The sequence below is a fragment of the Crinia signifera genome, chromosome 1 (genome assembly GCF_055691185.1).
Source record: "Crinia signifera chromosome 1, ASM5569118v1, whole genome shotgun sequence".
Lineage (NCBI taxonomy): Eukaryota > Metazoa > Chordata > Amphibia > Anura > Myobatrachidae > Crinia > Crinia signifera.
In genome coordinates this window covers 318161177-318226489 of record NC_139217.1, presented here as the reverse complement: position 1 = coordinate 318226489, position 65313 = coordinate 318161177, and the positions used below count along the sequence as shown (strand labels likewise).

The 65313-nt window shown below is 41.2% G+C and overlaps 1 protein-coding gene across 1 annotated transcript; it reads left to right on the top strand.

Annotated features, from left to right (window-relative positions):
• Positions 1 to 6087: 6087 nt before the first annotated feature.
• LOC146080211 (protein FAM240B-like) lies at positions 6088 to 37576 on the top strand. The gene is made up of 3 exons (XM_083187214.1): positions 6088 to 6218; positions 28505 to 28651; positions 36886 to 37576. The coding sequence occupies exons 2-3, from the start codon at positions 28506 to 28508 to the stop codon at positions 37007 to 37009; spliced, it is 270 nt and encodes an 89-aa protein (XP_083043340.1). The 5' UTR covers positions 6088 to 6218; position 28505; the 3' UTR covers positions 37010 to 37576.
• The last annotated feature ends 27737 nt before the right edge of the window (positions 37577 to 65313 follow it).

The following is a 65313-nucleotide window of genomic DNA, read 5'->3' as shown; positions in this document are numbered from 1 at the left end:
AGTGGCTTCTCTTAAGTAATCTTCCTCCATCTGCTGGGCTCTGCAGACACGGCAGCTTCTGCAATTCCTTGGCAACCTTCATGAGATAACTGCTTCTGCCCTGGCCAGAGACAAGGGTAATCCTAAAGAAGACACTTTTCCTGCAGACAGATTTCAGGGAGTTTAAGGCAGCCTTTAGTGGCTCTACACACTACTCTCTGCGGTGAAACAGACTGTGATTTTTTGCATTTTTTTTCGACAGGTAATCTTATCATAGCATAAGTCCTTAACATTCTAGGTGTTCAAGTTTCAAGTCACTCAACCAAACCAACCCAAGGCACGACACTAGTGAATGATGGCAAGTGGAGTGTTAGATAAGTGAGAGCAGCCACTATGCATTAGGAGTGAAAGTGCATGAGAAATGTTACATAGATTAAAAAAAAATGTTTTATAAAGTGCTGAAACAAGTGTTACATGGTGATGCCCTGAAGCAGATCAGACAAAGCAGTTTAAGGAACAGAGGCGTAACTCTGTGAGGCAATGGAGTTATCTGCCTGCCGGGCTCGTGCTCCCAAGGGGGCACTTATTCTCCCCTCCAGTTTGAATCAGTTAATTGAAAGCTGTTGATATCACTTCTGTGGCTGACTCCTCCTCCTAAAATCATTTTTGCAAGTGTCACACCCTGTATTAGAACCCACGACCTGTCTGGAGACAGACACCTTACTGGTTGAACTATTTGGGGGGCAATAATATTTATCTTGCCTCCAGGCAACTGGAACAAACTTACGCCACTGTCAAGGAACCTCGCACCCAGAAGCTCATCCCACAACTGGCATACTACAGTATATAAATGTATACAGGTTTTACCTTCTATGAAGCCTCGACCTTGACACTATAACTTTCAACATGACATTTATGTTTTTTTCATGGCTAAAACAATTCAAAATCACCTGTGAAATCTCTCAATGTCATAACTGGTCCTATTAAAAATGTTTAATATCGCACATTACTGCTCTTTATGAGGACAGTAATGCAGCTTATAAAAGTGATTTGAATGTGATTCTAAACGTAAATGCTCTGTAACCAGTTCAAGTCAAAGCTATGTATGTGTCGCTTTCCCTCAAAACATGAAAATCAACAACAAAGGGAAATATTTTCTTATGATACTGTAAAAATGAATAGCATTTTTTAATTAATAGTACACATACACATCTGTATATAAGTGTATAAGTGAATATGCAAGTATAAAATTATATACATGTATAGCAGGCATTCCTCAAGGCACACCAACAGTGCAGGTTTCAGTTATATCCAGGCTTCAGCACAGATGTTTAAATTAAAATAACTCAGGCACTAATTATTCACCTGTGCTCAAGCCTGGATATCACTAAACCGGCATTGTTGGTGTGCCTTGAGGACCGTGGTTCGGAATGACTGGTGTATACAATAACTCCCAACATGACCCTCTCCAGGAGGGAGAAAATGCTCTTTCTTATTAGATAACCTGTTCAACACAGGTGGCAGCAATCATAAGTCAGGGTTGCCAACTTTCAAATTCTCCTCTCTGGGAGAAGCCCGGAGAGGAGATTTTCAGCAGGAGTAGGAGTTTGGGGGCGGGGCTTGAACGTGACATCACTAAGCTCCGCCCCCATGATGGAAAATGACCCGATTTGCCGATTGCCGCCACGGGGACAGGGCTAAAATGATTGTTGACACTTTAGCCCCGCCCCCTCATTGGAGTTTGGCATATCCGGTTATAGGGGGGAGGTAGCCGGGAACACGGGGGGGGGGGGGTTTCGTGGAGTAGGGAATAAAGAAACTGTGACCTACTTTGCCTAGGCATTTTGCACAATGCACAATGCCTCAATGCATTTCAGCAAAGTGGTAAATACTTTCTGCTTCTACTCTTCCTATAATTGGAAAGAATACAATGAGTACAGAGGGGAGGGAGCAAGTATTGTTTACTCAAGTCAGGTTTGTCCAACTCAACAACACTGCCACAAGCTGAAACAAGCATAGTAAAACCCGACTCATGTAAGTCTGCGAATGACTTATGAAAAAAATCGCAAATCGCCGGCCAGTTGCAAATCCGTATGCAACTTACTCACATTCAAAGAAGAGTGCGTAACGCTGACCCTTACACAACTCTGTGATAGAAACAGGCTGATAGAGGACATAGCTGCATCACATGCACTCCATTCAAATGCATGAGCCATCACCTGTGTTTTTCTGTACACTCCTAGATAAAGTCCAGTTACCACCCACAAATGGCAGCTTCCTGTCAGTCAAATTGCGAGGGCATTGCATAAAAAGCAAAAGCTGTTTCTTGTCACTGTCTGACCTTGCGCATGCACCCTACGATCTGTACTCTTTGATAATCAATCGGCTTGCGAATTCCCACATCGACCAGGTTTGAATAACCCCTATAGATATTCACATTGCCCCACTTTTTCAATGCATCTTGGTCTTGCCCACAGGGACCTGTTAATGAGAGAGTAGCAGAGTAATTTCAATGGAAAATTTGGATAGAGAGAGGAGATAGTGGGACCTGCCAGTCACACAGGTACACAACACTGTTTGCAACTCATGGCACTGCAAAAATGACACCATTTTTATTTTTAAACATCACAAAAAAAAAAAAAGGTTTCAAGCACCTAGGGTAGTGTTTTTCAACCACTGTTCCGTGGCACACTAGTAACTTTAAGATCTAGAGATGCCCGAACCAGTTTACAGCCAACACCAGTTCAACTGTTATTTGCTGGTCTCTTCTTTTTCATGTAAAGAGCTAATGTATTTTATTTGTGTTACCTGTGGGGACCAGTGTGATTATTTTCATATGGGGGCCAGTAGGTTTGTTTTTTTCTTGTGGAGACCAATGTGTTTTGCCCTGTGGGGATCTCATGATGTGCCTTGGCAATTTATTATTTTGTGTGCCGCAAGGTAAAAAGGTTGAAAATCACTGATCTAGGGACTTTCTCTGCCGGCAAAGTGTGTGGTAGTGTCTGAGCACTAGAGCATTTAGACCCTACTGCGCATGTACAGATCTCTGAAAAAATGGAGCAGCGACTATTTATCCAGTTATTTTTGCTTCACTGCTGCTGCCGGCGTTGAGGAGTCTGAGCACTAGAGCATTTAGACCCTACTGCGCATGTACAGATCTCTGAAAAAATGGAGCAGCGACTATTTTTCCAGTTATTTTTGCTTCACTGCTGCTGCCGGCGTTGAGGAGTCTGAGCACTAGAACGCTCAGACTCCATTCTACATGCACTGAAAATATGGCCACTGCTCACTTTTCTGGTGATTTTTGCAGTGCTCCTGCCACCGCCACAGGACTCTAGAGAGTAAGTATCAAAATCATGGGTGCGGTGTGGGATCCCTTGAGACTCAGGGGCCCATATGCACTGTGCACACTGCAACCATTATAAATAAACCACTGCACCCAACAAAACAAAGCAACACTATTTAGCACCCCCATCCCCTAAAAGAAAAGGGCAGAATAACACAAGCTTTTGAATGTCAAACATCAGTGTTTGTTGCCAGAGAAAGAGAGGAATTTTAAGGAATTACCCAGGTCTCAGACTCTAAAGACTCTGAGCCATAGTCACCCCTAGTTATGCTGTGGTCATGCTCATATATAATGTGGCAACTACCCGAGGAATGATTGGAACTTTATTGTTGCATACCACATATACAGGCGCTTATTCTAATCTATTCGCATCGCACGCAAGACCGATGTTGAGCGTATGTGCATGCGCAGCTGCATTTCTGCGCATGTGCATATGTCGGGTGCAGGCACCCAAGACAGCGGGCGGGGATGGCGGCGGATAATCATGCCCATAGGAATGCCTAGTGTTTCATGGGTGTTCCCATGGAAACACTGGGCGTTCCCATGGAAATCGGCTTGTGATGTGGGTGCAGGCAGCTGAAATCATCGGATGTCAGCTGCCCGCCCACTTCCTGCCGAATGTCCAGGCATATGTAAGGTTACCTGAGAGTAATGATGATGTGGGTATTCACCACAGCCTGCGGATGTATATTTATGTTAAACATCCATTCGCAGCCCGTGCGAACGTACATGGTGTGCGAGGAGGGGCAGGCATGCCGGCATTCGGCGGGCAGCGTCTGGTGGACTCGCAAGGCTACCAATTCACAGCCTTGTGATCAACCAGAATAACCCCCACAGTACAAGTTTAAGGCCAGAGTGTGCAGTGGGGAGGGGGGCTGGTGTCCATGCCCCCTCCACAACACCACCCGTTCCTGCCAGGGCTCTCAGCTGCCTTCTTTGTTGCCCAAAAACAAAAGTTTATTGTTACAACAAGGGAGGCTTGAGTAACGTCATTTTTCACATTGCCTAAAATATGTCAGGACTCGATAACATTTCTAGTCAAAGAAGGTAATGAACATAATTTCCTGCTTTTTGACTAACTCATTTCCCACTTTGCCTGTTACGCATACAGTATATAAATATTTTTTTTTTAAAGACTGACGGCCCTATTTCTTAGAACACAAATACTAAAATGTTTGAAGATCAAATTTTAATTTTTCTGCCAACTTTGACATTGATGGTGAGTGAAAAAATCCATGTACAGTAGCAGGCTGCATTTGGAAAACAACCTGGGAAAGCGTTTTCACCTGGCTGCTTTCATTAGCTCTGTGCAGCCTTTCACTATGTCCTGCCACAGGAAATGCTGTATAATAAAATGAAATTATATTTCTATCACACACAGAATTGTAAATAGAAACAACATCTGAATATACAGCATACTTCATTCCACACAAAGGATCAGAAATAGAATCTTACATTGCTTTATATGTTAACACTTACAGGCTTGAATTGCCTGCGATTCATCAGGGATGATAAAAACCACAAAGATTTACTTGAATATTCTGGGAGTTGTAGTTCAACAACATATTAAAAACATTAACCCTGATGGAGAGAACAGCAATCTGACAATTAGACTTCAGCATCGTATGGAATTGTATCTATATGTTACATACATACCTCCCAACTTTTCCGTTTTTTGCGGGAACATCCCATTTTTTGGGACATCCCTGGGGCAGGCAGTGTCCCACGGTGGAGGGCAGTTAGTAGCCCTCCCCTGTCCCCTGTAAGTAGACGCTGAGCACAGCATCTATTCCTGCAGCCTGACAAGCTGGGGACATAGCAGCTCCCAGAGCCACTAGCCATGCCCCCACAGTGGCAAAAATGGGTCGTGGCCTTGTGGCAATAGGCCATGGCCCCAAAAAATGGGCCGCACAAATACAGCGCGCACAGCTTCCCTCCTCCCACAGAATGATGTTAGGTATGTATATATGTATATATCAAGGCCCTTATTCAGATCGCTTCATTCGGACGCGTGCACGGCCCGAAAGCAAATGTACCAAACCCTGCCTAGCGATTGTATTGCCCGCGCTGCCCATACCAAATTCGGCCACTCTAATGTTTTACGTGAACATCCATTCACATGCCTGCGGACCATCGAATGATGTGGAAAGTGCTCGCCCATGCACGAGTGGTCTAGACACCGCGGTGCCGGCTTTCAAAACATGGCCACGGCTTCAGGAACATGGCCACTGTACTCCAGGGCTGCGTGGATGAGGACCCGGCAGCCTGTTCCTCCTGATGCCCTGATGACAGACACTGCGTGGGGACGTTATGACGACGATGCCACCCGCCCATGCGTCTGTGGAGTACGGAGGATGGCAGGCAGAGGACGGGGACTGGCAGCGGTGCAAGCAAGCAGGGCAGAGAAGCGGGGAGCCGCAGCAGGACACTGAGTGAGAAACATCAAGCTGGTGAGGAATGGATCTAACTCACAGAATAAAAAAATATTTCTGCTGTTTCCTTTTTTTTTTCTTTTTTTTTTGGGGGGGGGGATCTCCAGGAATCGATGATGCACTTTTACTTATGGGCCAGTGCTCTGGACTTGCCCCCTGTGTTGTCATATTGTCATATTAAAATAACCTTTTTCAGAGGTGAGGAAGTTGATACGTCTTTGTCATCTGAGTGAAAGGGCTGTCTGTCCTCATACACCCAGAGGTAGGCTTACCCACCCTAGAAACTAAATAACATTTTAATTGTCTGCTCTTTTAAAATAGCAACTGTCACTCCAACCCATGCAGCCAGAGGTGGCAGATGAAGTCACTCCTACAGTACTTGCTCACTATAGCTAGCAGAGAGGCACAGCAGTGTCACAGCAACATTTATTTAAGACTCATCAAGCCAAAACAGCGCAACAGTAAGACTAAAATGCCTTTAATTATAAAAGCATTGCAATTATGATAAAGCATAAATATTGATAATTACACTTTTGTTTTGTCTGTTTGAGCACTAAGTTAGTATGTTTACAATTTTTGCTGGTTTATGTTTAGAACAATGTGTCTGATTGTACATCCCATCCTTACAAATGAGAAGTCTCTACATTATACTGAATGCCTTGTGCACATATTCTTATACACTGCATTAATAACCTTCCCTCCACCAGCAGAACTCACACAAGATATTCTGATCTTCATGGGTTCATGTCATTGTAATTAGGCAGAATCCAGTTTATCAATAATGACACATAGTTTAACAATAAAAATGACATACATTTCTAATTTTATAAATACGTATTTATCTTTTCATTCTGTGTCGGCCAGGATATATGGTATCAGACTATATTTAACATGTACACACGTATGATGGGAAGTGTTACCTACTACTCTCCTAAAGTGAGTTCTGTATCCAGTTTAGTCTGTAATGCATCATAGTATCAGCTAATGTATACGAAACCACTGCGGATGTATGTAAACATTTGTATTAATTCATTACTTTATTTATTTATATTTATATTCTGTATACTTTACTAAGAATGTTAATAGTAGACTGAATACATGTCCAACAGATAGATAATCTAATGTGCAGCAGACCATATAGTCTCATTGAGGATTACATTAATTTGGGCAAAAAGATTATTCTTCTACTAAGAATTTACATTAGATATTGAGTTGATGTTGTCTATAATTATACTTGCAGACAAATAGGCTTTTGCATTGTTGCATATCATGGCTGTATTGTATATCTGCTTATATGTCATTAATATCAAAGTTAATCTCATTAAAATCACTTAAGGATTCAAAACTTGTGTCTTGCCATTAGGTGGCACTAACTGTGCTGCTAAATAATGAATATAGGGCACACTGCGTCTTATACTGTAGAGTATAGGGATACTGAACAAGAAGATCTGAATGAGATATTTATGCAGGTCTCATCATTTTAAGTAACTTTAGCTTTTTAGCAATCTTGCACAAATCACTTAATTACAATAATTCTATGATTAGTCACTTATACTGCGTTCACACTGCCAAACCTGCTCTGACCCGGTTTTTCTAAACGTTTCTTTAACCAGGTCAGAGCAAGTTTAACCCCATTCACACTGCATGTTGTAACTAGTTAATTACTAGTTAATTACCATTTTTGTACCTTTCACATTGATCCCGATGTGAAAGGTACACGGTAATTAACCAGTAATATACCATGCTGTAGGCAGAGCGGGTTCAGGGGGTGACCCGGGGGTGGCAGTCACAGGTGTCGGTAAAGCAGCAGCCCCCCCCCACACACACACACACACACAGCCAGCACCTAGTAACACCCAGGGACGTGCAGTCAGGGGAGGCAGTGCCTCCCCTGTCATAAATGATAAAAAAAAATTACAAAAATATTTATAACACATATACTGCGCTATAAATATCTTAATTATTTTTATTATTTATGAGGTAGGACAATGTGAGAGTGTAGGAGGCAATGGGAGCTGTGCCTCCCACTGACAATTGAAAAATGTCAGCAGCGGGGGGCGGTGCTAAGCCACGGGGAGAAAAGCATCTGAAAAGTCCATTAAAAATCAATGTGAAAGCGGCATCTACACATCTGCCTCAGTGACAGGGATGCACGACCCTGTCACTGAGGCAGATGTGATAGGACAGCGGATCAGGCTGTCACGCACTGACAGCCTATGTCCGCTGTCATGCAAAGCTGTGGTGGCGGCGTTGTCCCCTGAGACCCCACTAGGAGGCCTGGCTCCCGTTCCTCCTCCTGCCATCAGTGGAGCCCCGGCATTGGCATTTCAGGGAGGCCTGACTCACCTCCTCCTCCCGCTGCCGCGGACCTGCTGGGTGGCCTGGCTCCCCTTTCTCCGCCTGCCGCTGCTGAAGCCCTGGCTTACGCATGTCAGGCTCACCTTCATCCTCCGCTCCACCCGCTGTCCTGCGCCCAGCTCCCCTCCCTCCTCTTGCTGCTGCTGGAGCCCCAGCATTTCAGTATGGCCTCACTCCCTGCCTTGCGCGCTACTGAAAACCGGACGGTCTGGTGCTGGACTTTCAGTGATCAGAGGCAGGCTCTGGCGTCCAACATGGGGGGGGGGAATCGGACTGGTAAACAGTCGCACCGGTCCCCCTGCACCCTCATTAGTCTGCCTGCAATGGCTGCAGATCCCCCTGATAGCACAGATGTGCAGAAGCGTATTTGCAGCAGAGCAAATATGTGCCGGGCTCACTGCTGATAGGCTCTATTAAATAATAACCCTGTCGGCCATGCCAGGCTCATGGTTTCTGCTACAGTTGGTCTGCTGCATAAATTCTCACTATTACCTGTGCTGGCGCACTATTACCTGTGCTGTGCACCCCCCGTGCCCCATGTACACTGTCACAGTGTGCTGCACTTTTTGTGCCACATTTGGAGAGAGGTCCATCAACATAAGATGCGGTGCTGCCCAGGTGAGCTGATTTGGGACAGGTAAGAAAGAGGGGAAGAGAGAGATGGTTGTGTGATTGGTAGTGGTGGCTTTCTGTCTGAACGTGAAGGGGTGTGTGTGTGTGTGTGTGTGTTTTGGTGATGTTAACAGCGAGCGACAGTCTGGGGGTAGGGGGTGCTGTTATTATTTCGAGCAGATGTATTGAGTAAAATGGGCATTTTAACAGTATTTCACCTTTAATCAAACATTTTATGTAAACATATTTTTGCTTAGTGCTGTGTGACACTGTCTGCCCCCCCCCCCCCCTCTCTCTTTGACACTTTCTCTGCCTCTCTCCTTCTCATGCTGTCTCTCCCTTTCTGTTCCTGACACTTTTTCTCCTTCGCTCTGATGCACTCTCTCTTTAACTGACTGACATTGTCTCTCTCTTACCCTCTCTGACACTGGCCCTTATTCTAATCGGATCGGTACGGCCCGCGTGCGGCCGTACCGCCGATGTTTTTACTCTGCACATGCGCAGAGGTGAATCTGCGCATGTGCAGCCCCCTTCGCCGCAGACGTATTTCGTCCGCCGCAAAGGGGGCGTATAGGGGCGTGAGAGGCATCATGCCCTCATTTCCCTATGTGTACGCCCCGCGTTTCATGGGCGTTCCCATGCAAACGCGGGGCGTATGCATGGTAATGAGGCCATGACGCAACTCATGGGGGCGGAAAGCTGACGTCGCCGGATGTCAGCTTTCAGCCCCCATACAAGCTACCACACGGACGATTGTCCGTGTGGTCTCAGCTTGCGGGAGCTGCCGCGGCGTGCGGACCTGCCTTCGATGGTCGACGACCATCGAATGCAGGGGGCAGCTCCCACCATGGTGGAGGCGTAGCCTCCACCATTTTTATGCGGATCGCCAGCCGTCCGTGTACGGACGGCCGTGGCGATCCGTAGGGTGGGCGGGGATTGGTTTGTGCGGCCGGAGCCCCGTGTGCGGCTCTGGCCGCACCAACCAGAATAAGGGCCACTGTCTCTACCTCTTTTACTGACACTGTCTTTCCCTCACTCTGTCTCTCTCTTTCTCTCTGACACTGGCTCTCTTCCTGACACTGTCCCTCTCATTTTTCTACCTGACAACCCATCTCTCTTTACATGACACCTACTCTAATCCTCTCTCTCTCTCACTCCCCTCATTCTTTCTGTTGCTCCCTTATGGGGCATTGTAGCAGGGGGCCCTTTTTAATATTTTCCTATGGGGCCTGTGAAGTTCTAGTTACATCCCTGCTGGTAATAAATGTATATATATTGCTGTGTGGATAGGGTACTTGTGATGCACATTTCTTGTTAAGGCTAATATCCTGAGGACGGGGTTACGTGGATATATATATATAATGTTAGGGCCCCACTGCACTGCTTTGCCCGGGGGCCCCTAATGCTCTTAAGATGGCCCTGAGTGTGTATATATTATATATATATATATATATATATATATATATATATATATATATATATATATATATATATAACACTTGTGTCCGGCACTCCAACAATCTTTAACATCCACCTTCAGCGGGTGCCCGCATCCGATACTGAAACAGCGTATGTAGGGAACAATGATGCAGCACTCCAGCTTGGTACAAAGACGTGGTTTAATAGTTAGCTCTTATAGCTACGTTTCAACAATTACATGTTGGCCTGAAGACAACATGTAATTGTTGAAACGTAGCTATAAGAGCTAACTATTAAACCACGTCTTTGTACCAAGCTGGAGTGCTGCATCATTGTTCCCTATATATATATATATATATATATATATATATATATATATATATATATGTTAGCTTATATGTGGTCTGTTCACATAACAGCGAACAGCAAATATATTAACTATGTATGTGTGCATTTGACACATGTGCCTACCCTATTTTTTTTTTGCCTCACCTGACACTAACCTCACCGCACGTCACTGTTAACACCCCCTCCCTCCTCTGGTACCTGGCTGCGGATCCGGGCAGCGCAGTAGGCAGCGGGTGTGCACGGGTCACTAGGAGCTGCTCATTACATATTCACATATGAATGAGCCGCTCATTACATATGCACATATGTAATGAGCGTCTCCCGAATATTAAATATTCACTGCGCTCATAACCAGCTCAGTGCTAAATGTTGCCTGAGTCCTATATACCGGTTCAGAGCCGTTCACACTGCGTAAAAAAACGGGTCTGAACCGTGTAGGACTCTGCTTTTTACCTATTTGCAAGTACCCTTTTATTTGTAACAGGTAAAAGCAGACTGGCGCTTTCACACTGCAGCTCTAACCGGGTTAAAAGGCTAAAAAAACGGCTATGTACAGTACCGGTTAAGAGCTGCAGTGTGAAAGGGGTATGACTGTACTGCTCTCCTGTCAATGCCCTGCATGTACAGAATACGGGTCCTCCTCACTTCATGCAGCAGAAATACAGTTATAATAGTGTTGGATAGTTTTAAAATCATTCTCTAAACTTTATTTTATTTCTGAACAGTATTAATATGCAGTATCTGCTCTTACACAACCTTCTGTACAAGATGCTGAATTAGCAGTGATACTGATCATGGGGACAGCTGCTCTTCGTGGCTAATGTCCCTGCATTGGAGCAATGTTGAATTGCTCCAGTAAGTATCCTCCACTACAACTCATCTGGCCTCTGATGATGAATAGATGTACCATCTAATACATTACTGCTGCTCTACCCCAAAGCCATAAACTATATACAGTAGAACCAATGAAGTTTTTCAGCAGATAAGAACCACTTGGCATAATCGTAAGTATATGTACAGAGGAACCTTAAAGATACAGAACAGTTTGCAGTACCATTAAAAACACATAACAGTATACTGTTCAAAAGTCAGCATTATCAGCCAGCCTGGCTCACAAGCAATTAAAGAGATTGCTTGTGCAGCTGGTGTGACTCGCAGGCTTCAGTGTGATGCGCACAGGACTGCGCATTGCATCAGATCTGCTGTGATTCAACTGCAATTTGGGCTCATGCAGCGATCAATCGCAGGAAAAGAGCCCCAATTGCAGTTAAAATGCCTTGTGTATGGGGGTCTTTAGACATGAAGAAATGGTACCAGAGGCATACCTGCTCAAAGGAGGCTCAACAGATAACATGAATAACAGAAATAAGAAGGTAAGGTATATAAAGAGTATATATGTCTTGAGAACGGAAGTAAATTCCGAAACGTTGACTGTTACCAGTGTCTGGAGTCTTCTTATCAAAATCCGTTGAGTGCTGCTACGCCACCCCCTATATATATATATATATATATATATATATATATATAGGATACAGTTGGACCGGCACTCCAAGCTGAAGGAGAGTACTGGCGCTGGTGCCTTCACAGCTGATGGTGCAGCAAATTGTAGGTACAGGATAGGTGCGGCACTCAGCTTTCTCAAGGAAAAACGACAATACAGTGTCTTGGTGATCAACGTTTCAGTGCTCTCTTTATTGGCACTATCGTCAGGATATAAGTGACACACAGCATTACAAGTCTTAAATAACGTGAACAATGAATGAAGAGGCGGGGGAGGTCAGTCACGTTCCCGCCCAGGAAGCGTGGAGCACGTCACTTGGCCACCCCCACCACAGGTGTATTCATACAAAATGCATGTAAACATAAAATGCATATAAAAAAAGTGACATATAAAATTGACATGAAAAAAAGTGACATGTACATTAAATGCCAAAATATTTATAAAGGTGTTTATAAAATTTAAAAGGAAAAGTCTTCAAAATAATGGCAATCTGATCTAATATATACAGTTACACATATGGATGTAAAAAAATTACTAAGGATTTAAACTGAAATGATGTTGTCAGCGCAGTGAGGCGTAAGGAATGACAATTAAAACGCTGCAAATGACTGATATTCATTGAGCCCACGAGGTGAAATAACATCTAGCCGGTGTATCCATTCAGACTCACGTCTGAGCAAGAGTCTATTACGATCCCCTCCCCTATGTGGGCGACTGACATGATCGATCATCCGGTAGCGCAGGCTGGTGAGTGGATGGTTTTTCTCCAAAAAGTGCCGCGCCACCGGCTGATCGCTGGTCCGATTTGCAATAGCTGCTTTGATGGTGGAGCGGTGCCCAGCCATCCTTTCTTTGAACTTGCATCGGGTTTTGCCTATGTAACTGAGCCCACAGGGGCACAAAATTTGATATATCACGTAGGAACTGTTACATGTTAAGTGATGTTTTATCGGTATCTTTTTGCCCGAATGGGGATGGTTGAAGCTGTCACCGGCCAATAAAAATTGGCAGGTGACACATGCACATTTAAAGCAGCCATTGCGCTTGGTAAGAAAATGTCCCTGTGTATGATATCTGGTAATGTCAGATTTCACTAGGAGGTCTCGCAGATTAGAACCTCTGCTGTAACAAGTCATCAATTTGGTGTCACTAAAGGGAAGATGTGTGTCACTTTGGACCATAGACCACTGATTGTTAATGACTTTCTGGACCTCTTTAGATTTGACATTGAATTTACTCACCCATGGCAACCGTTTGGTCTGACTGGGTGTGATGTTGACATCTTTATGCAACAGGTCCGACCATACCAGGTTCATTACTTTAAGTTTGGTGGCACACAAAAAATCAAAGTCATACCCTCGGGCAATAAATTTGTTAATGAGAGCATCAATTTGTTTGGCTGCTATCGTATCATCAGAATTAATCCGTCTCACCCGGATCATCTGAGAATACGTTAGCCCCATTTTCAGTGGGGTGGGATGGCAACTGTTAACATGTAAACCTGTATTGCGGTCGGTGGGTTTATAATAAACAGAGGTGTTAAAGGAGGAACCATTCTTGGATATTACAACATCGAGAAAATCGATGGTTTGCTGATGCATGCGGATGGTAAATTTAACAGGGCATGTAGACATGTTATGTTTATCAATATATTTATTGAAATCTGCTTATGTACCGGACCAGGTTAAGAACACGTCATGTATATATCTAGTATATGATGTAATGGAATCACTAATGGCAGGTAAAACAAAACAAATTCAAGCAGATTTTTACATCATGCTGCTTGAATTTGTTTTGTCCAAAAATTTCTTTCTATTTGATGGAGTGTTTTATTTACAGTGCACGGGTTGCTCTATGGGCTCGTCTGTAGCTCCAGCATTGGCTAATATCTACATGTTTTATATTGAGCAAACTGTATTTTTTGATTTACCTGCCATTAGTGATTCCATTACATCATATACTAGATATATAGATGACGTGTTCTTAACCTGGTCCGGTACAGAAGCAGATTTCAATAAATATATTGATAAACATAACATGTCTACATGCCCTGTTAAATTTACCATCCGCATGCATCAGCAAACCATCGATTTTCTCGATGTTGTAATATCCAAGAATGGTTCCTCCTTTAACACCTCTGTTTATTATAAACCCACCGACCGCAATACAGGTTTACATGTTAACAGTTGCCATCCCACCCCACTGAAAATGGGGCTACCGTATTCTCAGATGATCCGGGTGAGACGGATTAATTCTGATGATACGATAGCAGCCAAACAAATTGATGCTCTCATTAACAAATTTATTGCCCGAGGGTATGACTTTGATTTTTTGTGTGCCACCAAACTTAAAGTAATGAACCTGGTACGGTCGGACCTGTTGCATAAAGATGTCAACATCACACCCAGTCAGACCAAACGGTTGCCATGGGTGAGTAAATTCAATGTCAAATCTAAAGAGGTCCAGAAAGTCATTAACAATCAGTGGTCTATGGTCCAAAGTGACACACATCTTCCCTTTAGTGACACCAAATTGATGACTTGTTACAGCAGAGGTTCTAATCTGCGAGACCTCCTAGTGAAATCTGACATTACCAGATATCATACACAGGGACATTTTCTTACCAAGCGCAATGGCTACTTTAAATGTGCATGTGTCACCTGCCAATTTTTATTGGCCGGTGACAGCTTCAACCATCCCCATTCGGGCAAAAAGATACCGATAAAACATCACTTAACATGTAACAGTTCCTACGTGATATATCAAATTTTGTGCCCCTGTGGGCTCAGTTACATAGGCAAAACCCGATGCAAGTTCAAAGAAAGGATGGCTGGGCACCGCTCCACCATCAAAGCAGCTATTGCAAATCGGACCAGCGATCAGCCGGTGGCGCGGCACTTTTTTGAGAAAAACCATCCACTCACCAGCCTGCGCTACCGGATGATCGATCATGTCAGTCGCCCACATAGGGGAGGGGATCGTAATAGACTCTTGCTCAGACGTGAGTCTGAATGGATACACCGGCTAGATGTTATTTCACCTCGTGGGCTCAATGAATATCAGTCATTTGCAGCGTTTTAATTGTCATTCCTTACGCCTCACTGCGCTGACAACATCATTTCAGTTTAAATCCTTAGTAATTTTTTTACATCCATATGTGTAACTGTATATATTAGATCAGATTGCCATTATTTTGAAGACTTTTCCTTTTAAATTTTATAAACACCTTTATAAATATTTTGGCATTTAATGTACATGTCACTTTTTTTCATGTCAATTTTATATGTCACTTTTTTTATATGCATTTTATGTTTACATGCATTTTGTATGAATACACCTGTGGTGGGGGTGGCCAAGTGACGTGCTCCACGCTTCCTGGGCGGGAACGTGACTGACCTCCCCCGCCTCTTCATTCATTGTTCACGTTATTTAAGACTTGTAATGCTGTGTGTCACTTATATCCTGACGATAGTGCCAATAAAGAGAGCACTGAAACGTTGATCACCAAGACACTGTATTGTCGTTTTTCCTTGAGAAAGCTGAGTGCCGCACCTATCCTGTACCTATATATATATATATATATATATAACAAGACTTGTCAGCAGCACTGGAGTATCTCACAAGTTGGACCCTGAGTTGGGATTGTTTTTGTAGCTGATCTGAATTATCTAATAACCTTCTGTGTGGATTATGCGTTTTTTTGGCAAATTCTACTAACATCTCTTGATACCATTTGAAGGCCTTTCAAACTATATGGAGTCCAAGAGGACCTACATACTCTGGCTCTAGCGAATTTTTATTATTCACTATAATATCGAGATTTTGTATACCCCTGATGAAGTCTAGTCAACGAAACACGTTGGGTTTCTGATGAACACTATATGAACATAAAATTAAATCTGATGTCTAACTCACTGGACCGAATGCTGTTGTACAGATTCTCATGTGAACATATTTTTAAGGAAAAATGAATTTTTTTTATTAATTTTTTTTTTAAACTATTCCAGCTGTCTACTAATTGTACCTTAGGCTGGTGGTGGCGTTTGTATTGGCGCACTCTATACATTCTCTGTGCATTTGGTTTCTCTTCCCCCACTAACAGGGGGGATTTATAGAGTTGCAACCTGTTGCTTTTTAGCGCAGTGAAAGGGTTATTATGTCCATATATATATATATATATATCGGAGGGAGATGTTCTGCGTGAGCAAGAAATCAGAGTCGGCACTCTCCAGTAGTAGTATAAATCTTTATTGTTAAAAGGTTAAAAGGTAAAAGGTGTGCAGGTGCCAGGGTGACACCACCCTGGCACCTGCACACCTTTTACCCGCAGCCCACATCCTGATGAAATGGCCGGTTGGGCCATGAAACGTCGATGACTTTTGGAGCACTTGTAATGCATTCTTTTTACTAAAGATTTATACTACTACTGGAGAGTGCCGACTCTGATTTCTTGCTCACGCAGAACATCTCCCTCCGATATTGACCTTGTCAGTAAGGCACCCCCACAGCTGATACCCTTCCTCCAGAGTGCCAAAGCTCTTTTGTAATTATATATATATATATATATATATATATATATATGAGTTTTTTTTAAGTGTATTCAAAGTTGCATTGTAAAACCAATGGTTCGGGTTAATAGGACACAAACCCCCTATTTGACATAGGAGCAAATCGGTCTATGGTGTTGTAAGACGGCATGTTGCTGAGGCAAGGCACGAGTAGCACTGATCATTATTATGGAATCAGAGTGGGCTCTTACAGTGGACTAAATAAGAAGCTAACTAACTTCCAGATACAAATAAAGCATAGAGATCTATATATATATATATATATATATATATATTGTATTGGTTTTTATTATATGTATAACTATATGTAATTGTGTGATATATTAGTATTAAGGTAACTTTTAATAGTAAACAAACAAAAATGTGAAAACATCTAGGAAATAATTAATTTTTTAATGTATATAAAATCATCTAAAATCAATATTATCCATAGTATAAGGGAATGCAACACCTGGGGCTAAATGTATTCGCCTCTGAGTTCCGTAGGTGTAGGACTTTTGTGTGCCCCATTTCTTTAAATCAGCAGTTATCTACATGGCAAAACCAGTGTGATTTTGCCTTGTAAATGATTGCTACCTTAAAATACTCTTATTACTCTCTTATAAACCCTTGTAATTTTGCATATGATTAGCGGTAGCTACAACAGTGTAGGATAATGGAGAAATCTTTTATAAAGCATGTTAAAATGTACAAAAACTAAGACAAAAATGTCACTAAAAGGATTCTTATTTTTATACGCGAAGAAAAAGTAATTAACTTAAGTATGTCTTCTTGCACATCTCTACTTTTTAAGTATACATTACTTGCTTTTAGTAATCATTTCTTTTTTAAATATGTAGATGTTCAGAATTGCCATTTAAAGGTAAAGTGCTTCCAATGAAGCATAATATGAAATTATTACTAAGAGAAGAAAAAGAGAAGACGCTAATGTCTATGGGATGCTAAACTCAATGCCTGTAAAAATGTCCGGTATATTTACAAGGAAATGACCAGACAACTGGCACCAAGCATAAACATGATTTACATGCAACGATGTAATAACCTCAGAAGGCACTACTCCCCAGCTGCCATGCCGCAGAAGGCACATTTGCAGACATTTTATACTCCACAGTACTCTATGGTATACAGGTCAGCTATAGGACATGATCTTTTATAGTAACATTTACAACAACCTTGTTCAGCCTTTGCTTGCTAGATCATTAAAAACACTGGCGGCCCTACCAGCACTGGGTAATGTTGCAGTAGAGGCCATTAGGAGAAAGGGCATATTGCTTTATATTCACAACCCTGACGGATAACCAATCAATTTCACAGCCCTTTTGTTTTTCAGTGCATTTCCTTTTATATCGCAGTCAGGAAAGCAAATTAAATCACACAACATAATCTTTATTCTCAGCTATTACATTTCTGATTTGAGCACATTAAGTGAACCCTTCATCAAACCTGGAACAACCACACAGATAGGCAAGGTATAATGTAAATACATTATACTTCTACACAACATGATTTATTCTTTATCTTGTATCATTTCCAACTTTATGCTGTATGTTCCACAGCTTCTAGCAGCATAAAGAATCATTAATTTGTTACATAAAGCCGAGATTCACAAATGCCAACACTATATCATAGTCGGAAACAGCAGACAGACTTATTTATTAATAATATTTGCATCCGCTCCTTGAAGCAAAAGGTTCTTCTGCTTCAGATATGTCCATAATATAACCATACTAAGAAAAATAAGTAATCATTCCATTGAGAGACATTTATTAAGCCAATATGACTAAAATTGCATATTTTGGTAAAAGTGGTAAAAATTTCCGGAGTCTCTGAGAATTTTTTTAATATACAGGTTTAGTATCCCTTATCCAAAATGCTGGGGACCATGAACACTTTGGATAGGGGGATATTCTGGATTTCGGAATATATATATTTTTTTCACAATTACCTGGTCCCCTGGTGGTTCCCTGAAGTCCATGGCATCCACTGGCTTCCACAGCGACCATCAAATCCATCTTCAAAGGCATCTCCAGTCCCAAGGATGCATGGTGTGAGTGCACCGGTGACATCATGACGTCACCGGTGCACCTGTGCAATGCATCCTAGGTACAGGGGATGCAGCTAAAGACGGATCCAATGGTCGACATGGACACCAGGGTACGAGGTGAGTATAAAAAAGCTGCAGGGAGGAGGAAACACAAAAACATTCTCTAAATATTCTGAAAACCTATGGTTTTTGGAATATTTTGAATATGGGATATATGGATAAGGGATACGCAACATGAACATTGTATTTTATAGTGCAGAAACTGCACAAACATCAATACACTAAAGTACAGTATAAGACAAAACTCCAAACAATACAAGAGAGATCAATTACAAACTAAAGAACAGTTTGTAGAAACATCGTAGTACAAAAGTCTGAATATAATATTTCAAAAGGGAAGATTCTTAAAGAGATTAAATGAAATGGAAATAAAAAATGAACCATTGTTTTCATTGTCTAATTTGTGGTATAGTAGATAGATAAAACGTTAATTGATGATTCTGTGAACAACATTGATAAATAACTCTTATTGGCTTTGATCAGTAAATAAACTGCCCTCACTGTTGTTGTTTTTAATGAAAGCAGAACATTACACATTTATCTTTTCTACTAAGAAAATTATAACAACATGCCACCCAATTGTATTGACTTATACTGAGGTTGCAAGATTGATTTGAGTCAGTACAAAATAAACATTTAATGGGTAATTCAATTCTTAGTGTATTGTTATAGGGGCAGTCGATGCACTTATAACACTGTGCAGCTGCCGATCGGCAGTTTGGTGTTACAAAGATTACACAGGCCGTAATGGGAAAATAGTCTAAAACAAATAGATTATTTTTATAGGTTTTTGAGAGTTTTTTGAAAACATAGTAAAAAGTTCCATCATGTACCTTTTTTTTCTTCAGCAAATGCATATGTTCATTCAGTGTTTTTATAATTACGGTATTTAGGTTTAGAGCAAAAATGTAATTATAGCGCTTTTATATACTGTACTAGAACATTTATATACTATAATTTCAGCAAGTTGTGAAGGAACATTGAGGGTTAATAGGTGGAGGGTGGGGGATTAAAGGTGCACTTCCTAAATTCTCATTGAAACTATTTCTCTAAAATCTTAATAGTGAAGAGCAGGGGAAAGATTCATCAAGATATCGTGGAGATTGAATGCAGATACCTGTGTAGGTGGAAGGTCATCATGATTGCAGCCTACTGTTGGATGCTTCACAGAGTGAATTCAACTATTTGTTCATGTTTTTACAAATAAAAATGTTTTAATATGAATACTAATTATTATGCTAATTCCACATATTGTCGTATTTACTTTGTGGAAGAAAGAAATTTGGTGGTCATGTTTGAACTTAGCATGGCAAACACTAATTGCACACAAATCTCAATGACCTACATTTGTAAGGCCTGTGTTGTCAATGTTAGGCTATGATACGTTTTGGGCATTTGTGCAGGAGAACGTTGCAGTGGCACAATTCCTCCATATTATATTAATCATATATGGAAACATCCATAATACATTTTTTTTTTTCATTTTGCTTATTTGGCATGACAGTTATTACGTCCATGAAAATCACATTGCCAAAATGGTCTTTTTAGTAGCAAAAACAGAAGGACATTCCAGTGTCTGAATTTTGAAGACATTACTGAATCCTGGTATCAGATGACTCAAGAGTGCCACTTTCATTGGCTACAAAATGCAAAGCTCATGAATGTCATGGAGTCACTGTTTGCAGCTGCATGTGCTCCATTTACTGACTTATAAGAAACAAAATTCAATTTGGCAAAAAGTATCAGTGATATAATGTGGACCATACATCAGTGCTGTGATTCTACTTTTTCCTAATGCCAGTTCAATTGATCAATTGGCAATCAAAACCAGCGGACATTATATATCAGTGATCTATCAGGGAACAGGAAAATTTGGCATGTTAAAAAAATTCTCACACCCAATTAGTGAACCGAGCATTTCAAACATGCTCAATATCCCCAATGCTCAATATTCCCAATTCAACTAATATGGCTTTGGCAGAATGGGGATTGATGGGCAATATACTGGACATGTATGGGCCCCATGACTTTTTCAGCTGTTAGTCATGCACTGTGCCTCTTGTTTGTAAATGTTTGAGTTTCACATCTGTAACTGTCTCAGTAATTTAAGTTTTGTGTGGATTAGCCCACATATAGGGTGAAACTTAATAGGATGAGAGATTCAGAAAGTGAGAGATTTGGTAAGAAATCTCCAGGTTTTTTTTAAAGCGGCAATCATTTACACTGCAAAATCACACTGGTTTTGCAGTGTAAATGATTGCCGCTTTAAAAATGGGTGAAACTTAATAGGATGAGAGATTCACTCTCATCCTATTAAGTTTCACCCATAATGTCTAGATAGACAGTCAATAGGTTGACAACAAAAGATCGACATGCATAAGGTCAACATTGCCAAAAGGTCAACACTTTTGGTGTTGACCTATCAACTGTCTGCTTACACATCAGGCCTAATTCAGACTTGATTGCAGGGCAAATTTTATCTCATAATGGGCAAAACCGTGTGCACTGCAGATGGGACAGATATAACAGGTGCAGAGAGAGTTAGATTTGGGTGGGGTGTATTAAAACTGAAATCTAAATTTCTGTGTAAAAATAAAGCAACCAGTATTTACCCTGCACAGAAACAAAATAACTCACACAAATCTAACTCTCTCTGCACATGTTACATCTGCCCCGCCTGCAGTGCAGCATGGTTTTGCCCATTTGGAGAACAAATTTGTCCTGCCAACAGGTCTAAATTAGGCCCATTGTTTGTGAGCCATGTGGATACCCATTAAATAATAACAACATTATTTACTTTAAATATTAAATGTTATATAAAACTTTACTGAGCGCTTTACAGAGAATGCTCAATCATTCACATCAGTCCCTGCCTCATTGAAACATACAAAAGCATCCAATATTACTTTCATAGGCATGCACAGCAGATTTTATTAGGGGTACCTTATTGGAGGGGCGTGTCTATCACCGCCTACTGGGCGCATTAATCACCGGCTACTGGGCATCAATACAAACTAGATGGTGACTTATTTATGTATATAAGTTTCAGAATTAATCATTTCCCCCCCACACAAACATATAGTATACACACACACACACACGCACAAACACACACACACACACACACACACACACAGAGCAGAAAAAATATGTACTCTGTAATGCCCATTACACATTATGCCACAAACCTTAATGCTCCTTACATATTATGCCACACTCTTTAATGCCCATTACACATTATTCCACACACCATAATGACAATTACACATTATACCTCATACTGTAATGCCCATTACATATTATACCAAATACTGTCATTCCTATTACATATTATGCCACATAGGTGCCGGGTAGAGACCAGGGATTTTGGGGGGACTGCGTACAGGGGGCAACTCTGCAGCCAAAACCTACCCTGGCTGGTGATACTGCGTGCAGGCGGCTCAGCTCAGAAGCATGAGCAGAGCCGCCACTGACATCGAACACCCCATACCGCCAGTCAAAATGCCCCCCTTGCACACACCTATGATTACTGTATATATTTACACACCAAAAATTTGTGAACAAATTCCACATAGGCAAGTTATATTAAAAGTTTAGTAAGCATATATTCCTCTTCAGTTCCTATTACTGTAGCTTTAAATATCAACAACATTATAGCAATGTAAACATCGAGTCACCTTCTTCCTTTTATTCAGTTACAATACTGCTTTGACCAGCATGAAAAATATATTGTCCTATAGCAACCATCATTGTAATGCAAAATGAAAAATCTTTAAGAACCTTCCGGCAATCTCAGTGCAGAATCTTCTGCTTACATTGAAACAAATAAAGAAATTTCCCCAGCAGCAAAAACATTGTGAGACTCCCATGAAAATAATTTGAAAGGATACAGCTTATTAGAATTGAAAAATGTGGTGCAATATTATGAAGACATTGAACGCGAAACCTGTTTTGTGATCATTGCTAATGGTACGATTTGCTAAATAGTGTAAAATTGGGCATGCATTGTCCAATAAAAAACACATTTATAATGTCCGATTGCAGAAATGAAAATAATATATTTAATATGACACAGACAATTGTATACAGTTCATACATATTTATTTATTCGTTATTGTATAGCGCAGCAAATTCCATTGTGCTATACAATTGGAAACTGTGATATTAAAAACTGGGTAGTTGCAGACAATCAAAATGGTAGGAATATACTACAATATGGTCATATCTGGTAAATGCTTGTTTGATATAAGAAGACACTTTAGTTACTTCTCCAGTGTTGTATGAATACATGATGTACAGTAGCAGGGGTGCTTTAATAGAGGAGGCCCATGTGCAGAATCCGATAAGTCCCCCTCCTCTCCGGCAGTGAAGTAGACTCTATTGCACATCTCCGAGAACATGGCATCTGTGCCATGTTCCCAAGAACACCTCTATGATGCATGCAAAAATCACCAGTAAATTACCATTTTTAACAATTTTTGCAGCTGTCGGTGCCAGCCCAACAGAGAGGTGAGTATAATTAGATGGGTAGAAGTTGTGTGGGCTCACCTGGATCCAGCCGTCCATGTGCACCGCACACCTTGCATTATTATATTACATTATTATACTGTAGACAGTGGCGTAACAATAGGACCGCAGACCCCGCGGGGGAGGCACTAAGTCCTGCCAGGGGTCTGCAGGGGCTATTATTATGCTGCCGCCTGCTACCACATCTGTGGCCGGGAGTCAGGACCCGCAGATCTACTAGTCTGTGTCCCGGCACTCCTCCTGGCTCCTTATGAAAATGTCCCTCACAAAATGGCCACCCCCTTACAGCAGACAGTTTTTAATGCTAGAGGAGTCGGTGGCGGTAGATTCACAGATGGGATGCTTTAATGGGCATTCCAAGTCCATGTAGTGATAGTAAAGGAATCTCTGTTTACAATTGTAAAGTGCAACGGAATCTGCTGCGCTATATAAGAAACTGTAAATAAATAAATACATTTACATAAATGTACCTGGTAACACCAATGACTCACAAAATTGTATCAAACTTAATTATTAAAGTATTATATAATTCAGTATAAAATATGGAAGCACATATTAAATATTTTCTACTATTAAAAGGCAAACTGTAATAAAAATGCCGATACCTAAAGAAGACATTATGGGATAGAGTAGATAAGACATATATGGGTCTAAAAATGGGGCAAATGTAACATGCAGAGATTTGGTTATCTCTAAAATAGAGTTATTTTGTTTCTCTGCGGGGTAAATACTGGCTGCTTTATTCTTACACTGCAATTTAGATTTCAGTTTGAACACCCCTAACCAAATCTAATGGCCCCCATGGCCTAATGGCAAGTCGGACCCGATTTACTTTGAGCTCCCCCAGCTGCTCCCCGGGATGGCTCATATCGGACTTAGCACTTGATCTGCCATTTTTTACATGCAATAAATCACATGTGATTTAGTGCATGTAAAAGGAGCTGCTCGGGAATTCAAGGTCCGAGTTTGGACGGCATCCTGTACTACCTCCCTATGGCCAAATGTAATAGGGTGTGAGAATCTGAAAGTGAGAAGTTTTGGGGGTTTTACAACATTTTAAAATATACTAAAGCACTGAGGTTGGGGCTATCATACTGAGGATAGTGCCAGGTATATCTGGCAATACCCTATAGAAGTCTGTGGACTTCTTTCCACATTGCACCGTGTATGGGATTCAATCAAATCCCTTCCAGCATGCCCTGTGGCCATCGCATCATTTTCTGCATGTACAGGTGGAAGACATAAACCCAGTAGTGCAGGGACCAGAGCACATTGCAAAGGACAGCTATTAGTATGAGAGATATCTTTTGCATATAATAGAATGTTAGTGCATATGTATCGATGTGTGGTGGGATACACTGCAAGGTTAGTACAGTAGATCCCACACACTAGCATGAAATTGTAATTTCTGGTGTAATAAAAGGCACATATACATAGTTGGCCATATTATTAATTTATGGGCGGCGCTCGCCAAGGGACTCCTCTCTGGCATGCGCCGGTGATAGACACTGGGACACGCGTGCACCTGCGTTCCAGTATCACGGCGGCTGGGCAGCATCTCCCTGCCCGGCCCTGCTTCATGGAGACGCTGCCAAGATCGGGGGGGTCAGGGCGGCGAGAGGACCAGTGGCGATGGCGGGGGAGGCAGCGGGGACCCCCGCCAAGCTTGGTTGCCACGGGGTGCGCGAGCGTCTCGTGCACGCGTCCCCCTAGCGGTAGCCGGACGCTGGCGGGGGATGACGATAGAATCGACATCCCCTGCAAGGATGGAGCCGGCTCCATCTGTATGTCTAATGTCTACCAAGAAAACTTAAATGAAATATATATTTTTTGTATTTGCAACTAGAATAATCCACAATGCACTTCCATGAAGACATCAAATACAGCGGGGTTAGGTTATTTCCACTGGATTGACTACAATTTATGCCTATTCAAAATATGTATAGAATTACAGTTACTAATAATTAAGTGTAAACTATCATAATTATTAACAATGACATTTTCTTGCAGGTCACCATGAGCATTATCACATAAAATAGATTAATCATCCAGTTAGTCCAATTAAGTTAGGTACAGCTACAACGTCTCTTTTTAATTAGACCCTTCTGCATTTTTTAAAGGTCAGTGCGGGAAAGTAAACATGCACTTTTCAAACATTAGGAATAGAAAATGCTGTAATTTTACAAGCCTTGTTTGACAGTTACAAGACACTCTGACCTTAATGTGACACCCTTGAAATACATCGTCTCTAGTTAAAAACAAAAAAACATCCCTGTGCTTTTCTACTATTAGTTTCTTCTTGTAAATTTAGCTTTGTGAGCTAGTAAAACATTTAAAGAGACCATACGTAATACTGTAAACATTTCTGTTGGATGACTTTGTAGGCTTAGTTAATGTAGTCTAAAATACTAACACGTTGTATAATTGCTGACTGCTCCACAAATATGTCAGTGTCCATATTTGGTTTCACGCTGCACTTGTTAAAGACACATTGGGGCTGATTCTAAATCACAGTGTGCTAATGCTGCTGATAAGGCTTTACCTGCTGTACATCCATGTGTCTAAATGTGCAAGTTCTCCAAGCCTCTATAGATGCTACATTACTGACTTATAATTGGACGCACCATCAAAACTTGACAAGCTCACTGGCGCTATATTGCTGCCTTGCGCCAGGACACAAAAATCCTAGTTTCAGTCCTCAATAGGTAATATACTGTATGTTAAGTCCCACAGATGCAGGCCTTGATATGAATGACCAAATATTATTATTATTATACAGTGCTACAGAATATGTGTTCACTCATACTCATAAAAATACCTTATACCCAGTGTGGTTTTTTAGTTGGCTTCCTCAGTATGCATAATGTGGTGTCATGATAATATCCACTGGCTGACAGAAATGTCTGTGCTGCAGGTAAAACACAGGTATAGTTTAGTGTCTGCGATCCCTAAAACTCTTAATTATACTTAAATAACTAATCTATATATGTATATATATATATATATATATATATATATATATATAAAAATGGATGTGTGTATGTGTGTGTATGTTCCCTATGGACCGATTTTGATGAAATTGTCAGTCAATCTTCAGATTAGCCCAGCGGGTGATCCTGTGAAGTTTGGTAGCGATCAGTTCGACAGAATTTTTTTGGGGGGGTTTGGCAATTAATTGATCGCGTCACAAATGAGATTTCGTTCCTGTCAAATGCAACTGAATATTCAAGCTGTTGTCAACAAGGAATTCCCAAATCTAACAACCAACTACAAAAATCTGTAGTCATCTGGCTATAGATAATTAGTGCTTGACGTGCGAAGCCGGGGCAGGTCGCTATTACCTTATAAACACACTTGACAATACATAAAACATGGACACTAAATTACTGCAATGGTTCCAAAACTGGGCCCCATATCACTCTGAAATGCTGTGGGGCATTTGCAGTGGTGCCAAGGTTCATGGATCCGGGCCAAAACATATTATTTGCAGATGGCTACCAATCATATAATGTTAGTATAAAAATAAGCACACTCCATGTCCACCAGTACATAACTTTTAGCCTAGGGGCGCCATGGCCATGGGCTCGACATGTCAATACATAAACCAAACTACACTATGAGCAGGGTAGCAGATAGATCGCTCTTATATTTCTTTCAAAGTCAGAGTCCTGCCTGCAGCACAGATCATGTTCGCGGGATGAGTCTGCTTGCAAGGTGAATGCTAAGAAGGAGATAAGAAGCTTAACGGCATGTGAAGTAATAGGCTGCTGGAGCTGGGGCAGGGTGATTGGGGAGCATAGGAGGCCTTGTGGAGCAAGAGGCTACTAGGGGGGGATATGTCAGGGGGATGTTGGGGGCATTGTGGCCACACAGTTCATGTCGGGTAACAGGAAGATGCTGGGCATGTCAGGGAGACACTGGGAGCAATGTTGGCGCAGAAGAGGCTATGTGGGGAAAAAGTGCATGTGGGGGTGGGGGGCAGGTTAGGCCTATGCATTATTAGTTGTTGCATGAATTGTTGGAATAAACAAACTGAGAGTCCCAATATCAGTATTTAGGTGGAGTCTGGTGATATAGTTATTGTGCATGTTAATGTCTGTGCATCAAGAGGCCACATTGAGCAATGTTATGTATTAACAATAACTCATTAAAACAACTCGCAAGTACATTCAATAGACAACAATCCATTACAGAAATTTACAAAGAATTCTGTGTGAAATATCATTACTTAGTAGTAGTAGTAGTAGTACTTAAGAAACAGAAAACTCTAAACTATGTGTAAAACAAAAACAGCAAACTTGGATGCTCCTACACAAGTGCACATATGCCCAGCACATGTCTATTCCCAGTGCTCAATATGTACCTCCCTCCCAGAGACCTGTGCCCATAAAATGCCCTGATTAATCAGCCTTTTGTTGAGCAGTTCCCCAAAATCTCACCAACTGTGTTCCATACCTGCAGTTTAGTTACCATGTAGGATGGATAAAGTGTGAGTTGGATATACTGCAAATCGGATAAGGTGTGGGTTGGATACAGTGCACATGAATAAAAATAGCATGCCCCTCCTCAGAATAAAATTCCTGATTTTTTTACACCAAATGTAAAAAACAAAACACTTTATTTTAAAAGTTCACCTTCCACTTCACCATAAAAAGATAGCGATTGCTACTCGGTGAATCATGGCAAAAAAAACCTTGAAATGTATTCGCCATCTGGTCATTGAATAGGGTGATTCACCGTTTTAGTCAAAAATTCGCCTTACAGCACAAAATCACCATAAAAACATGGCGAATCAGCCTCATTGAATACTGCCCTCTGGGTGAAGTAAGTACTTGAGTCTGGCTATGTTTCTCAGATGAAAGATTGAGGGTTTGGTTGTGGCTGATAACTAATGTTTAAGTGTCAAACTACTATCCAGGACAATGCCACATCCCTAGCATTCCTAAGGAAAACTTCTCCCTGCTGCGGTGCCGGTTACCGTGTTTTTGTTCACAAATCCAGTTCATTCACCCCAGAATGAACCTGCTATCTGGGAAACTGGTTCCAGTGTGCTCCAGTTTCCAGACCTAGGGCAAGATGTAAAGCAGTGCGAATGTGGAGTGCCCACCAAAAGTGTTTTTTATGGGGTAGTCATTTACAAGGCATGGTTTTTCTACACATTAGATTGTAAACTTGTATGTAAAAACTGAAAGCAGACATGCACCTAGGTATGTGCAAAACAGTCCAATAGGCAAAATATGAAATAACATGTATAGTAACTATCAGTTATTTTACGTTAATTGCTTCTATAATATTTGCTTTTGTTTAAAGAATGGATGCCAAAAATACTCTGGGCCGTCGAGAGATAATGTCTCATGATGCCGATGGGTTAAAAAACTTTTGGGAGAAGAAAATAGAAAAGCAAACAGTTGATCTTGAAATTGAGGATGGAAGGAAAAGCAAAAGTGCTCTATCAAAGTGAGTATGATTTTTGCTGATAATTGCATGAAAAGACTACAATTTGGTCAAAAGCTATTTCAGTGACACAAATTATTTTTGGTTCTTATTAATCATTATATCAGAAAGATCACTTTGATTAGTGCTGACAACAAACTATTATCACATATGAATTATGGAGTTGGGATTGCAAGATTGCAATTGAAATATGTAAAATAAATAACTTTTCGATACCTGAAGAACAACATAGTTGAAATGTAACATGTTGTAATAATTATCATATTTTATTATGTATTGTATGTTTCCAAAGAAACAGAGCAAAGTTATTTTCGCAGATATTGAAAATTATATTATTTTGAAGTTAGAAAAATGAGCATCTATTTTACCCCTTAAGGTGTTTGCTACAAACATGCCAGCAAAACAGAAATTGCAAACATAACATTTATTCAATGAAATAACTTCTCACTGATAATGAAAATTGATCTCTATGATTGATAAATGAACATTTCTCCATCTGAAGCTAATACCCCTTTGACACTGCAGCTCTTAACCGGTATATTGCCGATTTTTTAGCTTTTTAAAAGGGTTAGAGCTGCAGTGTGAAAGCACCAGTCTGCATTTACCGGTTACAAATAACCGGTATTTGCAGATAGGTAAAAAGCAGAGTCCTGCATGGTTAAGAGCTGTTTTTTATGCAGTGTGAAGAAGCTCTGAACCGGTATATAGGACTCAGGCAGTAGCTATGAGAGCACAGTGCATATGTAATGAGCCATTCATTACATATGTGCATATGTAATGAGCGCAATGCATATGTAATGAACCGCTCATTACATATGTGCATATGTAATGAGCGGCTCTTTCATATGCACTGCACTCATTACATATGTGCATATGTAATGAGCAGCTTTCATATGCACTACGCTGTTTTATAGCTACTGTCTGTCCTGCTTTCACACTGCAAACCTGCTTGAGACCCGCTATTTATGTGCGGTGTGAAAGGGGTTTAAAACAGTAATATACCATTTTAAATACCGTTTTAAAATACCGGGTCTCAAACGTTTAGGCCAGGCATGCCCAAAGTCAGGCCCGGGGGCCAATTGCGGCCCATGCTGTCATTTCAAGCGGCCCGCAGCCTCCAGCTGGAAGTGGGCAGAGCATCAGATGTGGGAAGCACAGCACAGGACACTAAAGGTGAGGCCCCAGCAAATGTGGGCTTTTACCTTGCTGTCTGCTGCAGTGAGGAGGGGCCGGCCACCACAGTCAGATGTGTATGGCGTCCTACCTCTGCTGCTGCAATTGTATATCACCCTACTCCACAATCACAGTGACAGCAGTGTTTGGGGAGGGGAGAACATACAGTGAATGGGGGACATACAATGAAGGTGGGGCAGAGTGGGGGACCATTCTTATGTGATTAATGATTCAAAGAATGTCAGGCTGAATGGTCGGCCCCCACACATTTACATTTCACCAAATCTGGCCCTTGTCGCAAAAAGTTTGGACACCCCTGGTTTAGGCAATGTGAAAGTAGCATAAGACATTTCTTCTTATACACATATTGATGATGCCAACTAAGTGTAGTCCATCTTATACATTGAAATAAGTTTGATACATTTCTAACAATGGAAATATAAGTGATTGTCCACTTACGAATCATTTTCCCTTTCAGAAATGACTGATTTTGTTGAAAATATATACAGTAAATGCGTGTGTTGAATTGTCTAAAAAGAAAGTCACCTTAATATAAGTTAAATATAACTTAATATATTGAATGCAAAGCAATACAATAACGATATTGAACATATATTAAACTATTAATATAACTCGAATGGCATTTCCTATAAAGATGGGTGAATCTGAAGATTATGAATTCAATTCCTCGGGTATTAATTCTTCCTTGGTTAACAATATTTGTAATTGTGACTTAAGTTAGGCAATTTAGAATAAACAAGCTGATGCAGTTAATTCAGATTTTTATGAATTACATGATACCTCTATCAACTTTTGAAAGCACAACGTCTGATTGACATCCCGCCAAAAAATAGGCAGACTTACTGTACCAATAGCAGCACATTCTCGTTGGGTTTCTTTAGCAAACAGTTTGCTGCATTCCTTTGGCTTCTATCAACTGCTTGTACTACATTGAATCAAGAAAGTATAGTTTATAGTTAAGAATAATTGCCACTACACTACAAAACATAACAAGGATCATAATTCTTTAAAAAATAATAATACGTTATAGGGCCAAATATATCACTAAATTAAAAAAAGCATGCAATTTAAGTAATTAAATGAGGCAGTCATTTTTTTGTAAGGTTACCAGGGTTACCAAAATACTTATTTAAAATATGAAAGGGCCGCTATAATTATTTGAAACATTAAAGAGGACGCTTTTATTACATTTGAATCACTATGGGCTAAATGTAATAGGGTGTGAGAACAGAAAGTGAGAGATTTTAGTAGAGTTTTACCATTTATTTAAAAGCGACAATCATTTACACTGAAAAACCATGTTGATTTTGCCATGTCTCTCATTTTCTGATTCTCACACCTTATTACATTTGGCCCCATGTGTGTAACCTTATTACATTTGGCCCCATGCAATAATAAATGTATTACATTCACAATATAAATAGGCCCATTATGATTTGAACATCGGATTTCTTTATCTAATTAATACTGTTGACAATCCTGGGATCGTAGAAATACCACATAGGGCCAGATGCATTAAGCTTCAAAAGTGATAAAATGGAGAGTAATAAACAGCCAGCCAATCATCTCCTAACTGCCATATTACAGTCTGGGATTGAAAAATGTCAGGCAGGAGCTGATTGGCTGGCTGTTTATCACTGTCCATTTTATTAGTTTTGAAGCTTAGTGCACCTGGCCCATATACAGTACTGTAGGTCAAAGGTACACTGAGGATGGCAGTAATCTAGGTTTAGTATTGTAAACTGCTCCTTATGGGGCAGATGTATGAATCTGTCTATAACGTTTTCTCCAGCATAACCTGAAGAATCGGGAAAACGTTATAGGCAGATGTATTAAACCCCCCCCCCCCCCCCCAAAGCCAATAAGGAGAGCCGTTATGCCCAGCGTGAACGACGCTAATTATCGGCTCCCCGCCGCCCTGCACATGCGCACTCACAGCCCCCCCCCCCCCCCCGCCCGGCTTTCTGGGCATGCACAAGATCTCGCTAAAACCGCAAGATCTCTAGCCCAGCCTAAGCCAGTAGCAGGGCTAGCATTGTCCCCACAGTGGGTGATAGGACAACGCTAGCCCTGAGCTGGCGAAACGGCCGGGGCGAATTAACGCCTTGAAGGCTGGTAATACATCGCCCTGGCTGCTAATCACTGGGAGGGGGATTGCAGGGGACAGCCCCGCCGAGCGTAACTCGGCGGCGGGCTGTCACTAGCGCACGTTAGGTGCGCTAGTGATACATTAGGATAAACGTGATCCCCCCCAGTTAACCAGCGGTAAGTGCATTTCTGCACTTAACGCTGGTTCATACATCTGCCCCTGTGTTTCAGCAAGTGAATTGTTACTCAGTATCTTGTTTTATATTCTTTCTTTACTGTGACACTGGCAGGGCAACATTAATGCTTAAATGCTATATAAATGACTGTTGTGGGTACTGTACAAGGGCTATGGTCACTAGGTCGACCCTATTTAGGTCGACATGCATTGGGTCGACTACTCAAGGTCGGCAGGGCTTAGGTTGTCACATGCAATAGGTCGGCATGATTAAGGCCGACAGGGTTGGAAGCTCGACACAGACATTAGGTCGACAGTCAAAAGGTCAACATGAGTTTTTCATGTTTTTTTGTGCCAACAGGCGGTATGTCATACCCTACCATCCACTACGGCCAATCTTTTTTTTTTGCCCATACCCCTTCATTAGGTTTTTTCTTTTATGGGCACCCCCTCCTCTCAATTTGAAATATCCACAGTACTTACAGGTGGAGTGGATGTGAGATGTATGCGTATCCTTATGTGTGTCCTTATACTAAGGAGTAGCGGAGGAGTAGTGTGCGGTCAGGAATCTGTTTCTGGCCGCTGGCTCTGTACTGTCTCCGCATTACCGCTAATGCCTATAGGATTAATGCCTCTGCTTCCTCCACCTGTGTCAGTGTGGGGCAGATGACCACTGACATCTGAGGGCAGCACTGGGTAGCTCCCAGTTGATTGCAGGTCTGGCAAAAGTACGAGGAGATGCTGATGATGCTGCAGACAGAACCAGAAGTGACACAACATATTTAATCTCCATGGCAATGGGAGTCTTCTTCTGCCATCTCTATAGAAAAGAGGGGGCAGTGCTGTGGTGCCACTATCCTATGGACTATCCTGTCCTTAGACCAAACAAAAACAAGCAATCAGTATGTGTATACATATACAGTACACAATATAAGCAATGTACAAATAGGTCTTAATTAATACGTGCATGAGCTTAGAATTATCTGCAATAGACACACTTGTGGTTGTCATCATGAACAACCAGGAGGAACATGCTGATAAACTTGCTACATGATACCCATTTGTGTAAGCATTCTGCAAGCCTCACATGCACATGATCCTGCTGACAAGAAGGCTGTAATATGTAATACGTATTGGTGCAAGGATACCTGTCAAGCTGCTGTCATTTCTCACACACAATATCACTTTACTTTAATGCAAAGCCTCTTGGCAAGAAATGCTTTTCAATCAACTGTGCTGATAGCAGGCTGTCATTTTAGTCTTTCCCTCGAAGCATTATTTGATAAGGAAATCGCCCACTGTAACACAATGTCATGCAAACACTACTGTTACAAGTGCGTAGAAAACTCTGATTAGTGGGGAGACATTATACAGTATCTAGCAATGACGAAGCAACAAATCAAAACAAATATGAAACCATGTACCAGTTGTAAAATAAGAACATCAAATATTCTCTATTCTCGTATGAAAATGAGGTCGTGGCTAATTAGCATAAGCCACGCCCTCATTTGCATACGCCCCACCCCCTATTTCTTCAGGTGAAAAGTTGGGAGGTATGCAACACCCTATTCAAAACTTCCATTTACTGCTCGCACCAACATGCACACACCAATATTGATTTTAAAGAACCTCAGGTGCAGGGGCTGGCTGGCATTTTTTAGCCGGGGGGGGGGGCAAGTACAGAGTACTGGCCCGAAAAGGGGGTGTGGTCGCTCAAAAGGGGGCGTGCCATTAAGCTGACTGGGGTGGTGACACTGACACATAGTTAGAATGCTGACACTGACATACAGACAGCTACCGACGCAGGCAGACACTAACAAACTTGCACATAGAAGTTGACACACAGATACTGATATGCAGACAAATTCTAACACACAGACAGAAGGAGACTGAATACTGACAGATGCTGACACACAGACAAACTGATGCTGACACACTAACTCCTGACATAAGGATTGACGATAAAATACAGATCATATACCTCTCACTATCTCCTTCAATCTATCAATCATATAACTTTCCATCCATCCCTCATTCACACACACACCGTTATGCCCATTAAACATAATACCACACACCATAATACCCATTATACATAATGCCACACACCATAATGCCCATTACACATAATGCCATACCCATTACAATAATACCCATTGTAATACCCATTACATATAATGCCACACACCCAGTGGCGTAACGAAAAATTTTGCTCCCCCCCGCCGGGACAATTTCGCCGCCCCCCCCCCCCGGACAATTTAGCCACTGCCCCCCGTTAAAAGACCCCCCTGGGGAGCTGGCAGGGGGGTCCGTGCGGCGCGGAGGTACCTGTATTCAGGGAGAGCCTGAAGGTCCCTGCGCCTGCGGCGCTGAGTATGATGTTGCCGGGGTCCCTGCAGTGAAGTGGAAATAACGCGCTATCTCCGGAGATAGCGCGTTATTTCCACTTCACTGCAGGGACCCCGGCGGCGGCAACATCATACTCAGCGGCACAGGGACCTCCAGGCTCTCCCTGAATACAGGTACCTCCGCGCCGCACTGACCCCCCTGCCAGCTCCCCGCTGCACCCACAAGCAGTGGGGAGCTGGCAGAGAAAAAATAGCGCCCGCAGACCCCCGGCGCCTCCCCGCCACCGCGGGGGCTGCGGCCTTATAGTTACGCCAGTGCACACACCGTAATGTTTATTACACATAATACCACACACCGTAATGCCTCCCTCTGCTTTACTAAACTGGTGGCCCTGGTTGCAGGGAAGGTGGGATGGCATAGCCAGGGCCCATGGCAACGAAAGAGCCCACAGCTGTGGACATTATTAGTGCTAATAAATTATTTGTACTAGTAATGTCCACAGCTGTGGTGCTATACACCGGCTGCACCGCCAGTTGTTGTTCCTCCATTACATACAGTGTCATACACACAAACACATATTATATACAGTCACACATAACATATATACAATATAAATACATAGTTACCCAAAAGTACACACATGTCTTATACATACAGAAACAAATACATTCACACTCATACAGTCACACATACATAGTCAGATACTTGTACACACAAACCTACATAGTCTCACACATACATGACTACAGACACAACAGACACACAGATTATATAGTGCCCCCTCCTCCTCCCATCCATCCTCACATCACACGCAGGCAGGGTCGATACTGTACCTCATGGAATGTACAGTAAAAGATCCTCCATCCTTCCTCCTCCCCGCCTCTCTCTCTCAATGCTGCTGGGGCCGTGCAACATCCATCTTTCTGTGTGTCCCCTACCCGCAGCCCCGCGCACCCATGCTTCTGATGGGATTTCCTTTCAAACAGAGTGCCAGCTTTACTTGAATCCGCACTTCCAGGTAGTGCTTGAAGCTCTGTTATCCCTACACATACACTAGAGGTACGACGGTAGCTCTAGTGTCTGTCTCCTTGAATGCGGCGGTCATGTTTGGAGGGGTCGTCGCCTTCCACAAGCGGGACACTGGACCACCAGGGCCCTATTTGCATTTTATAGTGGCGGCTCACTTGGTAACCAAGTGGGCCGGGGCTAGGGTTACCACCTCATCCCTTTAATTCCGGACACATATTAATTACACAGGTTCTGTGGCTTGCTGACTTCAAGAGTCAATTTCAACTGTTTTTTTTTTTTTTAAACAGCCATCAAGACTCCATTTCAATGGGTTTTTTTTTATCAGCCACAGAACCTGTGTAATTAATATTTATCCGGAATTAAAGGAATGAGGTGGTAACCCTACCCGGGGGGGCACATGGCACCCTGACCCTTGGCCCAGCCCGCCTCTGCTCAGGTGAAACTGTAAAAGTTGTATCTTAGAAGTTCAACAAGGATGCCTCTCTGAGGGGTATATTTATGAAGCAGTGATAAGGGAGGAGAAGTGGCCCATGGCAACAAATCAGCTGCTCTGTATAATTTTATATGATGCAAATTATAGATGTTTCTTCAGTGCTGATTGGTGGCCATGGACCACTTCTCCTCTGGCTCCCCTCTCCTCTCTTATAACTGCTTCATACATCTAACCCTCAGAGTCATCTGTAATGTTGTGGTAGTCAGACTCACCCTCAAATCCTGGAGCTCCTAGGCAGCTGCCTAAGCTGTGTAATGGTAAAGCAAGCTCTGCATACAGTTTACAGAATTCCAAAGTGACTTTGAATATCCCCTTTATTCTAAAACTATGCCAGTAGTCACCATAATTTCCATGAAACATGATTCTCTGGTAAATGACACTGTATTAGTGGCTGCTTATTTTTTTTATCAGTCTCAGGGCCAGATACACTAAGCTTCAAAAGTGATAAAATGGAGAGTGGTAAACAACCAACCAATCAGCTCCTACATCCTGTCTGACATTTTTTAAACACAGTCTGTGACATGGCAGTTAGGAGCTGATTGTCTGGTTGTTTATCACTCTCCATTTTATCACTTTTGAAGTTTAGTGCATCTGGCTCTGAGTGTAATGGTACCAGCTTTGAGGATGGTACTGATAAAATAACCAGTGCCCAATCAGAATATTGAATTGCTAAAGATACTGAGAGACTGTTATACTTGTGCGATTATATTAGCGAGCGGGAAGCCACAAACTGGCAGATAAAGGAAAGAGCTATCAAACAACACAGGGCGATTGTGTTGTCAAGCAAACCTCTCTATAGGATACAAATTTCCCCCAAGTGTTTTGATGACTGTTCATATTATCACTATAATAAAATGTCATTGAAAATGCAATTTTTCTGATACATTTTGTACATCTGGCCTATTTCAGACTAAGGGAAGAATGGAGACAGAGGTTGGAATGCAGAATTAACATGTTGCAGTCTCTGCAGGAGGAACAGAAGCGGCAACTGTGCAGCACTGAGGCTGAGCACAAAGCAAACACTGCAGCTTAAATTGTGTGGAGACAAGACTTGTGTTTTACTTACGCATTATGAGTTTTTATCCTGCATTCACAAATCTCAATATCTGCTTATGATTACGCTACAAAGAAAGCAGTGTGGGTGATAGCACAAATATTGGCAGAGTTAATTAACTCTGACTATAATGCCTAAATGTAGAAAAGCTAATGTATTGTTTTTCATACGGCTGTTGTTATCAGTATAAATAAGCCTTCTCTTGCAGCAGCCCATTGTAAACACAGAAGACCTAGCTTTTACGACTGAATAAATTATAAACCAGTGCTCGTCAGAATGCATATTTATAAGGTGTGCAATGTCTTTTTGTCATTAACACCAAATTAAGCAATTCTAAAGTGTGTTGATATATTCATCTACAGACATTGATTATTTTCTGCTTCCAGATACACATAGTGAGAAATAAGATGTCACACCTTGGGTCCACTTGTAACAATGTTCCCTGTAACTCATTCTTCTGCCATTGTACTGCATGTGACTTTCCCACAAAATAATTCATTCTGAGTGTGTTACCACAGCTAGAATAGGGGGGGGGGGGGGGGGGGATACATATATATATGTCCAGTGTCTGTGTGTCACCAAAACACTGCTGTCTTTTGGTGGCAGCAAGTGAAACTGTATTCAAACATTGGCCAATTGATTGCTATGATTTAATAAAACATGTAAATGCATATGAAAGTGATGCACAGGTGTATTAAAAATATGGTCACATTCTAGTAAAGCAAATTCCCTGTTTAGGTGTTCTGATTTTACCAGTTAATCAATTAAGGGTACTTATGTATTATCTGGGCTCCCATGTTAAATGCACACCATTTTTTCATACCCCTACTATCCAACTACGCATGGAGTTGATTTTATATAGTGTGGCGAGCGCAGCGAGCCACAGTGCCCGAAGCGTGGCGAGCGCAGCGAGCCACCGTGCCCGAAGCGTGGTGAGGGGACGCGGTCTCATAAGAAAGACGGGAGCCCAGATATTACATAAGTACCCAATTAAGTTTAAGAACATAATAATATACTGTAACTTAAGTAAAATTATGTGCATAGTACCACTCTATCAAGCTAAATCCAATTTACCTTAACTAACATCAAAAAACTAATTACATTTCTAAAATTCCACTGCAAATGGGTTTCAGTGCATAAGGGATGATTATTACAACCTGAGCTGAGGGCAATCTATAGAAAATAAGTTTTCATTTTTTTTTTATTTGAGTTTAAATACAAAATTAACACAGCAAAAAGTGATTAAAATATGGTAACTTAATATATATTTAACAAAATAACCTGTAATTGTTGTTAAACCTTTACATTAGCCTACATAGATTTGCTTACATCAACATCTATGAAGACGTGTCTGCTAAATGAATGACCAAACCTATAACAAAGATCTTTCATATAGATTATCTTGATATACCTGTTTATCATTACAGATAGATAGATAGATAGATAGATAGATAGATAGATAGATGGATAGATAGATCCATACAGATGAGTGTGATTCAATACTGTAGATTTACAATAAAAAGATAGTATTCAAATAGTCGACATGCTAGAGGGCCAAAATGGTTGACATGGAAAAGGTAGACAGTAAAAAAAGTTGACAGGGTCAACAGAAGTTTTTTCTGTCATTTGCATGTGTCACCAATCTGAGCCAAACTAGTGGAAATAACCCTCGCGGTCTTGCTTCGATCAACATGCCTCTCACAAGGTGCCTTGCTCCATTACAGCTGTCATTGGCACATGTTACTATTACCACGTGGATAGTAAATGATGACAAAGTTGAGAGAAAGGAAGAAAAAAACTTGTGTCAACCATATGTGTCCACCATGACCATGTCAACCTTTTGACCAGGTCTACCTTTTGAACTTGTCAACCTAAAGCACTGTTTACCTTTCACCTGTTAACCTTTTGACCTTATCTGCCTCTTACCAATCCACCTCTTGATCCTGTCAGCCTTCTGCATGTCAACCATTTGGGGTTAAGCCAGTGGTTCCTAAACTGTGTGCCTAGGCACCCTGGGGTGCCTCGAGACACTGCAGGGGTGCCTTGGATTGGTGGTCTAGGACAAATTCAATAGGCAAAACCAGAGTTTGTGGCCGCCAATCATGAAATATGTGGCGAACAAAAGCGAATATTGTTTCTCACTACATTATTGATCCTAAGGTTGAACACAATTTACTTAATTTAATATTTTTTCTAAATTTATCAAAAAGAAACTTTTCACCTAGGGGTGCCTTGAAAAATATTCTGATAGTCTAGGGTGCAGAGGTTCAAAAAAGTTTGGGAACCACTAGGTTAAGCTATTGACTGTCTATTTTTTTAGTGTACATCTTTCAGTTTTTACTTTATGATGCTTCTCTGGGGTATAGTCAATGCCGTGAGCGAGCGGTGACAGCGAGCAGAGCTTCATGCTCGCTGTCACTGCTCGCCCTGTCAATATTCAACTGACACCTCCTTCATACGCCAATTCCCCGTCGCTCCGTATGCCGCTGCAGAAGCAGCGAACCCATGGCTAAATACAGCGAGTTCGCTGCATTAGTTGCGGGTCTCGCTGTTTGGAGGAATCCTCGTCGTCCTGTGACAGCAAGGATTCCCCCGGAACGTTGAATAGGGCGAGCGGCCGGCGACGAGGTTAAACTTATTTATTTTAGTAAATATTGTATGTATAGCATTAAAAAGTGACATACTAATAATACAAATACAAAAATACAGTGAGGAGTAAGGTGTTATTGGGACATATTTTAAAAATTGTGCTTGAGCGTTTAAATACATCTCTGAATCAGGCTCCAGTCATAAATGTTCTTACTTAAGTTCTACTTAGTCATTATACAATTGTTATTAACATATATAATACTAGTAACCCCACCCTATGCAAATGCTTTGAAAGCTAGTCTGCTACCTTGTGATTGCCTCTGTGTTTGTGCATGTGTGAGAGAAAGTAACGTAGGGCTGATAGACATTCAAGGTATAGAGGAATCTGGAGAGACGACGCTGAGCTCAGAAGGTGCATGTTATGGGGGTTTTGTATTGGTTCCTATGAATGAGTGTAGGGGCCCCAGTGCATTGCTTTGCCCAGGGCTTACTATACCACAAAGATAGCGCTGACTGCATGTAGGGCTAATTTAAAAATGTGCAGATAGATTGGGAGGGAGGGGCATGTTCAAACTGAAATGTAATTTGTAATGTCAATAAAGCAGCCAGGTATGTAAAAGCAATGCATGTTTTTAAAATGGGTTGTCCAGGGGTACAGTTACTCCTTTGTTTTGCCACGGCCCCAGCTCAGAATCAATCCCATAATAATTTCTCTGGTTATATAACATTTGCTGCCAGGATTTCTGGGAAGTATGTTATTGTGGATATATGGGCATATGCCACAATTTGTAGATCATGTTTAAGGTAAGACATTAAGATTGCTATATCCCCAGGTGATAAAACATCTCATAGCATCATCATAAGATGTGTTTTTCATTTAAAGGGCGGCAGGAAAATATTTTACAATACATGATATTGCAATTTATGAAAATATTGTTTACTGCAATAGCCTCGAAAAAACACGTGTCTGTGATTTTTTTAATGTGTTTGTAACAATAAATTAAAAACAAAAACAAATCTCCTGGCTCATGATTGCATTAGTGTTTATTTTAGCAGTGCTTAAGATGGGTACACAATAGATGATACTGCAAATGATTCAATGTCATCAGCTATCACCCTTGGACTGGTTGTCCTCACTGAGCAAACGATATAGCGCATACATATTAAATGATTTAACGACCTGTAATATTGTGCAGTGGTCACATCCAGGACCATGTTGTCGTTGTCAATGGGGGATATTCAGTCCTGAACACAGTGAGGTAAGTCCTGTGATCAGATAGCCGCCACACCACCAGAGTGAAAACCCACATTGCGCAAGGCTGCAAATGGCTTGAGAAAATCACACCAATATGCACTTTACTCTTAACGAACTCAGTGCTTAGGGAGGATAAGGTTGTGGAATGCTGTGGAGCCCTTCTGTATCGAAGCAATCCCTGAGATCCCAGCAACAGATCATATTAGACCTGACAGCATTCAAACTCCAATTTCAAAATTACACGAGGTGCTCATCAGACAGCAGCAGAGATGTCTGCACTCTGACAATTAGGGCAGAGCCTCCAGTTGTAACCAAGCACTCAGGCCGCATGCTAATGGGAGTCTGGGTGGTGGACACATACCGAACGGAGACACTACAGGGCAGACAAAGGTGCTGTGTGAAAAGAGTTGACCCAAAGTGCTGTGTGAAAGGGAGTAGGAGAGGAGACCAAGTCTAGCTTGTGTTCAACATCCTGGGAAGAACCAGGGTCAAATTATTAGCTTTTTAAAGACAAGGTTTTATGGAACAAGTGGACATCTATGATTAATGGCAGAAAAACTTTACACAAAGCAGGTCAACAAAGATGGAGAAATCTGGAAAGATTACATATGTATGCATTTTTTCCACATAAGGGAGACCTTGAAATCCAAAATAGCCTACTAGTTATATAAATATAAATTATAAAAAAGAGAACATAATACTGTGCCTTGTTGTACACCATCTGACCAAAAGAAGGGGATGATGGGGCTCTAGATATAAAAATCGAAATGAGCGGTTTAAAAAGAGTAAGTAGAATGAGAGCCAGTATAAGAGGCCTAAGGAATTCAGGTTTTACAAGTGAATTGGTCAAATGACACAATGTTTCTCTACAGTCTGTTGGATATTTGGTTTCTAGGTTACTATGTTGTGCAGGACAGCATTGGAACATTTCCACAGTCTGTGCTGTTTTTATGCTTCGTACAGAATTACTCCATACACAAGATATACTTCATGCAACATGGTACTCTAATGGATTACTTACTAGAATGAATGTGTTATAAGTGAATTGATTTTTTTGATTGGTTTGGATTTTTTTTTTTAAATGCTAAAAACGTGTAATTTGGGCTTGTTTTAGTTCCTACAGTACTTCCAGGTGATTTTGACCTTCATATATTTCACAATATTATTCACAAATATAGGCCAAAGGATGGCTGGCTAAACAAAGTGACAGAGCAGCGGCAAAATTACAAGGCAGTTACTTCAAACATTGTAGCACAGCAGTGGCAGAAAATATGGCAATTTAAACTATATGACCCCATAGATGGAATGTTTTCAAAATAAGTCTCACTGTAGTCCTGGGCAGGGCCGGATTATAGTGGGGGCACAAGGGGTCAGTACCCCTGGGCCCCACTCTATCTAGGGGCCCCCTGTGGTTGGCTGGTATTTTTTTTTCTAGCTAATGGTTTAATGCATGGGAGTGGGGTAGTGCTGCAGCTTCACCTATCTACCAATGTGATAATGTTTAATGGTGCTGAGCATCAGGAGTCCAGGTACACTGACTGCAGTGCATTACTGGGAGTTGACTAGACAGTGTAATATTCTCCCGTGCAGTTTGCGGCCAGTAATGACAAGTAGGAGGGGGCCCCCTTTCTAAAGTGCCCCGGGCCCCCCAAAGGCTTAATCCGGCACTGGTCCTGGAAAATAATGAAGTATGTGGTGCTAGGCAGGAAAATAATTGATTGATAAATTCAGTGGTCCCCAAACTGAGGGTGCACCAAGGCTCTTGAAGGGACGCCTTGGGTTGGTGGTCCAGGACCATGTCAAATTATGTATGGCCAAAGTGTTAGTGGCTGTCAATCATAAAACATGTGGACAAACTGAAAAACATCTGTACACAACCATATAATGAACCAAGGATGACACATAGGCCTTATTCAGATCTGGGCTCACTACAAATTTGGTAAAACCAAGTGCACTGCAGGTGGAGCAGATGTAACCTGTGCAAATTTGGGTGGGGTGTGCTGAAAGGGAAATCTAAATTGCAGTGTAAAAATAATGCAGCCAGTATTTACCCTGCACAGAAACAAAATAACTCACACAAATCTAACTCTCTCTATGCATGTTACATCTGCTCCACCTGCAGTGCACATGGTTTTGCCCATTTTCAGAACAAATTTGTACTGAGCTCAGATCTGAATAAGGCTCATAGGCTCAATTTACTTAATTTAATATTGTTTTCCAAATATTTCAGTTATAAAATGTTATCCTAAAATGTTACCCTGAAATTCTGATACCTTTACTGCGCCATTATTCAAGAAAGTTTGGGAACCACTGTATTAATTCATTAGTAAAAATGTATTATTGTATAAAATTTGATAGAAGTCACAACTACAGTATCTGTTTTTGCAACAAATGTGAAGAAAAATGCCATAAAATAACATAATGCTAATATTCCTGACAATCCTCCTAAATCTATTCCACAAGTGATACAAGAATTGCCCTTGGGCCCTTCCACTAGGCTGTCACATACATTTTTACCCTTTGAGTGCCAAGGGAATTTGTCAAAATAGGTGTGAAAAGTGTCAAGCAAACATTTTTATTAACTCCTTGAGTGCCAACATTGCGGTTAGAGATCCTCAAAATGTCTGTTAAAAAATCCATTGCCGCTCAAAGCGACTGTTCTATTTTGGGTGCAAAATTTAACTAAACGTCAATTAATTGACTTATCTGTAGTTATTCATTTATACTAAAAGATCATTCACAGCAAAGTTGGCAATCAAAAGGTTTAATAGAGACAGTCATGAATTACAAAGGTTCTGTGCTCATTAAATCCAGGTGAAATGCAGGCTTGATGTCAGCCAGCCACAGAAACTGTGAAATGCATGAGTGACCTGGATTAAAATGAATGGCATGGAAAGCCTACCTTCTACCCACCCTTATATTACATATTCATTTAAAAATGACTTGTACAGATTAACAAACCAAGCACTTCGGGAACAGGGAATAACATGTTTGGGCTGAAGTACTTGATTTGCTTGGACACCAACAATTTTTTGCTGGTAGATGATACTGGACAGCTTGTTATTCATTTACATTTTTATGAACTCACTGTAAATCATGTAATAGAGAGGAGGTGCCTAGATGTTTAACATCCTAAAATGTATTAACCTTGATATCACAAATGACACAGATGACTTCACACATATCAGAATTTGGTTAAATTTGACATTTGGGTAAATATAATTCCACACACAGAAGGTGACTTTTCTGCTATTATACCCAAACATGACATGACCTTCTTTTTTATTATGGGGAAGAACTGCTGCTACTGGTGGCTGGCTTACTGCACGCCTTTAACACAACATCCTCATTAGCTTCAGATACACAAATATTTCCCCGATATTGTTGCAATTCCACACTAGCATCCTCAATTTATATGTCACTATCTTTAGTTGTACAGTACTGCTCATTCCCTCATTTGTCAGAGTGTGCAGAAATGGTGGAAGGAGGTATCTCTATGAGTACATTGGGCCTGATTCAGTAAGGATTGCGTATGATAAGCTGCTCACAGCAGTTTAGAATATGTGATCCTTACAATGCAAATGCAAGAGAAAGTGAATACCCCATCCTGCCTGCATTTGCAATCACAAAAGGCTGAGATCGCAGTTTTAGAGGATGGTCATAATGCTCCTCTGTGGCTGCAGCTCGAGATACTCTAACCTTACTCAAGCTGCCTGTCGCAGGGTGGCTTGTGAGGTTAAGGCCTGGCCACTCCAAGAAAATGGGCACCCGTGCCACCATCACTCCCCAAATGCCTCTGCCTGTCAATCTGGGAGAGTCGTTCACAAAAATACAATGCACTTGCAGGATCCATCCACTGCACATGCAAACTATACTGAATAAGGTCCTGTATCGGACATTTCAAACTCACACATAGCTCAAATGGATACCCCTAGACAAGTGATTTTCAACATTTTTAAACTCGTGGCACACTAAACAATATTTTAAAATTACCATGGCACACCATCATTTTTTTTTTTATCAAATATACTACATATAATAACAAATATCAACATAAATTTTATATAAAAATTAGTAGAAATAGCAGTGCCAGCTACACAGGGGCTGGCTGGCAACTTTTAGCCCGGGGGGCAAGTCTAGAGCACTGGCCCATAAGTAACAGCGCATCATTAAAATGGAGGTTTTTCATTAAAAATATATGTATTAATAAAAAAAAGATAATAACGACACCACAGGCTGCTCCCCCTGTATAATAACAGGACACCACAGACTGCTGCCCTGTATAATAACAGAACACTACAGGCTGCTCTGAGTCTTGCATAAAGAAAACTGCACCACAGGCTGCACCCTTACGTAAAAAAAAACAGGACACCACAGGCTGCTCCATTGTGTAAAAGACAGGACACTGTCTTTTACCACAGGCTGCTCCCCCTGTATAATAATCATGCCATGACATTACAGGATGCTCTCCCTGTATAATAAAAGTAATGCCATGACACCACAGGCTGCTCCCCCTGTATAATAATTTATGTGTCATGGCATTACTTTTATTATATTATACAGGGGGAGCAGCCTGTGGTGTCATGGCATTATTATTATAATGGGGGACACCTCAGGAAACAGCAGAAATATTTTTTATTTGTGAGTTTGATCCTCACTTACTGTATTTTTCTCCGTCCTGCTGCTGCGGCAGCTCCCAGATATTCTATGCTGCTTGCCACAGGTCAGTCCCCGACTTGTCCAGCCTGCCTGCTCCAAGTCCTACTTCCTTCCTCTACAGAAGTGTGGGTGGGCAGCCTCATCATCATGATGTCCACACCCAGCGTCTGCCACTGCCGGGGACCAGAGGGAACAGGTGGCCAGGGTCTTCTCCACGTAGCTTTTGGGGCCGGCGGCCAGAGCCGGCACTAGCCAATTTGATGCCCTTGGCAAAATTTTGGCTGGTGCCCCCTAGCACTGCCGCTGGTCTACACAGCCCATATTCACATTACACAGCACATAGTGACCCATGGTCACCTTACACAGCACATAGTATCCCACATTCACATTACAAAGTGCATAGTGACCCATATTCACATTATACAGCGCACAGTGACCCATATTCACATTACACAGTGAGTAGTGGCCCATATTCACATTACACAGCGCATAGGGATCCATAGTCACATTACACAGCACGTAGTGACCCATATTCACATTACACAGCACATAGTATTTACATTACACAGCACATAGTGGCCATATTCACATTACACAGCGCATAGTGGCCCATATTCACATTAGACAGCGCATAGTGACCCATATTCACATTATACAGCGCACAGTGACCCATAGTCACATTATACAGCACAAAGTAACACATATTCAAATTACACAGCGCATAGTGATCCATAGTCACATTACACAGTGATTAGTGGCCCATTTTCACATTACGCAGTGTATAGTGAACCAGAAGGGTGTGACAACATTTGGGACAGAACACAGAAGGGGTGTCACACAGTGAAAGAACACAGCTGGGCTCAAATGGAGGGGGTGGGGTGACAATATATGAGACAGAACACAAAAGAGGGGGTTACACAGAGGGGTGGCATTTGGGACAGAACACAGAAGGGGGTGACACAATGGGTGGAACAGAACACAGACGGGGGTGACAACATTTGGAACAACACACAGAAGGGGTGTCACACAGTGAAAAAACACAGCAGGGCTCACACAGGGGGGTGACAATATATGGGGCAGAACACAAAGGGGGGGGGCACACAGAGGGGTGGCATTTGGGACAGAACACAGAAGGGGGTAACACAATGGGTGGGACAGAACGCAGAGGGGGAGGGGTCATGTCTGTGGGGCATTGTGGTGACTGACTGGATGGAATATGTGGCAAAGGTCCCATCACAGCACCCCCCCCCCCCCCGAAAACCCCCTCCACCCACTTTTTTAAACTCTATCCGCCATTCAATAATCACATGGCACAGCAATACTTCCCCCCCCCCCCAAGAAATGTACCCTCTTTTCCGTAGATGGTCTTGCAGCTGTGGCTTGTCTGAAGTGGTGCGGCTCCTGAGCTGAATGTCTTCATGTGACCCCGCAGCAGCAATATGGGAAGGTCTAAGGGGGGCAGCTTGTTGCAATCGCATGTAGAATGTGGAGTGGAGTGGGAGGGGTGCAGCTGACAACAGCATCTTGACGCTCCCCGCAGACCCCACTGTTCTTTACAACTGCAGCCTGTCTGACTTCCGTCCCCTCACAAGAGCTGCCTGCAACCACATCATTCATGAGATGATGACTGCAGAACTCCGCAGTGGCGGACAGCTGACTGCTGCCACCACCGCTGCACACACAGTCACAGTACAGCTCACGCAGGTCTCAAACCTGGCAGCCCACTAGGCGCACCCGCCGCCACCACTCAGCAGTAGTACCTGCATCTTAAGCCAGCACCTGCTCCGGCGGTTCCGTGGGCGGGAACCGGGTAAGCAGGCAGGCAGTTCAGCACAGCGACACTTTAAAACACAGCGACACTCTCCCCATCTGACAGGAGGGCTGCGGGTCGCGGCCGTGTCCGCGGCTGCCTTACCTATTTCTGCACTGCCGGCGGCCATGTTCCTGTAGCCGCAGACATGTTTTAAAAGACTAAAGGAACATGGCCGCCGGCAGTGCATAAATAGGTAAGGCAGCCGCGGACACGGCCGCGGCCCGCAGCCCTCCTGTCAGAGCAGCCTGGGGGGCACATGGCACCCTGCCCCCCAGCCCAGCCCGCCCCTGCAGCTACACTTGATAATGCCCCCCAGCAGTGCCAGCTACACATGATATGCCCCCAGCAGTGCCAGCTACACATTATATGCCCCCAGCTGTGCCAGATGCACATGATATGCCCCCTGGAGCACCAGCTACACATGAAATGCCCCCCAGCAGAGCCAGCTACACATGATATGCCCCATAGCAGTGACAGATAGCCATGATATGCTCCCCCGCAGTGGCAGATAGATATATGCCCCCACAGTGCCAGATACATATATGCCCCCACAGTGCCAGGTACATAAATTCCGTGCCATATACATAAATGCCCCCACAGTGCTGTATACATAAATGCCCCCACAGTGCCAGGTACATAAATGCCCCCACAGTGCCAGGTACATAAATGCCCCCACAGTCCCAGGTACATACAGTAAATGTCCCCACAGTGCCAGATACACATGTCTCCAGAGTGTCAGATATGCCCCCACAGTACCTGTGCCAGCATCGAGGGAGGGGGAGTGCAGTGGGTCGTGGGTGGACTAAAGCTGAACGACTGACATCAGATGTTGGCGCCGCACAGCAGGCACAGAGCAGTTAAGCAGGCTGGCTCCAGACTCCAAGCGCTTTCGGGGTTGACAGCATCCCGATGACCGGCCTCACTACAAACAATAGACTCACGCGTCCCTCCTGGACTTCTCGTAAGCTGCTGTCCCCGGCGTCAGGCACACACACGGCTTCAGCTCGTGGTAACTTTCCCTGCCAGAGGGTTGAGATTGCGTCCGTGATGGGGGGCGTGGAAATTTATTAAATCATGTGGTCATCAGCCCACAGCTGATGAAGTGTGTGGTATGCACATTTTACAGTCATTGTTTTTAAAGAAAATTCTTTTAAAAAATAAAAAAATATAATGCCCCTGCTTATTTTCTTGTAATATATATATATATATATATATATATATATATCTCCTGATAGAATTTTGGCCAATTTTTCCAAGCAAGATAAAGTTTGTACTACTTCTGGTAAAATAATTGAAGGTACTTATATGTTAGTAGATAGGTGCTTATATGCTTAGTTTTCCATGTCCTCTCACCACGCTTCGGGGTTGGTGGCTCGCTACGCTCGCACCACTATATAAAATCAACTCCTTGCTGACATGGATGGTGGGGGTATGAGGGTACTAACTATAGTGGGCGCCCAACTAACATATAAGTACCTAATTGAATCTTTTATTAAAAATCTTCACTTTAAAATTCCATGATTGCATCCATTCATTTCTTTCATTTCTGACTTCATCATTGTTTTTTTTTTTTTTTTTACACAAAGATAAAGTAATGATTCAAACAATGATGTTAATAACGATCTTTTCAGAGGTTCCACAATAACGGGTTAAAATGTTCCAACGAACACAATATGTGACCAATGTCTCAAGGAAAGCTTATCTAACAGCGAATAATTTGGATAGATAGTAGATAGTAGTAACCTGTCACATAGAAGTTTTGAATTAGGCAACACTTCTCTCAAAGCTTTTCTCAATAGTAAGTAGTAGGTAGGGTTAGTACCCCAAAATAGTCAGTGCCGGGAAAGCGTTCTAGTTAGGATAACCTCCAGCAGACAGAATCCAGAAGACAGGTTTCTGTCAGCTGTAGGTTATCCTAACTAGAACGCTTGTTTGGGATCCAGGCTGTATGCACTACACTACCACAGTCTCTATACGAGAGTTGGCAGTGGTCAAAACCAATTGATCTCCAGCTCTTTTGAGCTTATACTTTATCCCCTGAATGAAATCGAACAGCGGACAATCCTCTTTTTTTGTCCATTTGGATATTCCTTCATTGGATTGCATTAAACACACTGTATTGGAGATATATTACAGATATGGTTAAACCGCTATTTCTTTGCCCCTGATGAAGTCATGTGAATGACGAAATGTGATGGACCTTCTACTTTGTTCGAATGATGCGTGTCATCAAATTGCTCAAAAGGACGCTACACTGACACATTATGAAGATGTATATGTGATTCCTGTATACTCCTACTTTGCCCTACTGGCGATTTTTATGTGATTTTATAACATTGCACCCATTGTGGTAATACTTACTCTCCAGAGTCCCGCAGCAGCAGCAAGAGTGCTGCAAATATCACAGGAAAAATGGTGCGGTGGCCATATTTCTGTCCATCTGTGCATGCATAGTTTTCTCTAGCACTTAGAAACTACTACTCCCGACGCGGCTCCCGTCAGAGAGGAGGGGGCCCGGCCCAGGAGGCTGCATTCAGGCCTCTTCATCTCTTAAGACGCCCCTGCATTATGTAGCTTATATTCTGTGTGTTATTATAAATATTATATTGTTTTAGTAATAGCTTCCTAAACCTAAATTTAATAATAAAACAAACTCAACTCAGGAGATTGATCATGTTGCTGTTATGGAATCAGGTAGATGGCTTGCTCTTCTATCTTTATTTTTTATTAATATTGTTTAGTGACTTTTTAAGCCTCTGATCAGTTTATACATATTTTCTATGTACAATAAACTTACATTAGTTCATTTGCACAGTGATGTTACTTTAAGTGGTGAGCCTTTTATTTTATTGTGCCATAGCTTCTTCTAAAGAGAATTACATTACATAACTAGTGGTATCCAACAGAGCTGTTTAGTGCTACTGCTAATGGTGTACATTATATTTCTTTAGGACAAAACACATTTTATTTTGTCAAGGTATGAGTTGGCATTTGCAGCTAATACAGGCGTACAATGATACCATATGAATGTACAGTATTTGAATGATAATGCAGTTATCTGTGACAGATCAAAACTATGACATGTACTTTATTGTAGCATATATTTGATCAGTTTCTAGCACTTACATTCATTTTTATTATAGATATTTGTACTACTACTACTAATATATATATATATATATATATATATATATATATAAAAAAAATATATATATATATATATATATATATATATATATATATATATATACTTGTAGTAATGGTCCCGGCACTCCGTTCCAATAGTCTTGTAATCTTTGGCGGTGCCTTCCCCTGGACAAGTCGTCCCAACATACATGGAATGATGGGCGGCACTCGCGGGCAATAAATAACTGAGACCACTCAGTAGTTTGCTATGAACGTTTTTGGTTTACTCAACCTTCGTCAGATCTGATGAAGGTTGAGTAAACCGAAAACGTTCATAGCAAACTACTGAGTGGTCTCAGTTATTTATTGCCCGCGAGTGCCGCCCGTCATTCCATGCATATATATATATATATATATATATATATTCTTCGTCCCCTGTGTCCAAGGGTGTGGGGCACTCGCCAATCAACACTCCTCAAACCAGTGTTGAAAATTCACTTTGTAAATTTATTTAAATGAAGTGATCATCAATTTAGGCTTATATTCCATTATGGAGATAAATCAAAACATGCCCCGACGTTTCGGTCCTGAAATGAGGACCTTTATCAAGGAGCTTAGTGGTTTTGAGAAAACAGCATAGTCAAATAGGAGCCAAGGATCAACCGCTGCGAAGGGGGAGACCTGCCTGGTCTCCCCCTTTGCAGTGGTTGATCCTTGGCTCCTATTTGACTATGCTGTTTTCTCAAAACCACTAAGCTCCTTGATAAAGGTCCTCATTTCAGGACCGAAACGTCGGGGCATGTTTTGATTTATCTCCATAATGGAATATAAGCCTAAATTGATGATCACTTCATTTAAATAAATTTACAAAGTGAATTTTCAACACTGGTTTGAGGAGTGTTGATTGGCGAGTGCCCCACACCCTTGGACACAGGGGACGAAGAATATTTGTGGGCATTACAACCCTTTGTTGGGCACCCCAAAGTTGCTACTTTTCAGTGAGAGTGCGGTCTGGACTGCCACTTTATATAGATATATATATATATATATATATATAATATTACAAGATATACAATATAAACAGAAGATAAATATAAAAGCAGGAGAGAAGTGAAAAGAGTAAAGGACAAAGAAGGAAAGAGAAAAAGAGTGGGGAAAGGAAAAAGAGGGAAGAGGCCTGATCCGGGTCTACATTGAAAACTAAGTAACTAGACTAAACTATGGATACGCTATGACAGGGGTGGGCAATTTTTTTTAGCTGGGGGGCCACTTAACACTTCCAGTAAATATTTGAGGGCCACACTCCGGAAAAGGGGATGTGGCCACTCAAAAGGGGGTTTGAACACTCAGAGGAGGGTGTGTCCTTAAGTGTAGTGTACCGCACCATATACCCCTTATACACATTATGCAACACAATAGTAGGCCCCCTTACACTTGCCCCTTACACATTATGCCAAAAGGATGGAGCCAAAATTCACATTATGCCACATGGAATAAGCCAAAACTCACTTTGCCACCAAGATTGAACCAACATTCAGATTATGCCACACAGTATGAACCAAAATTCACATTATACAACATGGAATAAGCCAAAATTCACATTATGCATCATAGAATAAGCCAAAGTTCACATTATGCAACATGGAATGTCAAAATGTACATTATATAATCCAATAAAAAAAAAAACATTGCGGAAAACAAACTTCATCCAGTATCCTGCTGTTATCAATCATATTTCCAGTACCTCTCTCTCCTTGGGCACAGTTACCAGTTTTCCTCACTCCTCTTTGCAATGGAAAATAGTGATCACAGCATGGATGCATAGGAGGGGCATATCCCCCGTACACACGGGGTGACGGGAGCTTTGTACTGAGCGTAATGCCACTTACACTAGAAGACACACACCGAAATACCAGTTACACTATACGCTACACACCTTAATGCCACTGCCGCTGATCCAATCTAGTCAGCCGCCCCCCTGACTCTAACAAGTTTTCCTCCACGGTGCCGCATATTGCTGTAGCACAATGACAAGCAGCTTAGCTAGATGGGCCGCTTGTGATTGTGCACTGGTGGGGGGGCCAGGCCCGATTGGTTTGTGGGCCGCATCCGGCCCGCAGGCTGTATGTTGCATACCACTACACTATGACATAAGAAAAGAGAATCAACACAGTATAGGGAGAAGTCATCTGTGTTAGTGTAGAAGGTCTGGAAATCCAGAGGGAAGAGTAATATGAGGCATTGATTTATTATATATAAACCAATCACTTTTGTAAAATACTTTAACACTGGAGCAGATGGACACTGGAAAAGATAGGTGTTTTAATAGCAATGGAGTAGATGGACAATATATAGGTATGATGTTTCCTAGGTCCTTTCCATGGTGGAGAACCAGAAGTGAAGTGAGAAATAGTTTTATAGAGAAAGGAACCACAGGCAGGGCCAAAGCTGCTGTACAGGTAGTGTGCAAATCTCCCAAAATTGTAAAACAGAAAAAAGAATGGATGTACAGCACTAGGTTTATACTGAAGGAATGTACTCTACCACAAAAGATGTTTTATACATTTAATAAATCATATTGAACAATTTAATGAGAATTCTCATGATACAATGCATAAATATAAAAAACACAATATTATAGAAAAGGGTATCTGTATAAATATGGGCTTCCACAAAATTAATGCACCAGCGTATAATAGTTACCAGTTATACTGGATGATATTGGGGGTCTCCTTGCTAACGTTGCTGCATAAATTGTCCAATCCGGATAAATTCCCAGTGAGTCCAGGTAATTCAGAGCATATATGTGTAGGGCAGTCCTTTTGGTATATGCATTCCTTGCATGACACTGCTTGAAGCTGCTGAACAAGGGAGAAGGGTCCTGGAGGTAAACAGAAGACTGGTCCGGAATAAAGTGCAAAATATGGTGCAGTCTGATGTGCAAAGGAGCAAATTGGGGTGCGGTGGAGATGGTGCTCAACGTGTTTCAACGCTAACTCGCGTCTTCATCAGGAGCTGGGATATAGGGTCTGTCCAGGCACCCTGTATTTACACCCTAGATTGATTGTTCCCAGAGTTGCAGGTGTGGGGCTACATTGTTTGTTAAATTAAAAACATATTAAAATTAGAATACATAGACTTCATAAATGTGATAGGTATGCACAGGAGGACTATAAGTACATTCATTTTTATTTTTCATTCACATACAAAACATAAAAAAACTGTTTGAAAAAATTAGTTCAAAAGTCACATGATCCCATCATGTGATTGGGGCGGATCATGTGACCTTAGGGGTGTTTAGTTAGATATTGTTGGAGTATAGACCATAGGTAATGCTGATAAGATATATATACACTGATAGGGCATATTTCGGAGGGGACATAGCAGTAGAAAGCGCTTTGTATAGCGTGGTGTATTTTCCGTATAAATGTTACAAAACTATCCCACTTCAGTGTTTTGTAACATTTATACGGAAAATACACCCAAAAAAAGCGTCCATCTGAAAAATAAGTATATACTTACATTCAGACCATCATTTGATGGTGTGCGACCAACGAACGATTTCTCTTCGGTGAGGCCACATACGAGCAGATGTGTAACCGTACACATCCGCTTGCATGCTAGGGCAGATATTCCCTCTGCGTGGAGGGGGTGTGCATTCAGCGGGGCAGCGTTTAACTGCTCATTAGGCAGCGGATATACACTCCCTACAAGCGGGTCTTAATTGGTCACTATGGGGTAGATTTATTAAGCTCGGTGAAGTGATAAAAGGTCTGTTGTTTATCACCGTCCAATCACTTCCTACCTGTCATTTTTCAAACCAAGCCTGTAGCTTCACAGGTAGGAGCTGATTGGCCGGTGATAAAAACCAGACAGTTTATCACTTCACCGAGCTTAATAATTCTGCCCCCATGTTCTATGTTATTGCTGTCAATTCATGTCACACAATATAATACATATTTTTTATTGAATCAACTTATTTAATCAACTAAGGATGGATACAAATTAAACATACCTTACATGTAATCCCCAGCTAGCTCCCTCAGGATTCTTTTTATATCTCATGTTAATCTGGGATGTATAAAAATACAGCAGAGAATAGCTGTATTAATAAGTCAGAAGCTCCAGTGTCATTAAAAATGAACCCCAAGTAATCCAGAACTAAACCCTCAAACACTCTGCTTAGGAAATACCTGTCTTGTAGTGATGACAGCCAGTCAATTTTTCCATGACTAATGGCAGCTCTGTAATAAGTAACAGTCTGACACTTTTGTGGAATGTCCCCTTCAGACAGCATGGATTGTGGCCACATCCAGATATTCCAACACCTCAAACCACAAGATGGACATTAACAGCGATCACTCCAAAGCTCTTAAATAAAGAAAAGTGTGGGCAGAGCAGCCCTCACAATTCTGGCATGTATGTTATGCTTTGGACGGCACATAGAGATTATATTACAGACACCTATTGTTAGACTGAATTAGCAATGTCTTTCTAGATATGTATCCACTAATCTCTGAAAAACTGTCGATAAGCATGGGAGCTCAACACAATAGATGTGTAATAAAGCAAAAACAAAATAGCATTGTAAACAGATCCCTAGTAATAAGTAAGCAAATGTACCGCAATAATAAAATGTTATGTTTAAAGCAAAATAACAACTTAAAATACAAAATAAATAAAATAAAATGCCAAAACAATAGATTATATGTTTCAAACATTCTGGGTACCTAATATAATTATTTTGTAGCTCGCTAAGTAATCATCTATCTATATAAGTTCCTATGTTGTATCTGCAATACTAATGTATAATAATGGCTTTTTATCACAAAATCAATATTGTTAGCATGAAATAATCTATTCTGTTACAGTATCAGCTAGGCTGCAGGAGGGGAGGATAAGGGTTAAGGTGCCTACACACTGAGCGTTTTATCTAAAGAGATCTGCTGCTAACAATACCACCTCTTATGGTGCCCACACCCTTATGCGATCGGATGCGATGGGCCATTTCCCATCCCATCCGATCACATCCAAGGTGCCAAAAATTCCAGCACCCGATGTTGCATGCTGGGAAGAGGGCTGGCGGTGGAGTAGCATAGTGCTGTGAAGGAGTGCTGGCGGCGGAGTGGCTCAGTGGCGGTGGCAGAATTTGAAAAAACTATTTAAAACACTGGGCGGCCCTCTGATTGGTTGAGAGAGCTCTCAGCCAATCAGAAGCCTCACATTCAGACTGTCACTGCTTGGCTGAGAGATCTCTTATTGTTTTAAATAGTTTTTTCAAATTCTGCCAGCACTCCCTCACAGCGATTCGCTCCGAACTCCGCTCCCTGAACCCGCCACCCGCACTCTGGACCCCGCTCCCCGAACCCGCAGCCAGTCGCTGATCACATTGCAATTCCATAAATATTATGTGCAGCACATAATATTTATCGATGCGCTATGCAACCGGCAGGCCCGTGCATCGCGACATGGGACCCATTTGATGTGCATACAATCCTTTGATTTATCGCACAGATGTGGTCGAAATCAAAGAATTGTATGCAATATCGCTGTAGTGTATGGGCAGCATATAGTGCACCTACATGGCTTATCCATCAGAACATTCTTCTTCACATCATTAGACTATCCTCCTGCTTCTTTACATTATAGCTGTCATTGAAATATCTAATTTTAAAGACACTCTGGGAGACATTTATCAAAACTTAGAGATAAAGTGGCCATGAATCATCTCCTGTCATTTTCAAACACAGCCTGTAACATCATAATTAGAAGCTGATTGGCGGATACTTTATCTCTCTCAACCTCATCTCTCCAGGTGTTTATAATTCTCCCACTTATTGGCCCTACGTAGCCATTTAGGGGCATTTTATAAATGATCTTACTAGATCACTTATAAAATGCCCCTACGTCGCTCCGTGCGTGGGGGCATAACGATAGCGTTGCGCTGCCCCGTGTGTTGCTATCACCTGGCGATTAATATCCAGCATGCTAGATACATCTAGAAATATCACCCGGAAGGGCCAGTGGTCTCACTGGAGAACGCTGGCTCTGACAGATCACTCAGCACACAGCACTGAAACATCTCTGCGTCCTGAGCGATCTTGCTGGGCATTCTGAGCAATCTAGCATTGCTCAGAATGCTCAGCAAATCTCTACGTGTGTAGGCCCCTTTATTCTGACTCTTCTTAAACTCATTGCCTCATGCTTTCCATTTATTAAACTTACAATAATCACAATAATACAGTGCCATGTAGAAATAATTTGTCACTTTATCACCAAATACAGATACTTGATAGGATAAGTTATGTAGCCTGGCTAATTAGGGCAGTTTGACCCGAGAAGCACGTAATGACACAGAAGACCTGCACACAGGGATTTTCAAACATAAAAAGTTAACATTTTATTAATGTAGCACTTAATGAAGGATTCCATTCTATAGTCATCATATACAAAACATAATTTTTATGTTCTTTTAGAGGTTGGTTTTGCCTATTAAACATTGGGCAGAGTCACTGTAAACTCACCGGTGCCTGCATTGTACAGGCTATTACATTTACCCCATTATACAAATGTATCAGTGGGATTGCTGATATAGTACTGTATATGACTCCATAAAATGCTTATAATTCTGAGCCTGATTCGGAGATGAATGCTAACTGCACACAATGCCATTCATGCTATTCAGATAACGACAGTATATCTGTTCTCACTCAATCACCTAGTTGCATAGAAAAGAAGCTTTATCAAGGCTTCAAGCTTCGTTTTCTCTTCTACCCATAAAGCTGATCTCAATCTGAATCTACAGTGAAGTGACACTAGCTTAGTGAATTACTGTAGTCCAGAATAATAGTAAAGCCCACTGCTTGTCAGGGCCATCTTAATATTATATTGGGCCCCTGGGCAAAAAATTCTCTGGGCCCCTGTGTAAAAAATTCCCTGCCCCCCCCCAGTCCTGGATGGATACAGGGGAAGGGAGGTGGTACCTGGGCAGCGTGGGGTCCAGGCAGCATGAAGCAGGCAGTCCGGGCAGCGGTGCAGTCACTCCGGGCTGTGGTTACCCTATACACCCGCCCAGCAGTGTGCAGATATATCGCCCCTACCGCCAGCACTGCACGGATCCCCGCTGCGGCACTGCTCGCCACTGGTGTGTACTGGTAGCAGCTGACCTTTTAGCAGAAAACAAAGGTGTATATGGACAATGGGGGTAATTCATGTTGTCTTGGAAAGCAGCGAAAATGGCTGAAACGCCGCCCTGCCGTATGCCAAATCCCCTTTTCATTTAACACATTCCCTCGTATGCGTCCGCTAGCAGGAGAAATCATTTGATGGTCTTCGACCATCAAATGATTTTTCCTGCCTTCGGAAATAAAAGTCAGTCTCAACTGATATTTATTTCCTTTGTGCCCACTGAAGGCGGGGCGGGTGCTGATGTCCCACCTGCATTCCCATAAGAACGCCCATCATTTTCATGGGGACGCACATAAAACATTGGGCGTCCCCCCCCCCCCCCTCTCCGCAATGAATGGCCTGGAGAGATATACACTTTTACACACAGACATTTGTTGCTGGGGTCTGCACATGTGCAGTGTTGTTGAATCAGGCCCAATATGTGACAATTTTATCACAGGTGTGCAATCCATTTGTCTGTTCAGTCTTAAAAAGCCCAATAGTAAAAGTATGTTTATATGAATAGATTAATTAACTTATTAGTGACATCTAAAAAGAGTCAGGTATAAAATTCCTAATCTAATTTGAAGCTCATTTGTGGAGAATCGCAGTGACCAAATTTAATATGCAGATACAATTCCCAAATTAGTGTTCTGCATATTTATCATTGTCAAACATTTTATGTGGATAATTGAATAAGCTGATTTTTATGTCCGGTTCATAGAGTATTGTTTTAAAAATGTAATGTTGGTTTAAATTAGCCGTAAAAAATGTAATTAGTAAGCGTTGCTTCATATTATATTGTTTTTAACTATTTTAATAAGTATATTGAAGTGATGTACATTACGTTCTCGTGCCACCCCTTGTGGATTCTGATTACTAATCCTTCATTTTACAGAAGAAATCAATTAATTAGAAGCTGGAAGATTGGAGGACTAGAATTCAGCATGCCCTCCTATTGAAGATTAGGAATCATATATAATATTTTATATTTTTATATTAATATCTTGTGGCAATTATTGAAAAGTGGACTCTTTAATAATAACATATGTATATTTTCTAATATATGTTTATCATACTGTGTATATACTGTATCTATACTTTGGTGGCTGATACATATACAGTATGAGGTTCTCATACATTTGAATTATTATCGTGGATAGTATGTATCAAGCTTTTGAAAGGCTACAAACATCCATTTTCAGTAAGCTGACAACTTTAATATCTTGACTTCAGACAGTGTAGGAAATACTAATGAAGGGCACACAATAACGACATGGGCCCAATCCCATCAATCTAAATCCAATCCCGACTGATTGGATGTAGATTGTAGGTAGATAGGGGCCCTTTTTTGCCTGTTCTGGTCCGATCCCGATCCGATGCGCGGCCCCGAGGGTCGGTCCGTCATTATTCAGATCCTACCTGCAGCAGGTAGGATCTGAATAACGACCATACACCCGGGTGCAGGTCGCGATCGGATCGGAACCCGCTCACGGTGCACATCGTCAGCGGGTTGTGCGCTCCGAGTGATTGTGAGCGGGTCGCCCTGGTGTGTACCGGGCATAATACTGTTTAATGCTAGGGTAAACAATACCCAGGCATGATTCACTATAAGAGGAATAAAACTTTTCATAAGGCAACAAGTGGTAATTTGTAGAAACGAAACATTCTTTCACTAGTGCTTTTATTAATAAAGAAGCAAGTACTTATTCCTCTGGTCAGTCTTAAGTTGCCAATACACTGATGGGATTTTGGCCAGTTTCATCCGATTTCAACACATTGGTCGGATAAATCGGATGAAAAGTGGTTAATCGCATGTGTTTTACTTCCAATTCTGATTGGAGCCAGAGATCATATGGCCTGCACTATAGATTTATCTGTTCCACAGCCATTGCAGAAATGTGTTATATCATATGCAAAAGAATCCAGCTGCAAGGGAGCTGCCGGGACACTTGCTGGAGTATCGCATGTGAGGCTAACAAGTGATACCTCGCACAAGTGTATGGGGACCTTAAGGAATCCACATGCTAAAAGCATTATGTCAGTAAATACAGATGATGGGTGGAGAATATAACATTTCTTTGGTAGCTAACAAGATGCTTGTGACTCTCCAAAGAGAATCAGCTCAGAGTAGAAAAAAATCTGTTTGGATGACACTGCACAAGTTTTACATAGACTATATCAGGTATGAGATACAATAAGCATAAAACATTATTTTCAGTTCAATTTTACAAATGTGTATTCATACACCTAGAATGGGTGGCTGTCAAGGGGGTTCTGCAGGTAATTTTAAGCCTGATTCAGGCTTGTTCGGAAGGGGCGGAATCCTGCCCCGTTTCTGATATTGGGGGGGGTCTGGGTATGTGCATGTTCGTATAGGTATGGGAGGGAGGTCCTCAGGCTTTCAGCGGGTCAGTGGGCGGCTCTGACAACTTTGTTAGGCTGTGAGTATATGCAGCCTAGCGAACAGGTCTGAATCAAGACATTTGTGTCCGGCCCTAACAGACAAAGGGCCACGGATGCCTTGGCAGTTTTCTTTTTATACGGAGGAAAAAGAATCTGTACACGTCTTGCTAGTGAACTAAATCACTCAAATCTTACTCTAAGAGCTGCTCACCACGGAGGGGCAGGCCAGCCCCTACAGACAAAAAGATGAAAAAGAGTGAATGGGAAAGTTGGAAGAGTAAAACATAGAGATTTATTAATAATACTCAATTATTAGTATGCTAATTAGCAACATCACACATTGAATGTATATAAGGTAAAGAATAAATGACCAGTTCTGATGAAACACCTAGTGCCCAAGGCCAAGAAACGCGTTCAGGATTGGCACCACAAGAGATCCGTGCCATATCCATCTGCCTGTGGATGCATCAAGGTCTGGCATCTCCAATGACCTGAGTTACTGTTTTCCACTTGTTGACGCAAAAGAGTCACACCAGTTGCGGATCCTGCCATTGGTAGTGTATACCACCCTCCATCCACCCATACGACAAAAGGAGTTGGGTTCTGCCTGTGATTACCTTCTACATTTAAGTCAAGCTACCTCATTACCTTTGACATTTTTATGTACTCTTATAGCTTCTTTTTTTAAATGATCATGTAACATATGTACCCCCTATTTTTATATTTATTTTTAAAGAATTAAGTGTGTATTAATAAATATTTTATTTTACTGATATACCTGTCCTATATTTTTAAGTATATATCATTAGTAGTCGCTGAACCCCTATCTATTTTCATGCACAATTTTATCTAGCCTCTTACCAAGGCTCATACTGTAGGGAATAGCTGACACCTTTATATATAAGGGTTTCATATACTGTACAGACCTATATATACATACATATATATATATATATATGCAACTCGGATCACATAGTGTACAAAATTACCTGCAGTTGTAACTTGATATATATCGGCAAGACGATAAGACAAGCGAAGATCCGTATACAAGAACACATGAGGAACATCAAAAACAAAGTTAAGGTTCACAGTTTACCTAAACATTACCTAGACAAACATAACTCAACTGTGACAAAAGAAAATTTCAGCTTCACTATCATCGAGCGGGTTCCTGTCAACCCAAGAGGTGGCAATCGGGACCAGGATCTTATTAAGAAGGAGAGCTTCTGGATATACACTCTAGACTCGCTCAGCCCAAAGGGCTTAAATGAAGGAGTCGATATAGTAGCGTTTTTATAAAACCATTCACGCATTTTCTTTCTGTGTCTTGTCCACTCACCCCTTCCTCTTCCTATAAGGCTACATCAAAATCAATTTCCTATCTGGTGGCTGGTCCTATTCTTTAGAAATAAAAATAGGGTTCTTTGTAATTGTAAATAGTATATATACATGCCTTTTTTCCATGTGAATGTGAAAGTAAGATGCTTTCAAATTTTTAAAAGAATATCGAAGGGGAGTTCCCATCGATGTTACAATCAGGATGCTAACCCCATATGTAATCTCGATGGAAATGTGACAGTGATCTAATAACCAAAAATTGAGGTCCTCCCCAGATCTTGATATCACATATGCAATTAGGGGTACCTTGCTTATGCTCTAATTCTTAATACTTATTCTGGAGGATATTCACCCAATAATAATTTTTATTACTATATATAAATCCCCTTAAACACCACCCATAAGCACATGGAAATATATACATGTACTCATTTTAATATAGGAAGTTTAAATTTAATGAGAATACCATTACTCTTTATTCATTATAGAATAACACCACATTTTTTTCATTCATTTTTATTATATATTTTTTTCTATTTTTTATTTTTTATTCATTCATTCATTTTTTAGAAATTGAATTAAGAGTACTAACAGTATATAGAAATTTAGCAAATTATAAGCTTTAAAAATTGAATCCACCATAAAAGGTCACCCCCCTTTTCTATAAGACACACATCTAAAATAATTGTACAGTAGTGGAAAACCCACAATAGAATGTACAGACAGCATAGGATGATAAAACCCCGGAACACTATTTGAAGATCCACTCCAAGTCCACAGCAGATTAACAAGAGGTACTAGCGGGGAAGACATTCAAGGACGCTTTCCGCCAGAACTTAGTAAGGGCAGCGGATAGATTAACAAGCGGAACGTCACTTCCGCTGCAGTCTGAACGGAATACGGAGAGAACTCCGTTATTCCGCGTTAATAAGCACCGATGATAACAGTAGGGCTTTGGTCACCTGGCTCCCACATTAGAGCCCTATAAGAAATTTTTGTACACTCAAACACTCGCGTTCTTTAAAGTTTTTCTCCGATATAAAATAAAAATGGCCGCCATTTGGAACGCATGGCGCGTCTGCCTTGCGTTCCACAGCTTAATAAAGGTTTTTGGGACCATAAATACATATTAGCTTATAAAAGGTTCACGTATAAGGTAAAATATGCCAACCTAGTACTGACCTTGACTATTAGGTCACTATAGTATGGTTAAAAATACTTTTATTCAGAATGAACCTAAGTTCAATATACTGTTCTGACAGGAAGTGAGGTAATCCTCAGAATCCCTATATATAGCTAGTCCGAGCAACTGGTTTTCATTCCACTCTGGATTCCAGTGAGTACACATCCGGTGACCCTGACCCATGTAAGTGATACATTTTAACTATTAATGTTGTTTTTCTGTCTTAAGAAAATGACATTTAATATATAATATTGAAATCCACCCCATTTTGGCTTCCCAATTTTTTTAGATGGGCGATTGTTTATTGTGGAATTAAATCCTTTATTCTGACCGTATCTGTTTTGGGCAGAGTCTCATCCCCGCCAACCGGGTCCGACAGTATAGGTCTGGGCTACTAAATTTCTGAATAGTATGTAAGTAACTATACCTTATTTTTATCAAAAGGACACTCAATCACCTCAAATTTAGGAGTTATAAATATCCTTATATATATTTTTCCCCAGATATGTACTTTAACGGTACACATCCAGAGAGTACACGTCCTGTTGTCCTGTTTTATGTAAGTGTCATACTTCAACTTCTGGTAGTTTGTCACTGTCACATATAAATAACTTGTATGTAATAGAGAATATTAAAAGCCACCCTATTTCTGGCTTTCCTCATTTATAGATGGGCAAATATTGTTGCGGAGCCTAAATCTTTTATTGAGATCTTATTCGGGTCTGGGGCAGTTCCTTACCCCCACTGATCTGGTCGGATCATTTTCACCTATGTAAATTTGTAAGTAATTACAATATCATTTTCACAAAAGGACACGTATTGACCCCACAGCTATAAAGGTTTTTTCAACACACTACTGTACATCTTTCCCCAGATATGTATTGTAAAGGTATGCACTACTGAAGTACCTCAGAGAACCTGTAAAATTCTTTTAGCCTACAAAAAGGTATATTCATATTCCTAAAAGATCACTCCATCGCTCTCTCTGGTGGATGCTTTGTGCACTATATGAAAAATCACGGGCACAAAATTCACTGCCTCTCTAAAATGTAAATAATATATCATTTTCACCTAATAACAAGGTCTCACTAAAAATGATCTTAAATATTTATTCGCGATCATACGAAAGTACACTACGTTCACCAGTTATTTCACTTTAATTTTGATGTTCACGGATCTGGTCATGGTCCATAAGCGGTTTATATTTAACATTATTATACATTTATACCATTAGGGTCATGTATTTCATGATCACCTCTCCCCTATTAGGTATTTCATTATCACTCCTCCTCCTCATCCTCTTGTCCATTATTCTATCTCTTCATCGGATTGTATGCTGATTTTAATAATGTAAAGAGGTACTTTATCCTCCAGTTTATTCATTGTATGTTTGTATTAAATTTCACAGTGCCATTTGGTTGTTAAAATTCTCTGCTTATGAGCCCCTGATGAAGTCACTTTTCTGACGAAACGCGTTGGGCCTGCTTCACCAAAAGAACAACACAAATAACCGAGAACTAATCATTATATGCTGTAAAAAGTACTTTTGTTTTATATGTCGCCTGGAATTAGGCACCTTTTATTAAATTGTATATAATTTACAAATTGCCTATTAATTTCTGATAGCACACTCTGAACCTCTTTTTCTTATCTCTAAACCAACCGGGGTCTTGTCTAACAGGGGACCCTCAGAGTTGCTGCTACGCTATTACTGGGCGCGGTTTGGGTATTCTGTATTTCTTTATATATATATATATATATATATAAAATACTAAACTGTACAGTAGACTTGGCTGTAGCTACAAAGAATGTAGACCAGTAAATAAGTTTTGTCAAGTAGAAAATATAGAAATATTGAAAAGATATATAAGAAGATTAACGGCTTTATATTTTATGTGGCTGTTTTTCTTTAAAGAAGTGAACAGATATTTGGTTAGTTTACTGTCACTGAATACAATTAGTTTTGCGCCCTTTGCCTGTTAATTTATGTATGTTAATAAAATGTGAAGACATATTGCTCCCTGTTCTAGGTTTTGCTATTTATAACATTTGGCTGTAAGTAGATGCAAGCAAAGGTTATCTCTTTGAAATAACAGCACAGCAGACCAAATATTTATGCGTAGCAGTTGACAATTATATGCATGAAAGGCATCTCATGAGTAAATGGATCAAATCTTATAGTTCAATTTCGTTTTTACAAGGTAAAATAAACTGCCTTGTATGATAGATGACAAAAATTGAGAACCAAATAAATTAATGATACAGTATATATATATATATATATATATATATATATATATATATATATATATATATATAATGTCCAGGGTGGAGCTGCACAACCTCTTCAAATATTTCTAGACGGTGGTGGCATCCACAGCCCCCTCAGGGGTATAATCATATCGTACAGACGGCGGCACTCAGCACAAAACAAAGGCAGGAAACAGCAGTAACTTCAACGTTTCGAACCAACTTTAATGGGTTCTTCCTGAAGAAGAACCCATTAAAGTTGGTTCGAAACGTTGAAGTTACTGCTGTTTCCTGCCTTTGATTTGTGCTGAGTGCCGCCGTCTGTACGATATATATATATATATATATATAAACAATATTGATAACCAAAATTGTAAACATATCTGAAATGCAGAATGTAAGTACACTACACAAAAGATAACCCTAGTATATGTAAGTACAAAGCATTATGTACTATAACATCTACTGTTTTAATTATGGTCTGCAGGACTGCTGCC

Coding starts and splice junctions, on each gene's coding strand:
- LOC146080211 (XM_083187214.1), top strand. CDS start 28,506: ATGGATGCCAAAAATACTCTGGGCCGTCGAGAGATAATGTCTCATGAT. Junction 28,652..36,885: donor AGCAAAAGTGCTCTATCAAA/GTGAGTATGATT, acceptor GGCCTATTTCAG/ACTAAGGGAAGAATGGAGAC.